The sequence below is a fragment of the Colius striatus genome, chromosome 4 (genome assembly GCF_028858725.1).
Source record: "Colius striatus isolate bColStr4 chromosome 4, bColStr4.1.hap1, whole genome shotgun sequence".
Classification (NCBI taxonomy): domain Eukaryota; kingdom Metazoa; phylum Chordata; class Aves; order Coliiformes; family Coliidae; genus Colius; species Colius striatus.
In genome coordinates this window covers 56,056,079-56,128,167 of record NC_084762.1, presented here as the reverse complement: position 1 = coordinate 56,128,167, position 72,089 = coordinate 56,056,079, and the positions used below count along the sequence as shown (strand labels likewise).

Below are 72,089 nucleotides of genomic sequence, written 5' to 3'. Positions count from 1 at the left end.
ACAAACTGCTTTTGCAAGGGCCAGAAATCAGAAGATAGCTTGTTTTTAAATTCTTTGAGACATGCAGGACAATGAGGCAACCAATGACTGAAGTCTTGGTTTGTCCTTCAGAGACCCTCTGTCTTCATAATTTTTTTTCCAATTTGGTCAGAAAATGTTTTCCAAACAGTTTGTGTTTGTGTTTCTGGAGAATAAACCAATTTTGATTAAGTTTGCCTCTAAACTTCAAGCTGGAAGTCACGGTCAGTGAATTGATGCATCGGCTGTTCCTGCAGCCAACAGCTTGGGGTTCTGGGGCGGCAGAGAGGGGTGAGTGGGGATATTTTGTTTTCAACATGAGTATTTTGTTTTGAACTTGCTAGGTCGATGGAGACAATACTGTTTAGAGCTTGTTTTAGATTGAGCTGTTCCCTTGGACTGATGATACCTGGCCTGGAATAGAGTACACATTCCTGTCCTGAACTGATTTGAGGAAATGTTTTCAGCACTTCATAATACAGATAAGTGATATGTTCAGCTTCCTATCTGAATGTCTGCTGTGGTCCTGCTTTCATACAGCAGTGTGATGGTTCCCTTGCTTATCTGTTCCTTTAGTCATACTCTATAAATAAAATCTCCTTTTAACAATATTTTCCTAAGGCATTCTGTGCATTCATCTTTCTCTACAGTGCAGAGTCAAGGATTTATTTAAACTTCAGATTATTGTATTCAGAAAGAGAATGCTAGCTCCATGACAACACCAAGTATTTACAGTGTCAAAGGAAATGGTCTTAGTAACGCATTAACCAAAGAAGACTGCTGAGATGTTGCAACAGGAGAAAATGCTCAGGCATATAGCCTTGACTATCCCCACAGCTGCAAAGAGATGTGCCAGCAGCCTGTGCATCTTGAAGGTCAGAAGTTATTCCCATTCTTTGTGTGCCAGTTGCAAGCCATCACATAAAGACCCTATGATCTACAGAGGTGCCCTCAGTCTTTCAGCATGCAGATCCTTAGCATGAATGAAGCCATCTCTTCTTTGCAAACTTACCTCTGATAACTTCCTTCACACCCTCCTTAAACAGCGTCACATTCAAGTGTTTTTCCTTCACCCAATATATTTTGTTTTCTCTCCAGAGGTAGAAAATTAACAAGTCAATGCTGGGTTGGTGCTGGTTACTGCCATGCACTGATGGGTGATCACAAACGAAAAGCTCATTTCACTGGGACCAGATGCTGCCTATGGGTGCATTCTCATGGAGGAAGGGCTGAAGGGGAGTGTAGAAGGAAGGAAGCCCTGCTTCTTCAGTATGCTCAGGAATGAGGCATTGAGGTACTCCTGATGCTAAGCAGGCACCCTCTGTGCTGTGACACTGTTTCTGTGCTGGATGCATTCCTGTATGACCTACTCTAGGTGGTCCTGCTCTGGCCGGGTGTTTGGACTAGATGACCTTTTGAGATCTCTTCCAACCCTTAAGATTCTGTGATTCTGTGAACTGAGAGCAGCAAAGTATGCTAATATAAATCTCAAAGTATTTATGCGTCTTCCTGGATTGGAGCAAAAAGTGTTGCTTGTTTCTGCTTTCTTTTTTTCTTTCTGTTTCAGTTTGTTTTGAACTCTATGAGTGTAAATATCTGTTCGTTAAGACTGTCATATGTGATTTTTTTCATGCTGTTATAATTAAAAAGGAAAACGAAATTTAAAAGCCTCTACATAGTTAAGTTTAAATTAACAACAAGGGAAATATTTAGCTTATTAAAAACTAGAGAAGACTGAAATACTAGAAATGAAACCATGACATCCCATAAAGAATTAATACATGAGGAGACACTATGACTAGATATCCTTTTTTCCATTCTTGTGTATCTCTTTTTCCTATTGATCCTTCTTTTCCCTTTCTTTTTCATGTATTCACTGTATGAATTATGTCTTTGTAGTCAAAAGGATCTGGGAATAATTTTCTTCAACAGTAAGGTCATAAATTCCACTTAAGCTCCTGTGCAGTAGTGGGAAGCTTGCAGAAACGATGTCTAATTTATATTCATCACCTTTAGAATCAGAAAATCATATGGAATCACAGAATGGTAGGGATTGGAAGGGACCTTTAGAAATCATCTAGTCCAACTCTCCTGCAGATGCAGGTCCACCTAGATCTGGTCACACAAGAACACATCCAGATGGGTCTTGAAGACCTCCAAGGAAGGAGACTCCACAACTTCCCTGGGCAGCCTGTGCCAGGGCTCCGTCACCCTCATAGTGAAATAGTTTTTCTGATGTTTAAAGGGAACTCTTTGTGTTCCAGCTTCATCCCATTACCCCTTATCCTGTCGCTAGATATAATAGAAAAAAAGGGATGCCCCATTTTCCTGACACTCACCATTTAGATACTTGTAAATATTGGTTTATGCAAATAGTGCTTTTAGTTGGTTGAAATATTGCTTTTACTAGTGTGCTTTCCTGTTTTCTACATATAAAACATGGGCTGTCCACGTGCTAAGGGTAGCACTATATCTGAGTGTCCTACCTTTAAAAATAAAAATATTCAGAGTAGAGATTGTAAAGTACAAATTTCTGCCAAAGTACTTCTTAAATGGAATTTATTTTTACTCTTTCAATTCCATCTTATTCTCCTTCAGATTTTAGAAAGTTTTTCAATCTCTTATAAGAATGATACTGACCTAGATATGGTTCTGGTCTGTGATTAGTATCATTGTACCAATTCCTGCATACAACAATATTGACAAGACCAAATAATTTATTTAGCTTAAAGCAAGTGAAATGAACTTCTGGCAAGACAAATGATATTGCTCTGTCTGCCAAGGGTTAGGCTGACAAACCTTCTTCTTGAAGAATATCCCCAGTTGAGGACACTAGGTACAGGTTCAGGCTTTCCTTGGCATTCTGGAAAATCATGGTTCAAGTTGACTGAAATCAATGACTTCTAGTTTCCTCAAGAAAGTTGTACATTCGCTCCTACTGCTTCTTACATGAAAATGGAAGTTAAACTAAAAATATTTTTTAAAACAATCCAGTTTTTCCCCAACACTCATTTTGTGGGGAAAAGTTTTATCTCGAGATTCTTGGGAAACCTTGGGTACTTTATTTAAAAGCAAACCAACCCAAGGCAAAAACAAATATTATTTTAATTTTAATTGGGTACTTTCTACAGCTGATGGAGAAAAGGCTTCCCTGTTGAGGAACTCAGAGTGGCTAAGTTACACTTTTGCACTGAATTGGCTTATTTCTTCCTGGTAGAAAAACAGGTGTGTCAATCAAAGGCAAAATCACTGTTTAGTGTTCTTCCAGGCTAACTGTTTTCATTCAAAATGTTGAGAAGAAAATAATGAACTCATCAGACTTGATTTGTTGGTGCAACAAATATAACCTACTTGACCTAATTTCTCTATTTTGGGAGGTAGAGCAGTCTGACTTTCTTCCAGGAACGTATTGGAGGAAGGGAAGGGTGAGAGTTTTTCCCTTCCTCTAAATAACAACTATGTAAATTATTAGCAACATGAAAGATCAGTCTGAATGTCTGGTGCTCATATTACTTCTAAGTGCTCCTGCATGGCAATTAATTTATTAATTGATTTGCTGATGCTTTGTGTTTTGGGACTTTGAGTAGCGGGAAAAAGAAATCGATTTGTAGCACAAAGCCAAGTTGATCTATTTTATTACCTTAATCAAACGTGAGTTATCTGCTGTTGCAGATAGGAATCCAGCCAGAGTTGGGTGCTTTTTGGGTCCAAATGAAAGAACTCCTGCAGGCTGTGAAGGACTGCGGAGTCTGTGGCTACACAGCACCTGTAGCTACACAGGACTGGTAAGGAGCTAATCAAGAAGCTGAAGTGCCAAATTTCTGGTGTTTGTCTAAAGGTATTCTCCTTGAGCAAAAGGAGGGCTGAGAGATCTATCTTGGAGTCACAGTTTTACTTAGATGTTATTTTGCATATTGCCTTAGTGACTCTCAATTTTATGTGTATATATATAAATCTGTACAAAATACTTCTAATTGCTTACTATTGAGTGAACATCAAGCTGGAAAAGAGAGACTTTCTCTAAAAGTTATATTAGAAATTTTCAAAGGTTCTCAGAGTGTCTAAGAAAAAGTAGTATGAGCAAACACTTTTGTTTCTGATTCTCTGCTGCAGCTGGGTGATTTTCACTGGCACCATGTGTCAAGCAGGCTTTGACTGTGATTCCCTGCTTGCTGTCTTGGACAGTGGTCGGGGCCTGGGGGATTTTGTCATTGGCACTGTTCAAAGCAAGTTTTGCTTGTATGTGCTAAAGATAACTGATGTGTTGGGAGATCTCAGTGTAATCTGAAATCCCAAGCAAATTATTTTTAAAGATTGCAACACACAGAGTGTGAACAAACTACTGAGTAGAGGCTTTAAAGCTGCATTTAGAAATGAAAAGTTTGAAGTTTTCCAGACAATTTTTATTGAGTGGCATTTCGAGGGAGTTATAATTGTAGTTCTGATCTCTGTGACTGTGATTAGCAATCATCTTTATTTCCTGTTCTGTATGTAACATGCTAGTATAGTCCTCACATGTCTGTGTTACTACAGGAATAGCAAGTACTTAGAAAGTATTTGGATTCCATGAGTAATTGAAGTAATTAGTGGCAAACTATGTATTTGTTAAGTTTACAAGCAAGATGGCACAGTATAAATAATTACTCTGGGGAGAGAACAATATTTATCTTTTTCCTTTCCCTACATACAGAACCACATTTTTCTCAGGACAATACAACTCTGGTGGCAAGAGGCCAACTAGATACTAAACTGATTTGTGAAGACAGCCGTATTCTCCAGGTTGTAGATAGTAGTGGTAGTAGTGACAGTAGTAGTAGCATCCTACTGTAGTGAATTCTTAAGCAGAAAGAATTCATTTTGACTAGCTGGTGAGGTTTTCAGATTCTTTAGCTTGATCTTGTCAGAAATGTATCAAGAGTTTTTCCAAAAATTACTTTAGTATAAATAGGTCCTTCTTGTTATACATTTAAAAACTTCTGTGTGAAATCTTAAATTTTAGCATAAAACTGGATCAGGGTAATCCTCTTCTCCCCGTTCCCCCCTTTTTTTTCCTCCCTCAACTCTGTCTGCAGTCCTCTGAAAAGGTTATTGAAATGTGTTTTTAAAATCTGTGATCATCCCCCTACAACGATGCAATGACAAATGTTGATTAGAGGCAACACCCCTCTGCAACCAGGTGGAGGAAGTTGTTCTGCAGTTAGCAAGTGGGTAATAATTTATAGTAAGAAAATATCCTGTCCCACTTGGTGGGCAAGGGTGAGGTCGACTTGCGGTAGCCAAGATCAACGACAGTTACTCGAGAGGGTAAAACAAATCTCAGATTTACTCAAAATTCAGTGGAATGCCAAAAGATAGGAACTTGAGAAAACTTGTAACAATACTGTTTTGTATGTGTACTCATCGGAATTCACAAAAAATAGTGGTTTGGCAAAACTTGATATTACCCTTATGTATCAAAAATGGAGTCAGAGACAGAGAGGAGGAAAAAGAGAGGGAGAGAGAAAAACAGAGGAGAGATAAGAAAGAGACCTCACCTCCCTTGGATCCAGTGATGGCCTCTGCTTGTAGGTGAGGTCCTCTGGTGGTGGGATTTTCTGGTGTATTTGTGCAAATATGGGTGCTGGGGGGTAATTCACAAAGCGAGCAGCACACAAACAGTACCTCCTGTGCTGTAGTTATACAGAAAACACTAGTATAGTCTGTATTCTAATACATACCTATTGTTATTCTATTCCATAATGGTTTAGCAGTCCTCCACCTGTCATGTAACTGAGTACGCATGCTCAGTTCACTTCCTCTGCCCTCCTCTTTTGGGTCTGAGGTATGAATTGGGAAGGTGGGCTGTGAGTTAGTAGTTGCGTTTCCCCCTGTTGAATTTACCTTCCCCCCAGTTACTGTAGATGTTTGCTGACTTGATACCAATTAGGGAAGCATCCAGCCCTTGGCCCCCTCTGAGACAGGAGATTCCCTCTTTATCAGTGTCCAGTCTCTCTTTGAGGATAGTGTCATTAGCAAGGCACATATAGTTTATACAAAGTGGTCAGGTTCACACAATGAAGCCATTGATTTATGGTCACCTCAGTCTAAACAGTGCTACTAGACCCTCAACATTAATCTCATCTTCTAGATGCCAGAGCCTTTTTCTCAAGATACTCCCTTCCTTGTAAAGTACATCAGTCTCACAGTTCCCTCCACGAGGAGGCTGAGAGAGTCCACAGGTTCAGTCTACTGCCTTTGTTGATTTTAACTGGTGACTTTCAAGATGGATGTGTGGACTAATCATTCCTTTTGTTTCACAACTTGTCAGACAGTTCTACAGACAGTCTAATTTCCTTAATGATCACTCTGACCTTGCACTATCTACAAAGTAATTTTCTCCAATTTTGAAAGGAGAGCAAAATCCCTCACATGATGCTCTCAGGGTTCAGGTGCACAGTCAAGCTAGCCTGTTTAAACACGTTTTTTTGTCATTTGAAACTCATATGTTTAATGAAAGCTAGATGCCCAGTCTCTCTTGATAGCTAATGGAAAGATTGCTCTGTTTGTCATTTTAGGAGGATGTAATTATTCAATCATTAAGGTTTAAGGGAATAATGTGATGTTTTAAATGAAAAGTTACAGTTATCTTTCTGAAAAAAAGTTATTAGTATTAAAAGAAATCAAGTAGATACATAACATATGTAACTGGATCGCTGCATTCAAGATCTCACAATTTCAGATACCAATAGCAATAATATCTTGCTGGTAATTACACTTTTTTTGTATTTAAACCTTCTGGTAGCATATGCTACTGATACACCCTTTTAAATACAATATGGCCTTTTGAGAAAGCCTCTGCTTTAGGGATGTCCTTTGTGTTCAAGCTGTGAGATTAAAAATCAATCCTTGCAATGACCAGATGAAACAACAACAACAGCAACAACAACAATAATGACAACAATAATGACAATAGTAGCAGCTGTTGTTACCATCATCATCATCATCACCACCACACAATAATTGCCTGAAGGCTTCTGTTTCAACCAACACTTTTCATCAGTTTGATTCGTGAACACTTCACAGAAAGGCCTGTGTCACAGTCCCAACTATATACTTGGGAAGCTGAAGCAAAGTGTGGGGCAAGTGAATTGTGCAAGGCCGTAATTAAAACGCAATTAAAATGGGAATTCACACAAACACCGTATGTGATAAATGTGATTGATTGCCTTGAGTCTTGTTCTGATGCACAAAGCTATTCAGGGAAGTGTTGAATAGCTGTGAACAGAGCTGCCAGACAGTGTCTGGATGGTGTGGTAACACATAGCATTGCCTCCTCTGTCCAGGATCTCTGTCAGCCTTGCAGATGTGGAATTACAGATATGTGGTTTAAAATACACAACAACAAAAGACATCTAAAGTAAGGCAGTAGAGCAGACACAATCCTATCGGTGAATCCCGGGTGCCTGGTGCCTGGGAGTGGGCGTGCCACATGGATGTCTCAGCATGCAGGAACAGCAGCGTGCTGCTGGTTCAGAGTGGCTGCCTGGTTGGCCACTGTAGCGCTTTTGGCTCTTTTGTCTGCTTATTCATCTCTGCTCATCCTTACTGCCTCCCTAGGCTCTCCCAGCTGGGGACGGCCCTATTAGTCCAGGAGTTACCACAAAAATAACTGAAGAGGTCTATGGGATTGGAACAGTGTATTTTTCTTGCTTCAGAAAACCTACTCCCCATTTTCTAACAACATCCAGAGTTCATCAACAGGTAGTCTGTTTCTCCAGTTTTCCTTTTCTTCCTTTTTATTGTTTTTACAGATTATATTATGTTTAGATAATTCTCTTATAGGACACAAAGAAAAGTAGACTGACGATTTTTTCAAACTAAAATGTAAACTTTTCTTTGTAATGTACACTTTGTTGCAGTCTTCTGTGAACACACCTGCCTACACAGACATTGTTACTTCTGCGTCTTTGCATACTTCCAGTTAAGGTGGTACAGCTCCTTGGAAATGGATGATATTCAGCATTAGAAAGGACAGTCTCCCATCAGCCCTTTCTCTTAGACTAAAAACCAAGAGCCACTTAAACCACACCAATGAGTCCATGCTTTTTGACTGATCAAATGTGTGACATCGAGGAGGATTTTGTGAAATTGTTAAAGTAAGTCTAGATATAGCTCGTCTGTTTGGAGCATCAGATAAGTAGCTGTGAGGAACACTTCCTTTATATTCTGCTTTGTATATATTTATTAGAAATAAATATTCCATATGCAGAAAAAAGAAATAAAATGGACTGAATAAATTATTTGCTTAATTATACTTAATATGTCATTAATATGCTTTCTGATCCAAAGCTTTAGCTAGATTTTCTGTCCATCTCTATTTCAGCCAGTGAAAATCTGCATCCACCAAAAATTACATCCAGAGTATTTGCATTTGAAGCAAAGTCTGGATAAAACTGATGTGTGCAACTGAAAAGGGTCACTGAAGGTCACTTCTCTGCTGATAGTATTCAGATGCTAATATTTTCAAGATGGAAAACTTCTTTTATTGTGTAATGGTAATGAACACATGCTCTAATCTTTATGTTGTATATTTACGATTGCCTCTATTATTGACCCAAGTTTACAAGCAAAGGTTATACAAAGGGAAAACGTCCTAATGCTCAGTGCAGTGGGCTGCTTGTTGCACTCACAGCAGTGACCAGGTGACAGAAAAGGAACATGCTATTTTTTAAACAAAGCAGTGTCAGAATTGTCTGCAGGATGTTAATATTGAACAGGCAGGTCATCAAATCCTTCCTAATAGATGCAGAACCCTTCCCAGTGAGAGGAGGCTTCAGCAAGATCTAAGTGCAAACAGTCTAGCTGGTGTTTAATCATTCAACAGGTCAAAGAAGATTAAAGCAGATGCTGAATATAAAAGGAAAATAATCTTCTTTCCTCTGTGCAACATCTGCTCCTTTATTTTTCTTTTTTGCCAGAGGTGGGTATTCTGATGCTTCCCACAGCTAATAAAATTAGCTAAATCTATTGAAAAAGCTCACTGCTATTTTTTCAAATATATGTATTTTATAAAATTAAAATGGTATGTGAGTGACATGCTGAGAATGAATTTCGAAGTACATGTTTATCTGGAGGCTTAAATTTAAAAATTCCTGTATAAAACCTTGTTTGCAAAGACAAACGAGAGGGATCAGCAGAAAAGCAGGTGAATGAGAAGAAGAACAGACAATAAATAACAGTTGAGAAGAAAATGCTTGATAAACTGAGCTCACTGAATTAACTGTTTGTAGTGAGGAGTCCATAAAGCAATGGTGTTGCCCTTTCTTCTGTATATACCCATTAGGATATAAATACTTTTTTTTCCCCTCACATTTTACATCTCTTCCAACATCAAAGTTGATTGAAATTGCCAAATGATTTTCTTAGAAGGACTGACCCAACACAAGGCTCAGTGCTGTGTTTCTAAGAAGCTCATTCCTTCTCTGGCCAGAAATCTTCATCAGCTCTAAGGTACAAAATCTGGAAGGGGGTTGTACATTTGTTATAGCGAAGTTTTATCACTTGTATGATATTTCTAAACTGGAGATATCCAGGAAAAGCTTTAGATGGGAAGTCACTATATTTTCCCTTATTCCTGCACTGGAAGTGAAGGAAAGCTAAGGAATGTTTTAAACTTGAACAACAGGAAATTCAATCTCAGGTCAATGGATTACAGTCAAAGTCTTTGAAATATAAAAACCTTAATGATATAATAATGGAAATATACTTAGTCTATTATTTCAAAATTATCTCCCAATCTTTGTGTGTCTATTTGTAGGTATTCTTATAGAAATATACAAAAGTGTAATTGAGGAATAACAATGCCCCCTCCCCCCTCCTGCCCTCCCTTTTGTACAGACTGAAGACATTTGGGACTCGAGGAAAGCTAATAATATTTTTTCTGGCAAAGAAACATGAGACTCAACAAAAGCAAGGACACAAGCTAATAACAAAAATACTTTTCTTTATTGGTCACTAACCTCCTGGGTTTATTGCACTAAGAGCACAATATGGCAAAGGAAACAGCAGTATTTTCCAGTTCAAGTCTGTCAGTGTTGTAGCGTGTCAGGATAGAAAGCTGACCCTTTCCTTTAGTTTTGTTTTTTTTTTTTTTTTCCCTCTCTCAAAATATGGTAAATGTATTAAAATAACATTAAACAGAGCTATAGCTATATTTGTCCCCTAAAGTATCAGTTCTATTCATAGGGAGCACATCCCGTCCTCTAGGAAGGTTCCTCTGAAAACCATGAACCACTTCTGGACTAAAGTATTGATTCACTGTATTCTCTCCCCTCAGAGAAAGAAAAGTCTGTTCTTGGAACATGACTATCCCTGTTCATGGAGTCCTGTTACACAGTTCCTTCCTTTGTTGCTTTTAGTTTCTTTCCCAGCAGTTTCCAGTTCTCACCACTGCAGGGTAGTGGTCTGAAACAGAGCCCACCTCTCTGGTGCTGCTCTGTGGAGCTGGTGGTGGCAGGAAAGGTGGTGGTTGTGTACCAAGAGGATGGTGAGCCTATGCAGGTAGTGTTTGGATGCTTGCATGTGCAAATGATTCAGGTTGGAATGGATCTCTTCAGAAGCAAGAGCCTGAATAATATGTGTGAAGGAAGGGAAAATGAAGGGAAATTTGGGAGGCATTTTATGCTTTCCCACAGTTTAAAATAAGGTACTCTTCATAGCCACTAAGAGTAGACAAGCTCACTGACACCTGCTAGTTGCACACCAGGACTTTGTGTTTCGTCTCCAGGCAGCTAGTGCCCAGCTTGTCTAAAAGCTGAGTCCTATGGTGTGGGAAATGGGGAGTGATTTTAGCGTTGCTTCTTCTATGTCGCCACAGTGCACGTGAGAGAAAACCACTGCAGCGCAGATGACTTGGAGCTGAGCATGTGATGGGAGGACACCTGCTCCTGAGCTAAGTGGAGGCTGAGCAGGAAGCTTGTCCCACAGGGAGAAGCCTGCAGTAAGCTCTGTGGGTCACCCGATATTTTGAAACTGATGCTTTGCACTATCCAGATGAGATGTTTCTGTAAACAAACACTTGGAAATGTGTTATTTATTGAGCAGCTTCTATATAAGCTAGTGTTTTAATAGTAACATAGATTTTTCCAGAAGCCAGTTTATATTCTCGGGTGGGATAAATCACTGCCACTTCAAGGGAACTACCCACACTGGCTTCACTTACCTTTAGATGAGCAGCTTCAATTTAGGAGAGCTCTAGAATTGGCCTTGGAAGTTAGCAATTCTTGATTATATTAATGTAAATTCACTTGATTGTTGTGCATGCTCTTTTAAGTGAGAAGAACGATCTTAATTACCTTATCTCCTCCCTTTCAGGACTCTTCTGGCTGTGAGCAAGAGGAAATAGCTCTGCAGAAGATAGACCTAGGGCTAAAACTGAATGTCTTATTCAGTAATAATAGAGGTGAAAGCAATGGATTAACTAGTGAATTAATTCTGCTCTGTGTGGGTAGGTGTGCAGCTTTAGAAAGAAACCCTGAGTAACAGACAAAAAACATTTCTGCAGTTGTTCTGCCTTTTGAGAATTTACAGAACAATGTATTTAACATCTGGAAGGTAGTTCAACATTATCACTTCCACTTTATTAACCGAAGTGCTTCAGAGGAAACTTAGGTGATAATGGAAACTTAACTTTGAGGTTTATGTCTGCCACTCTGTTTAAGTTTCAGGATATCAGGACCTCTCAAAGCCTATTTAAGTCAGCTCATAATTTTTAGCTCTTCAGACAAAAGCCTTTTTTTGAGCCTTTCTCCTGCATGTCTGATCAGGGAGCTTATCACCTATTAGGAACAGCCACCTCTGAGCTTCCCTAGAAATGCTGGCTTTACACAGAATATAGGTGAATAATTTTAAACACTTCATTGGCCATGTGATGAAAGGGCTTTGCTGTTACTCAAATTTGTCTCTCCTTGTGACCTGACAAACCTGGACTGAACAGCTAGACACTTGTCCACACACAACTGTATAAGTATATACATAGGTAGGTATGTCTTTGTTATGTAACTTCTTAAAGCTGTATGTGTGGGTGAGGAATAAATAATCAACGTGCCACAAATAAACACACGTTATAAAATATTTGTAATGATTTGTAAGTGCCTAACAGAGTGAGAACATCAAATTTACATTGACAGAGCTAATAACTGACAGTACTGGAGATATTTGTCCAGCAGGGAATTCATCTTTCCTCATCTTCCTGGAACCTATTTCAGGAAGTCACAAGTCAAAAAGGTACTCTGATACCCTATGATTAGGCTGTTCAGGGTGGTGTTGGTTGAGAGGTAGAGCTCCTGAAGGTACTATGGGCTGATCCTGTGCAAAGCTCTGCTTGGCCCAGAGCAGAGTTCACTATGAGTTCTGAAGTCTGACTCGGCAATGTGGTTGCTTGCAGTGTGTCTGACCTGCAACAAGTCCCTGTGCAGGATGTGGGACCCTGCTGCAAGCAGCCATGCAGGACATAGGGAAAACAATCCAGTTGCAAACCAGGAGATGCAGGATTTCCTTTATCTAGTTTCTGAGGACAAGGCAGAAGGATGCGGCAGAAGTTCATACAAAAGAAATTGACAGACACAAGGACTAAACAGCAGCATGTTATGTGACTTGCAGTTATATGACTGCAAGCTGAGATGACACAGGTAAGTGATATTTTTAGTTTATAAGCCAGTTCAATATGCTCTAAACACATTTGATTGCTTTAAAATCCCTTTTCCATCTGAAGTGATGCATTAGATGTGTTATGGGAGAATTTTACAGTCAAGACTTATGGGGGATGTCAGAATGATAGTCCTAGACCTTGGAGACTGCTAACTTAAAAAGGTGCAGAACAAAGTCATCCAAGCTTCCCTTCCCCCCACCCTGCGCCCCCCCCCCCCCCATTTTGTATCAAAAAACATAACTCAGAGTTGGAACATAACAGATCTTTTGGAAATATTCTACTAAAAAAAAATGAGTGTGTTCACACACACGTCCACGGTATGCAAAAGCCATTCAGACTGAAAGAATAACTCAGCGCTACCTAGACAGTTTATAGTTCAAGATAAAACACTCTAAAACCACATTAAAATGGAAAAAAATGCAAATGAGGGTGGAATGGAAGGTGGAAAATTCCATACAAGGCACAAGCCTTGAAAAATACAATGTCAAAAAACCTTGAGGTGACAGTGGGCAGCAGATTAGCTATAAATAGTTATATTCTTAACCCTTTGTAGTCCTGTAACAACTGCTTGTGGCAAAATGTACAAATACAGAGGAAAATCAGACAGGTTTTTGCTCATCTGCAGAGACAAGAAAATAGTATTAAGAGATATAGATATTTTTACCACTTACCAGATCTAGAAACACAGTATGCTTGATGGTCCAAAAGGATATTTTTAGAAAACAGGAAGGAAGAAAAGGCTAATTATTTTCGAGCACAAGCTATCTTCATTATTACATGTTCAGCTAACCTTATTCTTAAACTTTGTGGTAGCTTTATTTCTATTAAAACTGGCCTTTTTTTTTTCTTTCTGAGGGTAAAAATGCAAGTGTCATCTGTGGTTTGACTGCTTATGCTCTGCATTGTCTGTAGTAGAGTTTGATGATTAATTTAGGCTACAGCATGTTTTTAGCTTTCATTGTGTCTCAGACACTTGTGATGGCAGCACAGATATGTGATCGGACATACCAAACGCCTGCTCAGAGAGATTGTTATCTAAACTTTATAGAGAATTTCTCCCAGATCTCAGCAATCTGGGGTGCCTGGGTTAAGGGCAGTTAATAGATATTATGGCTTCAGGGAAGCAACAGTTCCAGGGAAAAGGAGTGAGGCCAGAGACACTGTGTTCATTAATTTGACCCTTGAAATGTCTTGAGCTGGACATCAGATTGTATTGGAGGCAAACTCTCTGAGCATCAAGAAAAGCTATGGAGCAGCTCAAAGATCCAAATCCATTGGTTTTACTATTACATGTGGGTGTAATTAAAACTGGTAGGCTGTTTCTCACAGAAAGAAAAGTATGCTGGATCTCAAAAGAGCTGCATATGGTGGAAATTATATTGTTTAGACTTCTAAAATCAGAGCAGGGAAATGTTCCAGAGGACTGTCCTGCATCAAGAACTGTACTGGGGAGATGGACTGCTAGATTAATTTTGCAAAGAAAGGAGCAGTTGTTCAGATCAAATTCGGATTTTTCACTGAAAAGGAAAAATTAAAGTAGTACTGAAATAAATCAATACAAATCAATCTGCAGAGGTTTAATATCATTATCATAGCAAAAGAGCAGGTCATCTGAAAGTTTTGGACATACAAGGTGTGTAGCAATAGTGATGAGATACATTACTCTCTTCCAAGGAAGTCATCAAGTTTCTAATATCGTGGTAACAGTTCACTATGGCAGCTTAGAGAAGAAAAGCTTTAGGATTGGAAATTTGGAATGAGACCTTGACATGAAATTGTGACATATACAGTCATAGCTACTTATTTATAAAGCCCCAAATTGTACTTGTGTGTTTCAGTGGAAATTGAAGCTGTGTGGATACAGATGCTAATTTCTCTGCTTTAGTCCAGTATCCATGAATTGATTTGGGCAGGATTCTTGTCCCCAGGTAAGGCTCATAGGGACCTTTAAAGGAGGTGGGGTGGGGGAGACGGGGCATGTGTGTGTGTGTGCACTCTCTTCTGAAACCTGGGGACTGCTAAGATCGTGGAACTAAATGTTTTTTGGAAGGAAGGACCTGGACATTGGCAGTATTGTACTCTCCAGATGTGGTAGGTGCTGTTTGGGAGGACTGGAATATTTGGTGATGCCTGTTATACAGAAACTTGACAAACAGAAATGACCATTGGTATACAGAAACTTAGATTCCCCAAGTTGTGTTTATGAAGTTTACACAAATTTATAGAATGTATAAAAACATGTGTATGTACTGTCACAGTAGCATGCTTATCATCACTCTATAGTACTTTTAAAACTTACTATGAGCAGAAGGATAGTTACTGCTCTGCTGTGAAATCAAGAGGCATTCATGTGTTTTAACAGTAATTGACAGAAACAGTCATTGACCTCTTTAACTAGTGATCTGATATTTCCTGTGATGAATTCCTCTTGGCCAAGTATAACTGTTATTCTTGTAGCACTGTTGTTGATTCGTCTCTCATACTTCATAGACAGCTGCAGATGCAACTATAGCTATTTTATTTTTCCTTTAATGGCCGTGGAAAACTGGAAATCTAAAGTCTAAAAAACTAGCAGTAAAAATAGCCCAATTATTCCACAGGGTTCAGACTAATATTTCTTTCTATCTATTTCTTTCGCAGTGGTCTTCTATGGTCATTGATTCCCTACAGTGGTCTTCCATGAATTATTGATCACTCTTCTATCTCTTTTGCTTGAACGTGTGTTTTATGGTTTTAGAGTAATGAACACTAATATGGCCTGGCAAAATGTAAATAGTCTTATGTGAAAAAACAGAAGTTTATTTAATTTTATTCTCTTTCTGTGACATGTGCAAGGGGCAGTCAATCAGTCAAAAAACTTCAGTTAGGAAAAATCTTTCCATGAGGTTGGGAGAGCCAAAGGCCCAGCATGGTCAACAGAAGTGTCCTAATTTATTGTTTGTCAGACAGATGTTTTTTCCTGACACTGCCACCCCCTAGAAACTGATTGGATGGTTGGGCTCAGAAGGTGGTGATTAACAGGTCTTGCTGTAAATGGAGGCTAGTGAGTAGAGCACCACAGGGTTCTATCCTGGGATCTGTCCTGTTTGACATTTTTATCAATCACTTGGAGGTTAACACTAATTAGATGAGGAGATGACACCAAAACGAATGGACCAGTCAATAAGTTCAAATGGACTAGTCAATAAGTTCAAAGGCGGGGCTGCCATCCAGAGGGACCTGGACAGGCTGGGCAACAGACCAACAGTAAACTTATGAAATTCAGTAGTTCAGCCCCTGGGAAGGAAAAATGTCTGGATACAACAAAGGATGGGCACAGACTGGTGAATCAGCAGCTCTGATGGACAGATCCTGAGGACTGTGACAGACAGTGAGTGGCACATGAGTTTAGTGTGCCCTGTTGAAGAGAAAGTCAGTGGCATCCTGAGTGGTACAAACATCGGTGCAGCCTGTAGGGTGAAGGAAATGACAGTCCTCTTTCACTCAACACTCTTTAGGCCACATTGAGATTCTGCATTCAGTTTTGGGTCATCTAACAAAAAAATAAGACATCAATCAGCATAAGTTCAGCATAAGGTTGCTGAGATGGTCAGGAACTGGAGCACCTGCCCTATGAGGAAAGGCTGAGGGACAGGGTCTTGTTTGGCCTGAAGAGGAGACAGCTTTGGGGGAACCTAACAGCAGATGTCCAGTATCTATGGGGAGGTCATCATGGAAAGGGAGCCAGGCTTCCCACAACACTGTAGAGTGGGAGGAGAAGATATAGCAGGCATAAACTGGAACAAGTGAGATTCAGATTGCATGCAAGGAAAAACTTTCTCCATGAGGACAGTCAGACAGCGGCACAGGCATAGCTATACATTTCCTATCCTTGAGGCTTTTCAAGACCTGACTGGACAAAGCCCCGAGCAATTCGGGCTGACCTCATGGCTCAGGCTGGATCGAGTAGGTGGCTGGATCCCTGCAGATCCTTCTAACTTGAATTTTCCTGGGGTCCTCTGGAAAGATGATGTCTGTCATACAGCAATTTGCAATCTAAATTGAGACCAAAGTTGACTACAAAGGAAACACAGAGATGAAAAAAATCTGTAAAACGTTCTTGATCAAATGGGAAACAGTAGTTTTGACATGCAGTGATTTTCCTGTTCTGAAAATTTAGACTAAATGTGAAGTGTGACAATGTCGAAAATTATGGTAACTGTGACTGTGACCCTTAAAGGCTGTGCATGGCCTTTTCCTGATGAAACTCTGCCAAACCAGGCCTGTCTGAAGGAGTGCCTTCAATATATTCCAGTATAGGGATGACCTTCTGTCTGGGGTCAGTGAGAAAAATGAGTCACAGCTGCTTTCTTGGGACCTTGCTGCTTTCAGAGACCGAAAGAAAAACTCAGCATAGAACAAATATATAATTTTCAGTTCACTCTTTTTCTGATATTTCTTTTCTTTTTTTCCTTTTTTAAAATGTAGATCAAACTGGTCTGCTTAGCGTAATGATTAGAAATCTGCATAATCTCTGCGTCTGGATTTTGTATTCCTGTGTCTGGCTTTTCTAGTACTATGCACTCTGATTTAAGCATTCTGTTTAAAGTTATGTTTCCTAGATTAACACTGACTACAAAGTGAATCTGACTGCTGCAAGCCCTTTATAGAATGCTTTAAAAATAAAAAAAATATATTTGGTGTTCATGTACACAAAATTTTGAACCATCTCTTCAGTAAGCCAGGTTTTGTCCATTTTGGAGGATCAAAAAACACACTTTTTCTCTCAGTCAATATTTCCCTTTAAAATGGCAATGTGCAAAATGTCACATTCTTGTTATCTCTTTGCTTGTCGTTTGCCTCTCTCCAAACATATTTCACACTTCCTCAAGCAGAAAGTGCAAAAGAAGTGCCCAAATCTGTTAACAGAAAACATACAAATCTCTTCTGCCCGTGTGAAATATATTCATTGTCATAAAGATCAACTGACATGTTTAATTCATACTGCAAGTTTTTAATCTGCTCATTTGACCTTTTTGATATACTGTCAATAACACTGGTGCTTGAATAATGAATTTTATCTGTTCTAAGCACTAGACTGATTTACTGCCTTCACAGTAGATTTTGAAAAGTGCCATGTCATTTGAGTGGTACTGAAAGTGAATAATGCAGTGTTATAGAGAAAAATGGTAAATGTTGCTTTTATCAAATATTGGAGATACTGGGTCAAATACTTTGCAAGAAGTTTCAGGAAATATTACTCTCTCTCCCATAAAGTATAAAGAGAATTCAACACCTTTTTCCAAGTACTCTGTACCTCTTTATGAATCCTCAGTTTCTATGGTTTCTCATGAATGCGCTGGAGTCTCAGATGCCTCCAACTGTTGTTGTGTTCATACTACCAGCCTAGCATGAACCAGTATTCAAATAGAGTTGAAAAGATGCAAGAAGACCTGTGAGAGTGCATTTATGTGGCCAGGTTTTGGTATGGGGGAGGGTGCAGGGGTGGCCTCTGTGAGAAGAGATCAGGACCTGTTGGAACTGTTGGACAAAGACAGTTCCAGATGGCTCCATTATGGATCCACCCCTGCCCAAATCTGCAGGTGATACTTGCAGATAAAACTGATGGTGCCTCTCCAAAAGATATTTAAAGAAAGAGTAAAAAACGCTGTGCAGCAGCTGTGAGAGAGGAGTGAGAAAATATAAGAGGAACATCTCTGCAGACAGCAAGGCTAGTGAAGAAGGAACAAAAGGAAGTGTTCCAGGCATTGGAGCAGCCTGCAGTGCAGTCCGTGGTGAGTGAGACTGTTCCCCTGCAGCCCATGGAGGACTACACCAGAGCAGATACCCACCTTGCAGTCTGGAGGACTGCAACAAGTAAATATGTTCCATGGAGAGCCTGTGCGGATGGAGGCTTCTGCCAGGAGCTGTGGCCTGTGAGGAGGAGCCCATATAGAAATGGGTTTTCTGGCAGGAACTGCAGCACTTGGTAAGTGAGAGCATCTGGGTAGGCATATGGCCATCAGCCAAGGTCAGCCTATTTTCAACCTGTTTCTGAACTGAGCGAGGCCAGAAGTGAGTGGAAGGTGAACAGATGATTCCTAACATAGGAATCATGGAGGTACGTAGTTGTAATAGGTGGTAATTTAAAGTCTGCAATGAGAGACACAGGCTTTATACATTTTTATCTGCCTCAAGCTTAGAGTGGAGGGAGATGTTGCCACATAGCCCATACAACTTCTTATTTTCACCTAGCATTGAATAAAGATTTTATTTTCTTTTGCAACTTTTCAGTTGTAAGCAAAAGCTTGCTTGTAGGAAGATGCTATTTCATTCAACATTAACCTGTCATTGTGAGGTTAAAGAAATATTGCTACCTTCCTATTAACAAATATGATACCCAGCAGGATTTGTTCAAGATGACAAAGAAATTCGTGACTCAGATTAAGTTGGAAACTGAACTCCCACAGGATCCCACAGCTACAACAATGGCATTGGGGTGCTCTTGGCAAAACAAAGCTGTACTGATCTTTTCACTACATCTCTCTGGTGAATGTGTTCCCTGCATGAAGCAGAAATCCTGAAGGTAACAAAACAGTGCATCTGCTTTAAAATCTCCATGGTAATGCATATGCACAGAAGGGAGAGCTGTGCAGATGAAACCAAGTCAAAACCAAGCATCCTTCCCTCTGCCTTTTCTACCTTTTCCATGCCCACCCTGGGGGCTTCCTACATTGAAAATCTTGCACTTAAATAAGGAAATTTAAACCATGGTAGATCAGGATAAATAATATTTCCTCAGTCATCTGAAAAGTGCAATTGGATATAACACAGCACAAAATAGCTTAAAAAATTTAAATCAACTGTTAGACATCTGCTTATTTATATACCTACATTTTCACATCAGTGTATGCACATGTGTCTATATATATAGGCAATATGTTGTATTTTCAGAAGTTATGTGAGACTCTAAGATCAAAAATACTTTGTCAAAAGTTTGTCCGTTTTTCCATTTAACAGTAACATCTCAGAGAACATTTTTTATACCAGATTAAAGATTAAAAATCCTATTAAAAAATCCCACTTTTTAAAAGCTTAGATCAGAATTAAGGATTTTTGAGATGAAACAATTCTTTGTGCTGATTACAAATAGGTATGGACATTACAAGTTACACAATATCCTTCATATTCTACTGCATTTTTTTTCTGTTTGGATTATTTGTGACAAATGTTTACTTTGGCAGTTGTTCAAATTTAAATTGTTTTGTATAAGACACACACTGGAAATTTTTTTACATTTTAAGGATGAGTTATTCCTCCCTCTGGACTTAATTTTTGAGTCCCAATGCAATTTCAAGAGTAAACCAAATGGCAGAAAATGGGCTGGCTACTTTTGAAAGTATTTGTATAATGATAATAGCACTGACATAAATACATATTGCCCTATTGGACCAATGTCTTACCTGTTTTATGCCAAGAAGTAAGAATTGATAGGAATTCTGGTTTTCACTCTAAACCAAAAGATGAGAGCTGGCATTATTGGTGGTAAAGTTTAAAAGCATTAAAAAAAAACCCCTTAAAACTCCGGTGCTCAATCTCTGGATTTTTTCTTTTGGATACCTGGCAAACTGTGCAACACTAGTGGTTTGTATAACTTGGTCTCTATGCCATATGGAGGTGTCACACTTCTGTTTTCTGAAGTAGCACAGGGCTGAGACAGTGCATAGTCCTGGACTCTGCTGGTGGGAGTCTATCTGACAACAGTGTGAGAAAACATGCTCTAGACATGGAGACTTCAGCATACTAACAGCAGGGGAATGAATTCTCCTGCTGGCAATACAGACACAGTAAAATGTTCAAGATTTTACAGCACTTGGGTGTTTAAGCTGATCTATATTTTTTTTCCAATGTAGGCGTAAAACGTTTTCATTTCAAGTCCTAATGTACAACCATCTGGATGCTAGAGCAGTGTGCGATTTGTTGGTGCTACAGGCATTGTGTTTACAAGGTTAAAAAGCATAGTTGGGCTATATCAAAGGGAAAACATTTGTATAGTCTCACCAAAGAACATTTCCCTGAAGCTCTTGTAGCTGCTTGAAAAACTGCAGCCTGTTTCCCTCACACCCTCTCATTGTTAATAGGCTGAGACAGTGGCAGAAGCCACAGGCTATGGCTGACAATTTTGGATACAATCAGACTGAATTTAGTGAGGCCAGGATTTCAATGTCAGACCTTTTTACAAGGAAGAGAATGTCTGTTAATTAAAACACTTTATTAAAGCATATTAAATACTGCCTTGCCCTTGCCCTAGATAATGACAGTTGTATGGAAACAAATTAACTGTTTATAATTACCTGTTTTATCATCTTCAGAAATTGACTGTGTTAGAAAACTCAAGGACTCCTAGAGTAAATCTTGATCAGATGAAATAACTCTTTGATCATCTTTGAAAGCATGGCCGTTCTTATTGAGGTAAAGCCACATTGAAGAACTATTAGCTGGTATGGTATGTACCCTCTGCTGAAGGAGATGATGAACTGATGAATCTCATGGTAAAAGATGTCTCCAAAAGCAGGTGATAAAAACACTGCAATTACTGAAATATAACCAAGGATAAGATTTGGTCTACAGCATATTAATTCCTGGTCATAACAGCAAAAAAAAAAAAAAAAGAAGAACATAACATCCTCTTAGTGTTCTAGTTTGTGTTGAGTCTCAGAGGTGCAGATGATTAGGAAACTGCTTTCTTATTTCTAAATAGATATATACTGTATTGAGATGGTTACTGTATTGAGACACAGTAACTGTGAAATCAATGGTGAAACTGTTGCAGCACCCTATGAACTGGAGTACTCCACATACGATGAAAGGAAGCAGCTGTGGAGATATTTTTTATCTCCTAGGGACAAAATTATTTTTAATTTAAAACTCTGTTACATCCAAATGTAGATATATATTGACACAATGGAGAAATAAAATGTTACAGCAATTTAAAAGTTAATTTTTTATCTAAAGACAAATTTTTTAGGGAAAAGAAACAGAAACAAGAAAGAAAGGGTCCATGCAGTTAAATAGTTATAGTAAGAGTGGAATTTAACATAGTAATCACAGTCGACTTTAGAAGATGAGGAGACCTTTCTTCATTCTCTCCAGACAAAATATAATCCATTCAGAGAAGAGAAAAAAAAATAGCTGTCTGTGAAACTCCAATAGATTTTTCATATCCCTGTAGGACTATAATCTCCTTAGAGCAGCAAAGATGTTCTGAACTTTTTGTATGTAATGCCAGAGACTAACATGTACTGAATCGATGTGGATTTCCCAGGATGGAAGATTTCTGTTCTCAAGAATTTTCCCTTTGCATTTAAGAATAACTTTAATATCATGCTAGAGAATAAGACCTGGAGAGTTTGTAGGCATGAAGCACTTATCTAATGAAATGGCACAAACCATTTGAACTATGTGATTGTTAAAACTGACTGTTAACATATTAAAAGAAGCAAGGAACCATGCCTGCTTACAGTTACTATAGACTCATTCATTCATCGGGACTTAACAACAATTCTAAAACTTATGAAGTATTTTATTGACCTCCCAGCTACAGAAGTGTTGTTAAGTCAAATAGTCTTTGGAAAACACTTTATTGGACATTTGGGATTTAGCAACAATACTTTCTTTTAGAAGAGTTAGTGTCAGTTATTCTATTTACAGTGCTATGTATGATTCAGTTTTCTTCAAACTGATAATGCTTAGATCAAATTCTACTCCAAAGCTCACCTTGAAGTGAACTACATGATTCGAAGCACTCATAGTTTGCGGTTTTAGATTTCAGATGAGTAATCTTCAACCTTCTGATCTAGTGGCCGTCCTCAGCATGAGATCAGTCCAGCCTCATTGGTGCCCACACCAAGCACAGTGAGTTTCTCTCACTGACTGAAGAGGGAACTTTGAGCAGCCAGCAAATTTTCAGCATGCTGAAGGGGAACCCCAGCCCTGCAGGTGTGATGTCTGGTCTTTTTGGTGTGCAAGTAATTTACTGCAGACATAGCCTACCACTCTCTGTGTGTAGGAAGCTCGCTCATTATAAAGGATCTTAATTTGAGATTAAGTGCTAGGCATGTTGCTCACAAGCACTGATGCTATGATGGATATAAAATAGAAACCTGGAGATGTTTAAAATACTCCTGTGAAAGCAACCAGTCAGGCTTTTTCAATGCAGCAGTTGTCTTGACTGTGGGTACTAAAACCAGGTATTGACTATTGATCACTACCTGTCCTGAGTGTCCCATGGCACTCCTGTCTTATAGGAGACAGGTCTCAACATCTATATCTCATTTAAAACTAAAATTTGGGAATTGTTTAAATTCTCTCTGTTGGGAAACCAGTGACTCAGTGACTTTGTGACTCTGTGCTGTACGTAAGTAGCATATGCTAAGGGGAGATAACAAATTTCCTTGCTGTTTGGATCAATGTTAACTTATATTTTAAAAACAACATGAAGTTTGTTACTTACAGGATAAGCAAGGATGTAAGTATAAAATAGAACTGAAAGCTATAAACATCATTCTGTTTTGTGAAGATATGACTAAGATATGACCTTTCCTTAGAACAGGTAACATTTCTGAGTTTTTTGCTTCCCTTTTTCAATTTTAATTTCAAGTCCAGGTAAGGATACTGATAATAGTATAATTTTTCATGTTGTCAAAACTGCATTTTAAATGGCCAATGGTTGTAATACTAATAAAATAGATGCAAATGGTCAGTATATGTGAAGTGGATGCCAAGGACATGTCATACTTTTTTAATGAGGATTAGCTGCTTTCATGGCAGTAGAATGGCCACCAGCTTTGGCATTCCTCTGTCAGCCTTTACTGAGGACAGAGCAGCTTTCCCCTCTGCAGAGTTTCAGTTCAGCAGCACAGCCCTCCATAGCTGGTGATAAAAAGTTTATGAAAAAATGGATTGACATTTTTCTCAGTCATGGCTTTTCTTCTCCAAGGCTGTATCTTACCAACTGATTCAAAAAGGGGGCAATAAGGAAATGAAAGTACAGGAGCCATTTGCACCTTTTGTTTGGCTTAGCACATGAAAGAATTGCAGAACATTTCACACTCAAGTCCAGGTGAAGATCAGGAGTTATGTCCTGACTCTCTACCCCAAAACTGGATGTCCTTGTGAGCTATTATCTGTCACAAATGGTGAAAGTATCCAGGGGCCCAATCAGGGGCAGAGAAGCCACCCATGACTTTGTGTATCTCATTTTAAACTGCAGACAAAAGTCCTATCCCATCTCCTTGGTTTTCACCCCTATTTTTTATCCAATCCACCAACTTTGTAAGTGCTAATCCAGCCACTAGATAATTAACAATATAACACACCTACCAAAGTACAACAACTTTTCAAATTCAACTTCTTTTGTTGGTAGCTGAAATGATAGTCTTGATTTGGACCAACAGAGATACGAGTTGATATATGCTTAAGGAGATACACATCCTAGTGGCTCATTTAAAATAAATGAAAAATATGACTTCCAAAATGTCTTTGTGGTAATGAGGGTCTTGTTCTTCTGTCTTTAAAACGGAGAAAAGGATTCTCATTCTGCTGTCTCATCTATTTCAAATCATTCAGCTGTGTCTTAGAGGTCATTGCTTATTTACCTACCACAGAGACCAAAAACATTCTCATTATTACACTTCCTGCTCCCTTGAATCAATCTTCTTCCAGCAAAAAATAATACATTGGTTCCCCAAACCCTTGTCTTTTCCATACTTAATTATTTTCTGTCTAATTTCAACCTTTTCATTATGAGCCAGCATCTCTGTTCCTTCACTAAATGGGCATTGACTGTCCTTCAAGGCCCTTCCCTCCTTTCAAAGTAGCTGCAATATCTGAGGAAAGAATCTCTTTCTTTAGTAATCGAAAAAAGAGGCTCTGGTGCAGAAACTCCTTTCCTCCTGAAAAATACTTTCATTTTTATGAGTGATGCTTGTAGTTTTCTTCCTTTCTTCTCAAAACTTATTTTCCTAAGCAGGTTGGTTTTCATATTGATCTTTATTGACTACAGGTAGCATGTTTTAATTTTATAAACTTTGGATGATATATTTGACTTACGCTGAACAAGCAGGTATTGGGAATTCGAAGGGATAAAATTTATAGAACCATAACATTATAAAACGATTTGAGTTGGAAGGAACCTCTAAAGGTCATCTAGTCCAACCCAGATGCCATGGGCCGACGTCTTTCACAAGATGCACTGTCCAGTCTGACCTTGAACACTTCCAATGATGGGGCATCTACAACTTCTCTGGGCAACCTGCTCCAATGTCTCACTGTCCTCACCACAAAAAAATTGTTCAATCTAAACCTTCTCTCTTTCAGTTTAAAACTGTTGCCCCTTATTTTGTTACTACAGGCTCTACCGAAAAGCTATTCTCAGTCTTTCTTGTAAGGTCCCTTTAAGTATGGGAAGATTGCAGGAAAGCTTTCTCTTCTCCAGACTGAACAACCAATTCTCCCAGTCTTTCCTCACAGAAGACATGTTCTGTCTCTCTGACAATTTCATGGCCCTCCTCTGGACCTGCTCCACAGGTCCATGTCTGTCTTGTTAAAAACTCCTGATGTGGGTTTGTTGTTACATAATAACATAGAGTTATTTTTTTGTTGACCTTTTTTTCTTGTAACTAAGCTCATCTTCAAACCTTTTATTCATTCCATGTTTTTTTTTATTTCTTCCAGTGACTCCTTTCCAATTTTCCTTGTTCAAATATTCTTCATCTTTTGTGACAGTTAATGTCATCCTCCTCTTCTAGCAGGTGGAAGCGGTGGATCAGAATCCATATTGCAATTTCTGTCATGACTGTGCACCTGTTTGGAAAACAGAGGAGACAGTCATTGCTGGAAGATAATTCTTTCCTTCTGCTGTATCTATGATCCATATCTTTAGTGAATTTCACTATAGGGACTAATTTTTCTGCATCACATTTATCTTGAAATAGGAGAAATTTCTATGCATCTTTAACTTCTCTGAGGCCAGTTCCTACTTACAAAATCCCAACTCTATTGGAACTGGAGGGTAGGACAACACTGTTTCAGAATGTTATCTTTTAATCTCTAACCATAGGAAACTTGTTAACTTTAAAGGTAGGTTTTAACCGACAGTGCCACAGTCTTACTGTGCTACATACAGAATGCCTACAATTCACAAGGTCTCAAATCACATTTATTGTTTTTAGGTAAAAAGAAAGAAACCAAATGTCACATGTATCTTTCTGTCTGTGTCTCCTAATGGCTTTTAAAGTCATTGGTCTATTTTAACCCAGCTTGTCAAAAGAATAATCAAAAGGATTTAATACCTGTCAGACAAGTTTAGTGAAACTGAATGACTGGATGGAGAAGAGAGTGTACATTATGAGCCCCATATGAGAAAGAGGCTGAAGAAGGAGGTTTTAACCAGGGTAGAATTGTTGCAGTGTTGCTAGGATGACTTACTGTATTTTTAAAGCATTTATGAGTTCTTAAAGTTCTCCATGACGATGACTGACCTGTCCTGGCTTAGATTAGTTGTCTAGGGCACAGTGCCTTATTTTGTTATTTGTATCAGGAAAACAGAAACAGCCAAATGTGATGCACAGATAATTCCTTCCAAAGGAAGTACACTTAAAAACAAACTTTATGATACAGTGTTTAATAAATTTGTGGTTTCCAAATGTCAGTTTGAGCATAATTTATCCACTTAAACAGTGCAGTTTTTGCCAATCCATTACAGCCTCTAAGTCTGTGATTGAGTGGTTCTGTGAGAACAGCATGTTGATAGACTTCAGTAACAAACTGTTCTACATTTTTCTGTAGATTGAAAGCATGTAGTCTCTGTAGAACATGTACAAAATAGATAGATTTGTGTGTTGGTTTATAGCTTTGTAGTCTAAATTAACCATAAAGATTATTTCAACTACATTGCAAAATAAATGTTTCATATCTATACATATTTTAGTATTAAAAAACACATCCTTGGTCCTCTTTTCAAATATTAAGTAATTTATTTAATCATGGTCATGATCAAAATAGACTTGATTTTTAAAAAAATGTTTAATACTAAATGAAAGTTATTTTCTTTAGTCACTTATATATGGTGACAAAAAATTATGCAGATTTAATTAGAAGTACTCAACTGCCAGCATACTTGTCTTTCAAATTAAGGTTTTTTTATTAATAGCAAAGAAGCAATTCACCAAATTCTTCTTGTAAAGACACGTGCAAGGCTTTCCATGTAAGAGCTAGGTGAAAAACTGTCTAAAGACTTAAAAAAAGGCAGAATATGCAGTTAAGATGAATTCCATGTAGAAAAAATCCATCTTTCATGTACTAAAAATTTCCTTTTCAGTGCTTTCTAAAACCCATAAGTACTGAAAACTATAGCTACAGTCATGATGGTGAAGCTGTCAAGACGTGTTTTTCTGTTGACTGTAAAATGGTCAGGATTTTCTCTCTATTTTTACTCTAGCTTTTATTACCTCAGTTTTATTAGTCCTATTGGCTACTGGAAGTATGTAGTTTGCCAAGTAGTGTCTGTTTTGTATTTTTTTTTTCCATATGCATTCTTGTACCAAAGACTACAGAGTTTTGAGGGGAGAAAACTGGAAGGGAAAAATAGCAGAAGGAGAAAGAGGCCTTCAACCCATGATAGATTTTCCACTGTTTTGAGCAAACCTTTTTTTTTTTGTGAATGCCAAAAAAGAAGTTGATTTTGCAGTAGTGGAACTGAATGCATTCATGAGCAACAAAAGTTTATCAGACTAAATTGTCCTGCCTGAAACACTGTAATCTCATGACTGTTGAGGGTTCTTTGTATAAGACTACAGGAAAGCAGGTAAGAAATACGGGTAACAAATGGAGCAATAAGATGACATCACCAGATAACAGGGATAGATAGTACCAGTGCACCCTTGAGCACCTGCAGGCATGAGGACAGTGAAATCTTTGGGAAGTACAGGATTTCAGAGTGCCAGTCGTGCGACAGCCGGGATAGGGGTGATGCGCTGAAACATACCAAACCCACTCCAGTTTGCTGAAGGGGAAGCATTGCCAAGAGTAAATACTGCTCTGATGTATGCAAGCTTCTAACTCATTGTCAAAGTTACATAATATCTTTTACATATTTTGCTTTTACATCCTGCTGACCTTCAGACTTTGCCTGTTTTCCGCTCTCATGCTACTACTTCTCACACTCGCAACCGGGCATTCTGTAACGTTACCTTATTCACCAGCAATGTCTCATACTCTGAAGGCTGGTTTGCATTTTATTGCCAACTACCAATTCTTTATTCCCACATCAGAGGATGCTTATTTTCAAGTCTATTTCAATTTATTTGTGTGATTTACTTCAAAGCATCTTTTAAAATACATTTATTGCATATGATTGTAAAAGAGGTTAGTTTTCTCATCTGCCTTGCAATGATGTGGAAAATAAGTAATTTTATGGCATTGCCTATGCACTCCTGATGTAAGAGGACAGCACAGAGGAAAGTATGAACTTTGCTTGGGAGCTGTCATGTTAGACGTTGCTAGTAGAAACAATGCATGAGCAGCAGGATAGACTGCAAAATGGCGGTAGTAGTAATTCACTGTAGTCTGGCTTGGAGAGTCTTGAGTTTGCTCCAGGACAGATGAACCAAAGCTTTTGAAAGTTTCTGCCCTGTGGCTGGGTTTTGAAAAATCTTGGTGAAGGGGTGCTATCATTCAAGTATTTACGTTTTCAACTGGATTTATTCTGTTACTTAATTATTTATATGCTGTCTGGATATGCTATGAAAGAAATGCTGAAGTAGAACCGGCAGAAAAAAGTATTCAAGAGATCAAAACTATAATGTTTACCATCTGTTCACAAGCTACAGAATAATCATTGGCTATTTTCCTAGACCAGACTATTTTCCTAGATCAGATCCTAGATCTCTCTACACAGATTATAATTAAAAATAAATTTTCCCATGTAATTTTTACAGTTATTATGTCTTACTCTAAGTAAAGGCAGCAGACAAACAGCCAGCTGCTTTTGTCTGCCTCTACTTCTTTCTTTATCTAGTCTCCACAGCCTTATAGCCCTCCTTTCCTTCCTTTCCCTTTGTGCTTCTCTTTCTTTTCCTCTTTGCTGCCTCTGTACTGGGGCAGAATTTGTTGAGCTGAAATTGCTTTGTTCAGTTGGAGTTGATTTGCTCAGGGTGAGCAGGCTCTATGGAGATGTCATCTTTTAATGGTCTGACAAATCGCCGCGAGTAACTTACTGAGATTTTTCAAAAGCTTTCAATATAACATCGTTTGGGGAAATTTCCATATGAGCAGCACTCTCATAATTCAACATGATTCTGTTCTGAAAAATACGAAGTCTTTCCACCAAGATGTGTTAGTCCCAGAGGGCCTCAGCAAAAAGACAAAGTAAAACCAAATAACTTAACCTGGTCCTCTTGAAGGGGCTGAATGCTATTCTTTTTTGATTCTATGATTCTCAAAGTAGTTAAGCTAAGTGATGAAAATTAACATTGGGACAAAAAAACCAACTAGATCTGGTAACAGACACTTGTCTGAAAGCTGAAAAATAGTGTCTCGGTGAGGACAACGATTGAGCATCTCTACCTCCTGCAGCAGAAACTTCTTAAAAGGTGTTTTAAACCTTCTGGGAGTAGCCCTCCACTGGGGGCTATGGAAAGCAGCAAGAAGAAACTCTTTGCTTGTTGTAGAGGGAGGTCACCCATATTTCTCCAGGGATTGCTGCTGATGTCTTTTTGTTGGCTGCCCAGGGAACTTGTGGAGACTCCTTCTCTGGAGCTTTTCCAAACCTGCCTGAACACGTTCCTGTGTGACCTGATTGAGGTGAACCTGCTTTAGCAGGGGGGTTGGACTAGATGATCTCTAGACGTCTCTTCCAAACCCATCTGTGATTCTGTAATTAATAATTATTTCAGTAATAAAGTTATAACACCAATAGGATATAGATTTTATACTAGTAAAATTCCTGTTGGTCTAGAACTGAATGTGAAGTAAAAAGCAATATTCAGACTATGAAAGCAACCACTTTCCTGAATATGCATGTGGTGTGAAATACTAGGGAAAGATATTTCCACAGAGTATGGTATTCGTCATGCTTTTATTTCTTATCCTTCTTATTGACCTGGAATCATCAAAAAATAATCTACTATTTTAAAAGTCTTATCCTTTAGGGTCTTACTAACAGGGCTCATTGGGCTGAGTCCTGCCAGCCTCCTGTGGATAGCTTTTGATAAGAGGGAGACTATTTGACTCACAGAGGGTTCACAGGTCTGTGATATTAACACAGGTAACAAAGGTGTAGGAAGAGGAATGACAGGAAACCATGCACAAGGCCCGGACCTGTGATCTGGTAAAGAAGAGAATAAGTGGAGGTAAAAGAAGGGACTTTTGAATCTGCTTCAGGCCATCTTATTGCTTTCTGCTATATGTCTGGACGCACAGTACAACCTTAATGTGTCTTTTCCATCTTACAGGTGGTGACCCTTTTTACTGTATTTGCCTCATAGCAGTAGTGTGGTGCTCAGGCAGTTTGCAAAACACTGTGTTAGAATAACTCAGAATGCACAAAATGCAGAAAATGCCTATCAGCAATGGCATTTCCCTTCTTCCTCCACACAGGGCTGGTTCAGACAATTTTCCTGGCAGAATTTATTTAATTGTGTCCAGTTGCGCACAGAGCAAGGTCCATAGGGAAATAAAAGAAGAGCTAGAGGATTGCAAAATCCTCTGCCTACCTGAACAAATAATTATGATGAAAATTGTTTTAGTGCAGCATACTCGTGAAATCCATGTAGTGCATTTCTGTAAAGCAACATGGGGCAATCACAGAGTGAATGCACGTGTGCATATGGCACATAGATTAAAAAATGTTGAACCTGGATCCTTTTCCAGAAATACTCTCTCTCCAGGAGGAATTATTAATATGGAAGTGGTATCCTTTCAAGTGACAAATTCTGCAAAAGAACAATATTCACAAATATTGTCTGCAAAACATTAAATAAAACTGGTCTTCATTTTGTTAAAATAAAATGCTGCAAAATGGTGTCTGTAGGGATCTCACATCATATAGATAAGATTATAATTTTACCTAATTATGACTATCTTATTACCTTAGGTGTGCAGAGATGGTTGAGACGCAACAGTTTATTGTTAAATGTTTATTGTATCTCTTTTTGATGTTTTCCTTTATATATAGTTGTTTGCTATAATGTACTAGCCCATAAGGGTAAACTAGCAGCTATGGAGTAGGAATCAGAGAGAGAATGGGTGATCAAGAAAAACAATAGCTTGAATGGAGGCCTAACAAGTCATGGCAAACCACAGGTGCATAATACTAGTGTCAGCTGAAACACGCTATAGGTCTCTAGATCAGTCACAGTGCCGAGGGACTGTAGGCTCTTCAAGCCAAATGCCAGCTGGTAATTGCATAGTAATGGCTTACGAAAGGAGAGTTACTAAGAAGCTTCCATGGCAACTTTTGTGAAACTGGACCTTTACTTAAAACCTGGTGTGCCTGCATGAAGCGCTGCCAGGGATAGTGGAACTGATCTTGCCCGTGCGGCTGGGCTGTACAGCAGGGATGACCATGAACTCTGAAGATTCCTGTTTATTTTGTTTCCATAGTCACGCAAAAGAAGAGAAAATCTAATTCTAAGAACAGCTTATCTGCCTTTCTTCCCCCCAAGACACTTACAGAAACCCAGGAATGTGATTTTTTGTGGCAGCCCTGGAGTAATTTTATTTTTTTTCTTGGAAGCAACAAAAGTACAAGGGCAGAGGCCTCTCTTTGGTTCTGTCTGCTTTCAAATAGTTCATTCTTGTATTGTCCAGATAATAGAAAAAAATTAGAGCATCATGTCTTCTGTAGAAGAATAGTTTTTGTCTCTTTTTTCATCCTGTCTGTTTCCTAAAAGCTAGCTGGGTAATTTGGTATTTCTAATAACAGAGAGGAAGTTAATGGCAAGAAGTATCCTGTATTATTCTGAAAAGCATACAGAAGAACACGTCTTCATGATACTTTGCACTCAGTAGACCTGTCTATAAAAGCTAGCTCCTCATTTCCTTGGAACCAGGATTCATCTCTGCAAAGGTGACCTCTGAAACTCTCTCCTGAGATGACATGTATATTGTGATTTCTGAAACAATACTGTGTGGGTCACTGCTACAGAAGAAGAATACAGATTTTGCAATGCTGCAATAAATATTTCGATCCTGTTTCACTTGCCTGACCATTCCAGAACAGTAGGACACCATTTATCTTGAAGAAATTATACTTTATAACTTTTGCCTCTTCCATATGAATTTTAACAATGTAAATTATAAACCGATATTACTGTAGGACCCATGATAGTATCTGAATTTATTGCTGACTGCTATTACAGTAAATTTAATCTGAATAGCTGTTAAGAGTTTCTTAACTCTTCATCAATCTAAGAGGTGGACTAAACATTCTACAAGCACAGTGTGGCTTTAAACTATATAACATCCCATAAACACTTGGTAAAATTCAAGGTAAATATACAAAATCTACAGTCAAAACTTCAGATTTCAATGCCTGAACTAAGGCACTCGGATTCCCGTCTAAAAACACAGTGAGATGATTTTATCATTTATGTATTGTTTAAGTTTTGTCATTAGATTTTACATGTTAAAATGCTATTGGCAATTTACGTGTGAATGTTCTGGATTAAACCAAACATTACTGGTGGAACCCAGTAAGGACAGGCTCACTTGGACAGCACATGGGAGATCAAGACGGTTATTATGTGTGGTTTGGAGCAAGGAGGTGAGCCTTGGCTTTCTACATGTGTAGCAAGGGTTTTGGCTACTAGACTAGAGAGCAATCTGTCTTTCTCTGAGTATTTGTTTATCTATGTTTATCTATGTCCAAGAGGAAAAGATAAAGCCTAAAATTCAGTTGTTTCTATAACCGAAACCAATGACCAATTTGCCAGCCCCAGCTGCTGGAGCTCCATCTCGCTCACCCTGAATGTGCATGTATGCATCCATCTTCTGTCTTTGACAGTAGAAATGTACCATTGAAATAGAGAGATTCTACAAATATTGTATTCAAGAATGGATTTTTTTCCTATCTTAAGCTTTTCAGACTTGAGGAAAACCTTCCATACAAAACAGTATCTTTTGCAGCTGATCACAGGACAATCTCAGGGAATTTGCTGTGCAGAATTACTTGGAGCCATTGGATGACACACCTATAAAAAGCATTTACATTCCTGTTACCAGTAAATAATGTTTGAGTGACATTGGTTTCGGTTATCACACTGATTTTCTTAGAAATTGCATATCTGGATAAGAAGCTGGTTGCCAGGCTCAGTCCCTCTAAGATGGGTATTTTTTAGTAGAATTTCTATCTGTAGCGTGCCTTGAGCCAAAGGGCTGCATGTTGGTCAGGAACATTATGGGCTGTATTCATGTCTCATCTTTTCTAAAGCTAATTGATTATTTGCTTGTGTTATATGAAATAAGCACTTCTACCCATATTTAACGCCTTGTCCTTGAAAAGCCTGTGTGGATAAAATCCACATTGTTCCATCTTTAACAGCCAGCTGTTTAAAATGCCTGACTGGCAACACTCCCTGCTAGCAGAATGCAGCAGGTTTTGCCACTTTCCAGGGCAGAACAAGTAAAAGGTCACAGGCAGTAAAGATGTGCTGATGTCGTCACTTAAAGCATGCCATTGAAACAATGAAAATAAAACTGTCCGCCACCAAAATACTTTCTATTCTTGAGGTTTGAAAGGATCTTTACATTTACTAAAAAAATCCACCACTACATAGAGCAATTAGCAACCTAAAGCAATTAGTAATCTTCTTTTACCACAGTTGAAAAGTACTTTGGAAAATTAGCTGGTATGGGATTCTAATTTATTCAAATAAAAAGGAACTGCCATGGTACCATTTACTTTATGAATATACTGATAATCTGTAATAATAGGCAGTTATACTAACAGTAAAAAAAGGTGAAATCAGAAAAAAAGGTGAAGACAACCCAGTCACAAGGTAATATAGTTCAGTGTAATGTCTAAGCCTTTGATGGTTTTCTTTGTTCCCCTGCCAAAATCTTAAATTTACATTGGATATCTCTTTTTGGTGCCACTTGCTCACACTAATGATACCTACTCAACCCTTTCTCCTGAGGCTTTGTTAAATTTGGGTTACTCTTGCAGTTTTCTACGTTATAACTTCCAGTGATTTCCTTCCCCTTCACCCTGCTATTTAGAAACAAAAATTTTAACCTAGTATTTTTACTCCATGAGCAGTTTTAGTGAATGTTGTGGCACTATACACAATAAGTAACGGCAGTAAAATTGGACTTCAGTATTTTATATGACCCACTTACTACCTTCTTAAGTGAAGCATGGGTTTTCCAGTTTGATACCAAACTCATCTGTAAGCAACTGAGAAATTAATCCCAGGGTAATTTTTCTTCATGTATCACTTATTTAAACAAACATCTCATGGCGCATTTCCATATGCTGCAACACATTGACAGGAGCTTTCAGATTCGTTTTCACACTTCGAAATCCACAATTTAGTAACAGCATCAACCAACACGGAGTAAAATACCTGTTTCTCTTCTTTCTGACACTTTATACATAAACGTGACTGTCTTTTTTTGTCTGCTAACAGATGTTGCTGTTCCATACGCTAAGGCAAAGGCGCCGAGGGGAGGCGGGGATCCCGGGCAGGGGCTGCTCGGACCGGTGCCCCGGCGCCGCGGCTGCCGGTCGGCGTCCTCGCCCGCCGCCAGGGCCTCGGGGCAGTGGCCCCCTCTGCCGTTCCCTCTGAGAACGGCGCTGGGGGCGGCACCTCCACCACTTCCTCCTCCTCTTCCTCGCCCTCCTCCTCCGCGACTGCCCGGTCCCCGTGTCGTTTTATTTTTTTTTTTGTTTTTTCTTTTTCTAGTCTCCTCCCTGACCCTTGTATTTGAGTAATTGCTTGCCAGTTCTTAACCCCTTGTTCCACTGCGCTCAAATAACCTCAAGTAATTCGGGGCTGGTTTTGTGAGTGTCAGAAGCAAAGAAGGTTAAGATTTACATATCGTTGGCATATAAGCGTCACAATTCTTACTTTCAGAAAATGAACCATTTCTATTTTCTTATCAGAAAGGTAAAGAGAAGGCTCTGCAGGAGCTAGAGCTCTTTGAGGAGAAGTCAGTACTTATCCCATACAATTCACAGGGATCATCCTGAAAAGAAACAACCAGGCTAATCTTAAAGTGGCTTTTATTTCTTCCCATAAAACTTGTCAATGGCATCAACATCATCTTGTGTTTCAGAGATGAAGCTGGATGAAAGTTTAGGTTGCGTTAGCTGATCTTCTCCCCTCCTGGAGCAGTGTACTAGCAGAACTGTGCTCCTACATGCTGGGAAGATAACTTGCTTTGAAGGATGATTGACTGATAGTGCCTCATGGAAGAAGTAATTGTAAATAATAATTAGACAGACTTTGCTTTGTGTTGTTTTGTGTTTTAGTTGAAAAAAAAAATCTTTATTAGATGCTCTGGTCTGTAAACCGGATATCTGTGTCTGTTCTGCAGATATCTGGGGAATACTACAACTTTATCTTTTAAAGAGTGGCACTAAATGCTGTTCTTCAGCTCATGATGAGACACTTCCTGCATCCTTGAGTTTCCTCCAGGAGACACAACTGCAACCTGCTCCAGAAAAATGGAAAGTTAAAAAACTTCCAGCTAGGGACCTTGATGAAATTAAATGCAGGCAAAATAACAAAGTGTTCGATAACTCTGCTGTTGCCCTGAGGCACTGGAATGTGTGCCACAGCTGCCTGGGCAATAGCAGAGAAAACGGCCTCCTTTTATAACCTGCTGTACTCCTTTATCCCAGCCAATGACCTCCTTGATGCTAGTAAATTCTCGTCTGTATGAGACCTTTCCTTTTTAAAGTCCTGGGATTAGACACCTTTTGACATCTACACAGTGCCTTCCTGCAGTTGGCATTTTGAGGCTGTTTGGTCTCACTCTACCCTCCTAAGGACTTTGCTGTGGAAGATGGATGTGACTTAGGACAAATCATGGAAACTGTCCCAGTGTGTAGGGTTTCATTAGGTTCTGAGGGTGACAATGGAAGTACTAGTAATTTATTTTAAAATGTAACACAAACTCCTGCTATTTTACAAGTGAAAACCAGAACACAAGTGTTATGCTGAATATTTACCAAAATATTATTAATTATTGACCAAAATATGTGTGAAGAAACTGTTTAAGAAGCGTGTCGTATGCTTTCCTGCCTCTTTCACTCCCTGCCCTAATCTCCCCCTTTCCTTCTCCCTTGCTTGTCTTTGAAGAGGATAAAATACATAGTTTCCTGAGAGCTATGTTCAAACATAGAACTAACATTTCTGGATGGAGAGAGACTGGGGAACTTTGTTTCCCTGGCAACTGGATCCATCAGAAAGTGTTTCCAGCATTGTGTCCTTTTGCTCGGGTTCACTATTATTGTAGCCTTTGATCAATCTGGTAGTAAAAATGAATACGAACTCTGCTTATTTTAACTCACCTGGCCTCCCTCCCAAATTCCAGAATAAAAAGTGATCTCTGCAAATGATCCTGCATCAAAGTATCCAGTGTTACAACTCATGGCTGAACTTCAAAGTCTGCCTGGTCCTGCTGGTTAGCTTAAACTTAGAAAGTATCGTGGTCTCCTGGGAAAGAATGCTGGCAACTAAGCAATTTGCAGTCAAAACCTGCAGGTGCAGGAGTGATGGAGCTGGGTGTCTGCTACAGCACGGTGAGCAGTTGTCGCACAGAGTCGTGCTGGTGATTCAGTGTGCTTCATTCTTACCTCTGAGTCAGGGCTGTATTAATATTCCAGCACATTGTTAAAGTTTTGAAGCAGTATGCTGATCAGGCAGCTCTTTACTTTAACTTTTGTTATTAAAAAAGACAATGCTGAAGCCCTTCCCACCTGCTGTTGTTAAATATCACATATCTCCCTCCTACCATGTTCCTTATTCATTCAAAGAATTTCACTGGGATTGTGAAAGAAAACATTTTACAAAGCTTTCAATTTATGGTTGTCCTTCCATTTTAGTGAGGCAATATTGTGTAGCTGACCTGGGACTGAGGCAACCTGCCTGTGGGGATAAAAAGGCTGTGTAAATGCCCGTATATTGTACTGCCTAGGTATCAGACAGTTGAATGTGGTGATGTTTCACCTTTGAGGGCTGGAATTCACAACTTAAACAATATTCGTTAAATGTAGAATTTTATATAAAGCTTTGCATTTTAAGTGAAAGAAGCCCAGGTGATTTCTGCTGTGTTTCCCAAAGTCCAGTGAGGTGAACACTGGCTCTACAGCATTCCAGTGAAAAAAAGATCTGGGGGCATGTGAGCTACACATTTGTAACAACAGTGCTGGAGGCAAGTTGTAGCTGAGTGGTGAGATTGTGCTTTTATGCTCTTTCTTCTCTAAATATTTCCTAGCTTTCCTTTGAAAGAACAGGCCCTCTTGTCTAACGCAAGCTCTCAGAGGGAAGAGGGACTTCTGGCATCGGTGTGTGGACAGTCTGGGTTAAGTCTTCTGCATGTCCTTTCTTTCTCCTCCCTTGTTACTTGAGGAGACTCCTGTCCTTTTCTGCAGGCCTATTGGGAAGGGCGTATGCACTGAGCAGTTATGTGCTGAAGAAGAGGAAGATGGTGATGGAGCATGTTTCTCCCTCTGCCCTTGTTTTTCCTTTTGATATCATTACAGGTGTTTCCAGTACCTGTGGTGAGACCAGTTACTGTTGATAGTCCAGATATTAAAGTTTTCATAAAGACAACAAACTCAAGAAAGGAAAAGATTATTTGGAACAGTTTACATGAATTTGATTTGACTTTCAGAAGAAAAGGCATTTCTCTAGCTCAGGTACTTGCTTTCTACTGAATTACAAAGGCCTACAACAACCAAGTGCCAGAGTTGAGGCTTCAACTTGGAACACACAAGCAACTTAAATGTTGCCTCTGGTTCACCCTATTATTTGCAGTGTTGTGGTCAAACTCCATCACATGCCAGTCCCATGTACTTGCAATGCACACTCCATTAAACGTCTGTGGCTGTAGCTGTGAGAACACCTTTTTTTTGTTTTTTTGTGCTAAGATCACTGGAGAGTTTCAGCATAGAATTTATCTAGAGAAAGAGTAGCTTACTGTCCAACTACTGGTGCCTGAAAAAACTTGGAGTCTGCTATTAATCTTACTGGGGTTTTTTTTAAGATTTAAGGTACTTATCCAAACAAGGTGATTGCTCATAAGAGATAAATTAACAATGAATGCTAAAATATTGCTAATTTACAGCTCTCTTGTATATTTTAATTTCAGAACGTGGAGAAATCCAAGGAAGTTATTGACAGGAAGTTGAAAACCGTCAAGTAAAACTATGTATGAGAAGATGTAGCAGTAATAATTACCTTCAGTGTATCTGCAACTCATGGATTACAGAGGATAAAAATGGCATTGAGGTACATGTTGTGCTAGGATCTCACTTTGTCTTCCAAAAAAATATCTTTGTCCCAGATCTGTGTTCCATCCTTAAAATGTATTTGGCTTGGGTGTGTTTTTGTCATATGCTTGCTGTTTTGCATTTTGATTTTCATTAAGGATGAAACTTTTAGACAGCTCTATACAGATGATAGTGAGCAGATGCTGATGTTCTGGAGAAAGCAATGACTGTGGTGGAAGCCATCACCATTGTTTCACAAGTCTCTGCCCCAAGAAGGGGGAATTTGTGTCTTTTCAAGCTCCTGTATAACTTTTTAATCTACATCTGACATGATTTCTCATCTTGATCAGATGTTTAGAAAAAAAAGAGTTGTTTTATAAATAGAAACTGCAATCTGACCACAGACACTCATGAGGAGTGTGAAGAAAAGTTTAAGTGTTAGAAAAGGATGAAAGAAACACACAGTCCCCTTCCCAGCTGTCTGTGCTTCATCAAGTGCCCAGAGAGGAGGCACAGCAGTCTGCCACTGCCCGCAGAGACCTTCTTTCCTGCAGTGTGCTTTGAGATGCAGACAGCCTGGCTGTTCCTCACCTCTTCCAAGGGAGTGGGCACAGCTCAAAGTCTTGCCACACCTTCCCTGATTTGCCATTTAGAAGGACTCCTGGTGATGATTTCAAGGTCTGTGCACAAATTAAGGGATATCTTGAACACAGATTGGTGCATTTCCAACCCTACTTGATGTTAGGGGTAGGGTTTGAGAGATGTGATTTCTGAACACACCATTTCTCCATCACTGTCTGCATCTGGAGCCCAGGGAGAGTGGACTTCTCACAGTGCTACAAGGAATTCTTGGCTTTTCACGTGCTATGTGACAGCTTGAATAATCTAGGGACAGTAATCGGGGTACCTTTCTCTGCTTGGTGACTTTCCTCCAAGTTGCAAGTGTAAAGGAACAGGAGCACAGCCACCCAGCAAAAAGTGTTTTGGATGCACAACTGTGGAGCTGAAAGAATAAAAGAGCTGATGGACCAGGCAAGGCATCTACACTGAAAATTCCTGTTACTAGTCTGGAAAAGCCTGTGGGATTCAATAAGGTAGAGAGGATCATTGCTTGAAGCCTGGGAGTGTAGAGGGAATGAGGAAAGGGAACACAGAAAAGTGTATTAAAAATAAGCATTTATTCATTGCAGAACTTATTTCTTGCTTTTCATTTAATTTATCAGCCTCTCAGTGTTTAGACAGAAGTCATGTGAGCTTCAGAGCTGCAGGGACAGAGGCAGAGGAGAACGTGTGCATCAGCGCAGAGTGCTGCTGAAGCCCTGGCAGAGCCAGAGGGAGGCAGAGGGAGCCTGAGGGGAAAAAGATAAAGTGGTGGGAGCTGGAACAGCAGCAACTGCTGCTACCACGTTGCAGCTCACGCCTGGGAATCAGCTCTGCTGCCAGCGCACCTCTCTGAAGGCGTGGGTGCCTCAGGTTCAAAAGTCCTAGAAGGTTGGTGGTACTTCCAGGAGCCAAGCAAAGCTGCTTTTGTTTTGTTTTATTTTGTTTTTCCCCCCTGCAAAGAACGTCTGTTTGAGGACTCCGCTCCTTTTCCCAGATTGAAACAGGTACTTGTTGTCTTTAATATGTCTTTTCTTTGAAAGCAGGTATGGAATTGGGAAGAAAATAACACAGGCTAGGATATCAAAGCAGATGTGCAGGGAGGTAGTGGGTTTCTCCCCCTGCCCCTTTCCCCCTTATTGCAGAGCTTAGGCAGTAAGGATACCCTGTCAATAGGATGCAGTTTGACTTAAAATATGGATAATGGGAGACACAGGGTTAATATGTGTGGGTGGATCTGAGCTGTTTCCTAGCTGTTTTGTTTCTCTGTGCAGTCCCTGAAAGTGGAGGAAAACTTTCCTTGTGCATCTGGAGAATCAACGCTTACCCATTACATAGTGAGGTGTAAAACTTGTAATGATTTCATATGAATGTTGTTTGCTTAAATCTCTGCTTGGCAAATTACAGTTCCCATCACAGCAGAGCTGTCCTTAACATATACAAATTCCAGAAGTCTGAACATCCAGCCAGTGGCCATGTTAGCACTTCTGTTTCTTTCCCTCTCTTCCCTCTTTCCAGTGTACTCATCTCTGGCCATCTGCGCTTTCCCCACCTTCTCCCTCCTGCTTGTGCCCCCATGGATGCCCCTGTACAGATTTTCCGTGAAGAGCCGGACTCTACTTGCTCCCCGGAGCCTTGTCGTGCCCCAAGCACCAGCAGCAGCTGGCTCTTGGGCTGGGCAGACTACGACAGCAATGACACTGGGGCCTTTGGGGACACCCAGCACAACCACACCAGCATCTCCCCTGCCATCCCCATCATCATCACTGCTGTCTACTCCATTGTCTTCGTTGTCGGCTTGGTGGGAAACTCACTGGTCATGTTTGTCATCATAAGGTAAGAGGCTTTGGGGTATTTGTTGGAAGAGGTACAGATTTGTCAGCAGTGGAGGGAGGTGTTTGTTGATGGAAGCGCTCTGGGTGTGCATACATAGGGAGTGGGAATAAAGCAACAAAGCGACCCAAACTTTTTCTGTCCCAGTGATTTGCCTGGAAATGCAGTTGGAGACAGAAGGGAGAAGCTGGTTAAAAGTGCTAAATCCTGCAGCTTGCGAGAAAGGGCTTTGTGCCCCAGAGCTGCGTTCATCGGGTGCCCTCTAGGGATAAGAGGCAGCTTGCATCCGAGAGAAAGCTCAAGTGGAAGAAACAAACTTCTGCAGGCAGCCTTTTTTCCCCCCTGTGAAGAGACCCCGGGGGAAGGCTTATGTGTACACTCATGCAGACACTGATACATCGTTGCCTTGTTGCCCAAGTGTCTTGTTTAACAACGTGAGAAAAAACACGAAAGGAGAAAAATACGAGGAAATGCTTAATGTAAAGCAAGGGATGTGATTTCTCATGTCTAGTGGTATTTAGCTCCTGTTGTTGGTGTTGGCTTGAAGAGAGCAGAACGGATGCTGAGAGGGGTCTACCTTTCCTAATGTTTGTCAGGAAACAAGAGAAATCTGTGTGTGTGTTAATTTTTTGTACTATACTATTGGTGAAATGCACCAATACTCACATTTGCACTTACGTATTGGTGTTTATTTTAGCTTGCAGTGTGATTTTTCCCTTTTTGTCCTTTCCTTTTGCAAATTATGAAAATGCCTGCACAGTGCAGATTTGGAGGGCCATAATGAGAGCCCAAGGGGACTGAAATCATGAAACTTTTTGGACTCTTGCTTCACAGTCCATTCAATTATAAAAAAAAAATCCGAAAAAAATATTATGGAGTATTCATTGCTCAAATTAAATCAGCTTGTACACAGAAAGTAAAAAAGGAGGTATTGGAGAGTGTCTTGTTAGTAAAGCATGTGTGACAAGGGTTAAGCAATTTCAGAATGGTGAAATAACTGTCAGACTTGACATAGAGGGAAATTAACTAGAAGCAGTGAAGTTATTGATGAGGTACTTTATAGAAGATGAGTTATAACCAAGTGAACACTCCTGAAAAATGGAAGTAAATCCCTTCTAATAGCCAATGCAAGAAAAAAAGATGCCAGTATTCAATGGGGAGAAACAGGTTTGTGAACAAACTCCAGTTTGTGATGCTATAATTTTTATATCCCTCAGTGCCCTTTTACCCTTCATTCAGAGCAGAGATTTAATTTCATTTTATGTTAATCTTGCAAGAAAAGAGACTTAATACTTGACAGACACACAGCTGCAAAGGCAGAGAATTTCAGCTATCAGTCACTGACAATGATAGTTGAGTAACTGGGCTGGCTCTAAAAGTTAGCGTACATGGATTGTACTGGTGCATATATGTTTCTTTTTTTCTCTCCCTCTGTTGCCCTTCTAAGATTACTTTTGTGAGAGTCTAGCTAGCTATGGATCACTCTCCTACCGGTTCCTACAGTAGCCTTTTATTTCAGTTTCCTCTTGGTCTATCTCTTGATTATGTGGTATAAAAAATAAATAAGTATGACAAAACACTTTTCTTCTTATTCTATTATTTTTTTGCCTCCAGTATCCCTCTCTCCTGGGTTTTCTCTGTGGCAAATGCTTTAAACACTGGTAGAATCAGTAGCTGAAGTGTATATAAGCAACATTCCTGCCCCCCCCATCCCCATGAGTTTCAAACAGTTCTTATGATTTTGAAATATTCTGAATGTTTGTGTGAGAGGCATACTTTTAAAATTTTTGTCCTAACCACTCATTTCTCTCTCTTTCCCCTCACATCCATTCTCTGCATGCCTGCCTCTCAAAATGGGTTTTTCATGACCTGCTCAAAAATGCAGACTTCAATTTTTCTGTGTGAAGTTTGTGAAAGAAGGTGGAGAGGGAGAGGCGGATCTTGTCCTCCAGCCATCTCATGTCGCCTCTCATCTAGCTGTCACAGCTCTAAAGGAGGATGGGGACAGATTGTGTTTCTACTGTCCAACTGAGCACAGGGTTTGTGTGTGTCCCCTCATTACTGTCTCTCATATCTTTGAATCTCAGATCTGCTTTCCTTCTCTTATCCTCCTCTAGATCAGCAGGCAATGCAGGCCTGGCTTCTCCTCCCCTTACTCTTTTAAACAACACCTGATATTGTTAGAAAAGTTCAGTTGGAAGTGACCTACAAAGATTATCTAGTCCAACCACCTGACTTCTTCAGAGTCAACATCTTTTGGATGACACAAAAAAGACCTCTTTTGTTCAGACACTTTCAGTGAAACTGTTGAAGTTCCAAGGCTGAGGTAGCTTCAGGAGACTTCAAGCAGTCTTGAGATGCCTCAGAAAAAGGCTCAGATTCAGACATAAGCTGTGGCATAGGCAGACTTTAGCCTGTGTTTTGCTTTGAGACACTCACAGGGGTGGTTTTGCTACTTCTGCACAAAAGATGCTGAAAAAGCTCATAGAGACCAAGGAATCAGCATCTCAGCAGCCTGCGTGCAGAGTGCTGGGTGTCTGAAACTTCCTTTGAGTGTCGTGGACTGTGTTTCACTGAGAGACAAAACTCTCTCTGAGTTCCCTCAGAAGGAAAAACAACAGGAGAATGGCACTTTGATGACATGTACAAGCTCCTGAAAGAAAAGTAGCTGTTTGATAAAGCTCCTGTAAATAGAGATTTACATTGAAGGCAGAATTGGAGGGTTCTTTAGTATGGTGGTGTCATGGCCTGTTAAGTGATGTCTCAGGAGAGCTGGATTCTCTTGATTTTATTATCTGGCTTCAACACTTTGTGTTGTCCTGACAAGATCACTTCATGGCCCTCTGACTTGGTTTTTCACATGTACACAGAGATACTGGTATTTTTTAACTTTAAACACACAGCTACTGTTACATTTAAAAGCCAAAGACCAATCACAAAAAATCCTAACAGCCAGACATGGACTATTGCAAGCACATTGAGAGTGGTTATTTTTAATGTGCAGAAAGAGCTTTGTGTTGTGTGTGCAGTACCACCTGCACTCTTTGCACACTGATTGCAGTTTTCTCTTACGGTATGGGTGCTTTGCAGAAACTCTCCCTGTATTTCGATCAACTGTGAGGCACATTTACCCATCCCAGGGCATCTGCTATTAGGCCAGTGTCTGGCCTGGTGGACTGACATGCCCAGCCATGGCCCTTGCAATGTCATACTCTCCTGTGGCTACTGCTTTTCCTAGGGAGGGAATAGGAGAGAAGGAGGGCATCACTGCTGCTTGCACTGGTGGGAAATGCTGATATTATGCGAGAAGCACATTCCTCCCAATGTGGAAGAGGAGAGGAAGCATGAAATAGCTTTGTAGAAATCAAGTGAAGTTATCTGATCTCACCTGAGAAAAATTATACAGCTCTGTGTATCTTGGTGTGGTCAGAATCCATCTCAAAGCCAGACCTTTGAGTTCTGAGAGATCTTTTACCTCTGAGGTCTTAGAAGATATTTCTGGAGGTGAAATGAAAGAGTTGGCTGAAGTTGATGAATAAAATTATTTGTCCTTGGTAATTTACTTCTTTCCTTTTCCTCTCTGTTCCCCTCCTTGACTTTATTTCTCTAAAGTTTAGTGCTGGCTTTAAAGAAAATGGTGCTTTCTTCTGACATCTGGAAAGCAAGAAAAGTCTCCTGACTAAACTTTATCTGTGGATTTGCCCTTATCAAAACAATAAACATACTCTGATAAAAACTCTGGGAAATACTGTCTCTTACCCACTCCACATTCTCTTTTTCTGTTCACGTGCCTTACCCTCATTCATCTTGAAGTCATTTACCGAGTAGAGCTGCTATCATCAGGGTCCTAAATAGCCAATCTTATATGTCTTTTAAAATTATCTTTCAATCTTCCATCAAACTGAATAATATTCTACATTCAAACCCAGTTTAAACGGGAAGGTGTGTCATTGCTATATAGATTGATTCCTAAGGGAAAAGAGAAAGCTTGTATTCTTCTGCCTAGTCTAATGATAAAGAAAAACTAGAAGTAGCGATACAATTTTGTTCCTATATTTGTCAAAGCAAATAACATCTTATGTAACAGGTAGAATCTATTAAGAAATACCATATAGAATCAACTCTTTTCCAACTTGTTTTTAATTCTTCTCCATCATCCATTCCAAATAACTATGAAAATATTTTAAAAAATTGCAAAAATGAAATGGATTCAGTATATTGGTTTAAATCAATAATAGATTTTGATAATATCAAAATACTACCTGTTGATTTACTTTAAATCAGTACTCTAATTTTATTAAATTATATTTGGAAATAATATTGTACTGAAACAAAAAAATGAAGCTCCAGAAGAGTCAGCCTAACTGAATTACCTGTTTTCTATTACTTGAAATGTGTATGATTTCATTGTTTTATAAAATCAAGGGTTTTGTTGCTAAAAGTAAAGACTGATGTGTACTATACTTTGTGAAGTTTGAAGCTTTTTCCTTTTTTTTTTTTACCCAGTTATATATTTTACACCTTACTATTACCAGTACAGAGATATCAAACATTTTGTTAGTAACTCATCACAGGACTTCAAAAAGCATCTGGCCTTACCTCACTTCGGTGGTTTCTGCAGGGTTTGGTCTACCTTGGCATAATTTTCATCACAGCTGAAGAACATTACTGGCAAAAAGACCAAAGTAACAGAAAACATACAAGAGGACAGGCTTATGAAACCATATTTGTAGACAGGCACAGCAAATTTAGACAAAATTTAAATGTTTCTAATATCTTTAATACCCTGCTAGACAGTGGCTAAGAGAGACCTGGGGCTTATAAGCTGGCAAGAAACTCAGTATGAGCTCCCAATATGAAGCTGTGATGAGAAGGGCAGATACTGAAAAAGCAAAGAAAGCAGAGGAAAGGCTTGGAAGGACTATTTACTAGAGATAGTATTAGGGAGAGTCTATAGCTTATAGTGAGTAATTGGTTTGGCTTCTGAAAAGTAATCTGATATCCATCCAAACGCTTCCACTGGGCTAGCAGCCAGGTAGTAATTTATTTCAGAGAAAGGTGTAACTGGAATCAGTGTCTGGAAGCAAGACAGATTACAGAGAGCCCTTTTGAACTGACAGAAAGTGAAAACTTACAAAAACTTTCCAGTTTGTCTGCTGTCAAGACAGAAAACTTGAGATAGCTTGCCTATCTTCAGCCAGGGGTGTGTCGGGAAGCTCATGCTTCTGGACAAAGCATGAGAAATGGTGTTGGGCAGGGCAGGATGGCTAAGTCCTTCTAGTGAAGGGCACAGAGAGAAGTAAGCATGGAGACCATTAATTTCATTTTTTTTCTGAAAGGATTTTGAATTTGTTGAAAGGATGTCTTGGCAGGAAATTATGAATTTGGTGATGAGTATGGCCTGGGATGCATTAAGAGCAAGGGAGGAGAATTTTCCTGTTTGGCTACTCTCACTATCAAAACTGTTTAGCTTGTCAGCTAAGTTAAATTCTCTAAAATAGATGAGTTCTCATGGAGAGCTTTGATTGTAATTACTAAGTGCTTTCTAAAGGAAAAGCATCCAGAAAAACTTTGATACATTCTACTTCTAGGAAGTTTACCTCATGTCTCTGTTTTACTCTTCTTGTCTAAAAAATCATATGATTCTTGCAAAGTGAACCTGTGCTGTTCTTCTTAAGGTAGACTTTGTGCTTTGTTTGTTATTCTTTTTTCTAGAGTTTAAAAGGTATAAAGAAATGGCAGTATTAATGTCATCTTGTCTACAGACAAGCATGAGTACACAAACTGAGTTAGATGTGGGCAAGGCACAGATGGAATGAGGAGATGGAAAGAGGTGTGTCTGACCATGCAAAATGTAAAAAGAATATAAATAAAGAAAATATAAATGTGCATATCATTTCCATGGTCTTATTTGTAACTCTGAATGCTAGCCTATGTATCATCATTGAAATGAAGCCAGAGAGTTTGATTTTCATTATATTCACTTTCTAATCCCTAGGGAAGTGAAAATTAATTCTAGGTGTTTTGTAATTTTCAGTTTTGAGACATTATTTACAATGAAACCACAGCCTTCTCTGCATGAGTATGAGAGCCTAACACTATTTTCTTCAGTGCGTAATATTCCACTAATACATGTCAAGAAAGTGTGAAGAACCTTTCTGTTTTTTCAATTTCTCATACCATTCCACCTATGCAACACACAGTGCTCTACCTGCCCGCTCATCTCTATTCCAAAAGTCAGTACTACTCAACAGTGCTTTATCAGCAAATATCTAGGGTTCCTACACTGCACCTGGAAGACAGAGGATTTGATATTTGCTGACTGACCTCATAGCTAAATTCACTTCCCATTGCATTGTAGGTAGCTTAGCCACTGCGGCTACCATAGGGAAACTGGGAAAAACTTCCGAGTGGTGACACATGAGAACTTGCATGGTTCTAGATTCTAAAACTAATCCAAACTAATCAGTTTGGACAAAGTATTTAAAGTTCATTTAGTGTTCACACTCAAAAAAATCTGTTTTTACCACGCTGCAGGTTGATAGACAGCATCAGGACTTATTGCTAGAAATGTCTTTCAGGATGACTGGTTTGTTAAAGTGCATAGAAGAAGAAGAAGAATATTTTCACCATGGAAGCTACCAACTCTAGCTGCTGTTCAGTGTCTTATTCCCTTATTTCTTATTTCACTTGATTAATTTCCTTTGGTAATGTGTATATCAAGCTGCTCTGTGTTGTGGGCTTCTCTGCGGCGGTTGAGGAAAACAGAGGAATGGGTAGACTCCAGTGAAAGCCTCTCAGCTGCCTCCTAAGAGGAACTGATGACATTTCCCTGAGCTGGCTCACTACTGATAGATACATTTATTGCCGTACTAACTAATCCTATACTTATTGGAGAGTGAGGTCCCTTGTCTTCCATTCAATTTTATTACAGGAATGTTGATCAGAGATTCAGATCTCCACACATCCAAGCATGCAGTTCTCCTATAAAACACTCTCAGCACTGGCAGCTATTATTCATCCCTGTGGCAAAGTGGAGACCAGGTGCCTTGTTTTAAAAACACGGGTGATCTCCAACCTTCAAGAGCCCTGCATGAGAGATTTCTGAATTCTTCCCTTATTTCTCTTCTCCAGAAATATCTAAAGGAAGCAAATGTTCAGGAACATTTGGCTGCTTCCAACCAACATCTGCATACATAGCTACCTGTGGAGATCAGAGTCTCTCCAAAGAATAAGAAAGCAAGACTCTGAAAAATCTACTGCTGGAGCCTCTATCTCTATCCTCCTGAGCAATGAGTCTTGTTCTCTCTGCCTGGCAAAGTCTGTCCTACTCACTTTCCTCTCCCACAAACATATAGGAAGCTCTTTGCTAAGGGAGCTCATGTCCTTCAGGAAAAATATAATGCTTCCAAGAGATAAGAACAATGGGAAATGTGGATGTTGTTAGAGACAGACTTGCCAGGACAGAGTACCTGTGACAAGTAAGAAGCATTAGGATGGGTAGTGTAACAACCTGGGAACTACCTGTAGTACGACTGGTCACTAGGAAGCATCTGCAACAGCATAAAATTTCTCAAGAGAGAATCAGCTGGTCAATATGGTCTAGATTCATCTTACCAAGGGGGGCAAAAAAACCAGATACCTGTTATAAGCTGATTGTCAAGACACTCATACTGCTTTTTGTAAAGTTCTTCTTTCTCATTGTTTCAGTTTAAGCCACATTAAATTACAGCACCTTGACATTTCTCTGAGCTCTTGTACCAAAACTGTGGAAGCAAACATTTCAGTATTGCTGTTTATAATATTAAGCATATTTCTTCAAAAAGAGGCTCTTAAGCTCACTTAAAAATATTACAAGTCCTTATCACAGAAGGAGGAAACATAATTAATTTTCGTTAGGTACTGTGAATTTTTCTTTATTTTGAACAGGGTATATGTAGACTTAATCTTCTCTATGTCAGAAGCTAGTTCTTTAGCTCAAAAAGGAAAGCTTCCACATCTAATCCAAATCTGCAAGATCTTGTTTATGGCTAGTTCAGAGGAGTGACGATAGTGGTAAATTGAAAGGAATTTAATGATACCTTCCGACAATCAGGTTGATTACGCTCCCTACGAGGAGAATACAAGACAAGATTGTGCTTTTTTTTCAAACTGCTTACAAAGAGGTACCTAAAGATACTTATTAATAAAGAGAATTCCACTTTAGGACACTATTTTGGAGGCAATGTGTCCAATTTTTTTATTGGTTCATGAAAATTTTGATGTTAGAGATAGGCAATTTTTAACTGTGTGCAGTAAAAATATTTGTCTTCTGAGGTGTTATCTAGTATGGAATTATGGCTGTCGTTCAACCTGTGATAATACCATACAACTCAATATGAACATGGAAACTGCATCATATTGTTTTTTACATTCTCTTCTTAGTTTCATATTATTCATAAGCATTTTATATTGCATTATAAAGAGCCAAAATATAGCTGAACCATCCTTTTGATATAGTATGTATTTGGAATAGATTCTCCTGGGCTGTTTATTTGTGTTTTTATTATTTCCCCTTGTTCTGATGCAGTATGATATTGAGCATGCCCTTAATATAGCCTTGGGATTTAGAGCTTTCCTGGCTTAGTTTTTCAGCTGCTTGATTTCCACACACTTCATGCAGAGGAACCTGATGGAACAGGGCCTGCATCCTGCTGATAGGTGTTTTTGCAATTTACTTTTAGATGTGCTTTAGTTTTCCTTTTCATTCACTGACTTGGGTACCTGCCCAAAATATGTGTTTGTTATACTTAGTTGTATTTCGTGCTTTGGTACTTTCACTCTGCTATTGGACAGTGTTGTTATAATATATTTGTTAGTCTTGCTGCTCCTCATCCCTCATTTCATTTCAACCTATAACATGAAAAAAACTGGCCAGAGTTTCCCTCTCAGCTTTTATTAGCTTTACTAGTGTTACTGTGTACTTTAGAGTCATATTCCTCTGTTTCAGATCACAACTTTAAGAGGCTCTGCTAGTAGATTTAGTAATGCACTTTCTTTTTTATTTTTTTGTCTGAAAGCATTCCAACCCCTTGATAGCATGCTTAATTTTTCTGTTACCTCAATTTCATTAATAGAGGAGGTGTGATTTCTTCCTTACTGTCTTAAAAATGTGCAAATGAAATTTTTCTCCACAAGGAAAAGTACAGTAATGATGAGCCAACTGAGAAATGGGGGAAAGTCCACTTTTTAGAATACTTTTGACATATAAGTAGACATAATTTGAAACTTGTTCCTTAAAAACTCTCACTATATATCTGCTAAAAAATACATCCAAACCAAAGTTTTATTTTAATCTATTTTTCTACAGAGTTTCCATATATTTTCCAGCTATTTAAAATATACCGAGGCTTGAGGCCTGCTTATAGCTTGACAAACAGTCTGGAAAAGCACTGAACAGCAGAAGTCTTTGGATGTTTTTTTCCCTCTTCAAATTAGATTCTAGCACCTGATTTAAGTGAGGGACTTTCCATTACTATTTAATATTAGTAAAGTTGTTATCTTGTTATGAAATCCCAGTATTTAACAAACTATTTTCAAGATGGGATTTCCCATGAGCACTTTATATGACAAGAGTTTATAAATAATGATCTTTGAGATCATTATATGTCAGAGACGGTAAAAAAATATTTGTCAGTTATTACCTCTGTGCTGTCTGTGATGTGATTATGTCCAGGTTTCCCCTATCTGCTCTTCTAGACTAATCAAAGCAGATAGTACTTTTTCCATAAATGAAATTTGAGTATTTGATTACTAATTTTAATTTTGCAAAGGAAAGCAAACTTCCCTTACTCAATCACTGTTTTGACCTTGTTCAAGTACAGATTTGGGTGAATGGAGGATATGAGATGGGAACCCCCCAAATACATGAAATATCACCTTTTATTTTGGTGGAATTATATGAGTTGTAGAAAAACAGTTCCATCCCTCATCTTGTGTTTAAGTCATGGATCTTCCAAGTCTCCCACAATGTCTGACAGCAACAGCAGTCACTGTGTTACTTTAACTGGTATTGTGATTAAGCCTGCAAGAAAGTATCTTCAGAAGCATACAGGCATTTAGTAATTTTTAGGTGTTTAATTAGAAACACTGAAAGGAGTTTGGATAATTGAGTCCAGATTCTCAAAGGCATTTCTGAATTTTATAAACTCTTAAATGAATGTATGATTTAATCTATATTGCCTAATAACTTTAAAGGCCAATATCTCATTTACGCTGAGGCCAGTGCTTTCAAGTAATCAAATAATCAAGCTCTTTACGTTACTAGCACGAGATCAATGAGTTTTAAGGTTGCTTCAGTATAATGTGTTTGGAATTAGCATTTCTGAGCCTAACCAAGGCACCTTTCATCCCTGAGTTAGGTACGCATTATCCCTCTGCCGTGCCTGGGAGAACTGATTGCCTAAATGTTCTATTTATTGGAGCAGTATTTATTGGTCTCCTGCCTCTTTACTCAAAGTCTGACACAGAAGGGGTAAGCTGCCTGTTCCGGCTCAGAGTGTGTGGTGCAAGGAGGCATCTGTGGCCTGTGAAATGGGGTGGATTTGAACCAGGCCGGCTAGTCATGGGACTGCTAGGCACAAGATGCAGGCCTGATAAGGTTATCAAAGCTGGGATTCTTATGTGCAAATGCACCAAGTTCTTCCACGGAGCTTTATGGGAGGAATGGTACACTGAGGGTTTTTTTTTTCCCTGTTGTATTTTTGCTCATATATACAGCTTTCATTTGACTACATCAGAAGTTGTCTAAATGCTGATGCTGAGACGACTGTTGGATCAATAGTAGTGAGGAGAGTAATTTTCTTATACTTACACAAGTTGATAGTCCAAAAAATTAAGGTTTCTCACTTTACATGTCTAACATAAGCAGTAGGTATACAGAGAACATGCTTTATGTTGCACCTTAAAAAAAAAAGAGTTTTAAATTTACCTAAAAATCTAGTTCTGTTTTACATAGAGTCTTTTGTCTTTTGCCAGTGGAAATCTGATGGGACAAGGGAAAGGAGTACTGGGAAAATACGGTATATATGGCCACAGTTTAACACAGAAAAAAAAAGAACTGAATTAAGGTTGCAAGGGATGGGAAATGTCAGATATAAAGACTTTCAGAGATTTGATATGTCAAGGCTGATAAAAGCCTCTCAGTTATTTCTCACTACTTTCCTCATTTTGAAGGAAAAAAGGGCATACTAATTCTTCTATATATGAAAGCGAACTTTCCCTATCCAAACCCTTGGAGAAGCTCTTAAACATCTGCGGAAGTAATGATTCAGAAGAACCATTAGTTACTTCATGTCTGCTTATCACAGACCATTTCATTTCATTTAAATATTCCTATATTGAGCCTAGTAACTTGTATTTGACTGAAGCACACCTTTTGCAAAGCAGCAGACATTGATTTTGAGACATCAAAAGATGGAGAAATTACTCCTTTCTTGCGTAATTTGCTCCCAGCAATAATCACCTTAGCTCTTAGGAAAAATCCATCATTGTTTCTAAGCTGAGTTTGTCCAGCTTTGACTTTTATGTATTTGTCCTTGTTATGCTTTTCTTTGTAGTCAGAAAGAGCTCTTCAGTACCTGCTATTTTCTCCCTGTGGAGGTCTTCAGACACTGTAATCAAGTCACCTCTCCATGTTCCTTTTGATAAACTAAATGTGCCGAGCTTTTAAGTTACTCACAGTAAGAATTTTCTCCAGTCCTTTCCCCTGTTTTTGTAGCACTTCTAATGCATCCTTTCCAATTTTTCTTTTTTTTTTCTTTTTCAATATGAACAAGATAACAATTCCAAATATCACTAGTGATATCCGTAGAAGCAAAATCACCTTTCCACTAGTCCTTTTTAGCCATTTAAAGGAAATTAGTCCATTTTATCACAATTTGCAATCTGTTTAATGAGTTTTTGTTCAATCTTACAACTGAGATACACTCTGAGCTGAGAGGGTTTCTTGGGTTTTTTTGGGTTTTTTTTCTGGGTTTTTTTTGTTGTTTTTTTTTTTTTACCAGGAAGAAAGTTCCTAGTCTGTTAATATGTCTTATATCTGTTTCTTCTGGCTGTACATTCTCATATTTGTGTTTGCACAGTGCCTTATGGGCTGTAATGTGAGCTAGAGAATTAATGGCTACCTCTACTGAAAGGCCTGATGAGGAGATTGATCTGGGATGAGGCAGAATCCCAACTCTGACTGTTGTCTGCCTCGTTGCTCTTCTTTCGATCTTGGAGAAGCTCAAACTGGGATGGAGGGAGTCTGAGCCATTGAGATCATGCCATTGGTATAGAGCTTTTGTTGCTGTTTTCTTTTGGTTGCCTTTGCTCAGAGACTTCTGACGCTTCACCAACTATGGCTTGATTCAAGATGTGAGCCTGGGCATAGTGTCTGGGTGAGAAGGGTTTACTTTCTTTCCCCTCGTAGTTTGCTTTTCTGTTCTTTGAACAGATATTTGGTTTTATTTTCTCTGTAAATCATAATTAGAGTGTTTTAGAAAAACAGATACCATTTAAAATATTTTTATTGATCATAAAATGACATTTCTGCCCATATTTTAATTAATAGCTAATTTAGATATTGGGCACATTTTGTCAACAATGCTCAATTTTAAAAATAATAAATTTTCTTTTTACACATCAAAATTTTAAAGAAAAACAGATACATAACGCTATATGTTCATAGCTGAAGTGATAAAATCTTATATACACCTTCCTTATGAGGAAAGGCTGCTGGAACTGGGACTGTTTAGTTTAGATGAGGAGACTGCAGGGGGATCTCATTAATATTTACAAGTATATAAATAGTGGATGTCAGGAGGTTGGGACACTTTTTTTCTATTGTATCTAGTGACAGGACAAGGGATAATGGGATGAAACAAGAGCACAAAAAGTTCCATTCAAACACAAGAAAAAATTATTTTACTGTGAGGGGGACAGAGCACTAGAACAACCCAGGGGGATGGTGAAGTCTCCTTCTATGAAGGTCTTCAAAATGCACCTGGACATGTTCCTGTGTGACCTGATCTAGGTGGAACTGCTTTGGCAGAGGGTTTGGAATAGATGATCTCTAAAGGTCCTTGCCAACCCCTACCATTCTATGATTCTATGATTCTATGTTTCCACTGTAAATTATTAATGACAGATACGAAAATCTAGCCAGATGTGTTTGTGTACATTATACATGTGCACATTATAATTTTGTATATATTATCTGCACATATATATTCAAAATATGGGGTGAGAAACAGTTTTGAGGAAGAAATTCTGCCATTGAGTAAGACAAACTAACAGCAAGAGGAACTAGTTGAAGGGAATCATTTCAGAAAGGAGAATTAGGTATATCCTTATGTTATCAGGCTGTCCTTCATCCTTGATATCCATAACAGAGCTGGAAGCAAACCTCCACACCTTTGGACACAGGCAGTGCCACAGAGGCAAACTACCATCAGGGCAGTGCAAAACAGAATACTGTCTCAAAAAAACAAACTTGATTCTTCTATGTAGGCTGATGTAGTTCTTACAAGTATCTTGTTTTGATGAAATTAAAAGATGCAGAAAAAATGTTGCTATGATTTTTTTTTCACTATGGTATCCTAATTAAACAGTCTTTTACATTAATAGTCACAGAAGAAAAGACTGGGAAAAGCTGATGATAAGAAAAGAGGAGAAATTTTAAATGAATGAGCTAAATAGAGAAATGACTACAAACTTTTATAAGCTGGCATTGTTGTAGTGAATTCAAGGAAGAGAAAGTATCATACAAGATACAATCTGGCCAGGGAGATGTAACTGATAACATGGATTGTTGCCAGAAAATGGGATAACTGTTCCTTCCACAAAACAAACTCAGAAAACTCACAATCACTGACAGCTATAAGAAAAGGAAAAACAAAACATTTTGATCACTTGCAAATTTAACAATGATATTTTCCTATACAAGGATTTGAAAAAACAGAATTGAAACCAGCATTTGGCTAATTAGATTAAATTTATTTGTACATCTGAGTCTGCTTGTGGTGAACAGTTTTGACAGCTAACACAGGTGGTGATAGCTGAGTCAAATGTGTTCACTATTATCGCAAAGGCCTTGTATTTGCGTGCACTGCTCTCACAAATTAGAAATTACAGAAAAAATCCCAACTCTGGCAAAGCCTGACTGATAAACTGTTATATATCTATGTGTGCACAGTCATATTTTGAAATAATAAAGCCTTATTTTTTTGTTCTTCAGATACACAAAGATGAAGACAGCAACCAACATCTACATTTTCAACCTGGCTATGGCAGATGCTCTAGTTACCACTACTATGCCTTTCCAAAGCACTGAGTACCTGATGAACTCTTGGCCCTTTGGTGATGTGCTGTGTAAAATAGTTATTTCAATTGACTATTATAACATGTTTACCAGCATATTCACACTGACCATGATGAGTGTTGATCGATATATTGCCGTGTGTCACCCTGTGAAGGCTCTGGACTTCCGCACACCTCTCAAGGCAAAGATAATCAATATCTGTATCTGGCTGTTGTCCTCATCTGTAGGTATATCTGCAATAGTGCTTGGAGGTACCAAAGTCAGGGAAGGTGAGTGTGAGCAGTCATACTTCAGGCTTTTTGTTTCTCAAATGACATGCAATATGGCTTCAAATATTGATTAAGCCTGATTTATTCCTTCTTCAGAATGTCTAAATTTCTGACATTTTGTGAAACATTACAGTATGAAAGAGAAATCATTTAATATCAGATGCCCAACTTAAAGAACAAAATGCTCTTTGAAACATTGTCTGTGTTGTGATGAGATCATGAAAACCTACTAGCAGACAGTAGGGGAAAACAGTCAGGAATTTGATCACAGTAGATAGATCAAAGATCAATTTAGCATGAAACTTGAAACGTGGTCTTAAAGCATCTTTTGCAGATTTTGTGAGAGTAGTTATGATGAAGTTCCAAGAGCTGAAACTAGATTTTTTGTCATTAGTGTTAATATTAAAACTATAATTGATGTTAAGACTCATGGAACTGAAAGAAATGGTGAAAAAAGGAAAAGTCAATAGAGAGAAAAAAAATCAAGCTAATTTTTTTATGGCAGTATCTCAAATTCTTGTTTAAAATGCAATATGGAGACTTGGATAAGCTGAGAATAGGAATGAGCAGAGGAGCTAGGAATACAGACTGTGTCAGGGAAGGAATTACAAGAGCATAAAGTCAATGAGATCTGTATGCAGATCACCTCAAGGCTCTGCTTGACATTTATAATCCATGAAGGACTGTGGATTTAGCCTCTGTAACTGGTAACTCTTTACCAAAATAAGTTAATCTCATTTTGAAAGAGAAACATTCTCACACAGATATGCTTCAAAACCACAGATGTGATTGCAGTACAGGAGCACCTGAGTGTCTTCAAAAGACTTGAGGCCTCTAGTGATGGCCTTGGGTAGGGACCAAGGATGGCTCAATAAAATGCCAGATGTGCATATTTATTTGGTGACAGTCTTGTCTGAGGTGTAAATCAACTTTTGAAAAGTTAATAATAATTTTCTGAATTAACAAACCTTTCTATTAGAAAGGTTTCACTCTTCTCAAGAGAAATGGTAAACTTTACATAAGGACACTCTTAGCTGGCAAAGACAATGAATGTTGTGCGTTAAATTGTTTGACATAGATCAAAGCAGGCAAAATGTTTCAGTAACAGCTGCTCAAGGGCTGATTGATTTGACTGAAGATATATAGATTTCGTTCTTGCTGTTGGTGTTCTGATGGGTAGATGACAGGAGAGTCTTCTGGCAACCCTGCTTTTAGCCCTTTGGGGGATTAAGTGCTCTGGTCTGCAGTGAGATAAGCCTTCTACCCAGTGAAGTTTTGATAGGCTCTATAAAACGATACCTAGCTGAGGAAACATTAACTTCCAGGCATCTTCATTTGGGAAGAATGATTGTCTGTGTATGTATGAGACCTTTTGTAGGAGCATACTTAAATGGCAGAATATTCCTGCCACTCATAGTAAGTATCACATTTAGATCATGGGGCTGCTCTGAGGCCAGCTATGATGAAATGGTTTTTCCATAACGTATGACAGTCAGCTTTTTTTGCTTTTTTCTTCTCCTGAAACAGAGACTAGTAATACAGAGCTCAGCTGGGCCAGCCGAGGTTGGAAATTATTGGCAAATGCTTGTCAGCTCCTACTGTTCAGCCTTGCTTGTCTGATTTCAGGTCTCTATTGAGCATTTACTGCCAATTATTTTGTCAGCTGTGTTCATGAATTGGGCTGATAAATGCTGAAAGGGAAAAGCAAGGATCCTCCCTTTGCCGGACAGCCGGAGCTCAGGACTGAAACTTTGTGTTATGTTGGTCAAAATTGTTTATATGCTACAGAGCCTTTGATGAATTCAGATTTGAACAACATTTAAAGTTCCCACCCCATTCTCGGCTAGTCTCTTTTGTTCTCATGGTACAGGACTGCTCCCAGTGGTGTCCTTCTGGAAACATTTTCCCTGCAGAATAAATTGTGAGTCTGTATAAATATTCCCTCTCTGGCCTTAATGGAGCCCTTCTTGCTGAAAAATTGTTCACATTAAAGATAAAATAAAATTAGAGGTACTATTGGTATTCCAGGTAAGAGTAATGAAGGCTCCATTTGAGTACAGAGGAATATGGATACTTAAAGGTGACATAATTAAGAATGTATCTAGCAGAAATAAACTTGTTATGTTATTATGAAAACTAATCTTAAATGATAGCATATCAAATGCATTTCAAATATATTTACACTGAAATACCATCTTGAATGCAATGGTTTTTTCTTAAATACATCAATATGTTTGCAGTATTTGACTTTCAGGGTGGAAAAAGTCAGTATCAAATACGAAGTTTGTGACATTTTACTTCATTCTTGATCTTTTCAGATGAGAATGAAATATAAATTGGATTTAATTATCTTCCAAAATTCCTGAAAATTATGATGATATTGTGCATTATTAAAAGGTTTTTTATTGTCAATTCTAAACTGAGAAAATATAAATGGGTTCTATAAAATTCATAATGTTATATATATCAATTGAAACATATTAATCTAAATAAATTTAGATTTAGATTTTCCATAGAAAGTAAACTGTAATGAAATGTAAGGCAACAGTTACATTTGGAATTCTAAAATACCATTGCCAAATACAAATTCTATTAAAATGGAGCAAGCATGACCTAATTATTCTGATAAACATATGAAATTATATCAGTAGATCTAAGAGACAGTTTCTTCTGTGAGGAGGTTTCAGTGAGTAGCTGGATTTGGTCTGGAGCCATCATCCCTGATAACATCTCCCTTTTATCCATAACTGCACATCTGGATACAGCTTTACTAGATATTATAACTGCATCCTGATTTTACTGTTGCTGTTAAGCCATGATCTACTACAAGTACCAGTAATAATCAACATGAAAACTTATTTGAAGATGACTGGTGGCATTTCTAGAATAAAATGAAGTAAAAGCACCACACTTATCAAAACCTAGATCATAAAGGCTTTAGAAAAGCTGACTGAGTGTTCCTGTGCTGTCAGTTTAGCATCTTCCATCAGGCTCGAACGATACATTTTTTCACTTTTCAGCTTTCAAAATCAGTCATTACTGTTTATATTATTTGAAAGAAAACCTCAAAATATTTCTCTTTGATTTCATTTTTTTATTTCAATATTTTAGCATTCAGTATTACTTGGTAACAGCTTTCGGATATCTAACCACAGAGATATCTGTGTGATACTATATTGATAACTCCCCCTGCTTTCCTCCAACTTGTTTTTCAAAACAAATTCCCTGCAATATCGTCTTGATTTGTGAAGCAATAGCAGGGAAATGTAGTTTGATGGAATTTTTCTGGTTAGCTCTGCTGGAGACAGATATGAAAAACTGATGTGCAAGAGTATATTGAATCATTCCACCTCTTAGATCTGATTCAGTAAAAAACCAATGCACAGTAATTTGTAGAGGAATGACAAATTCAGGAAGGAAAAGAAATAAATAAAAAAAAGCCAAAGAATAATGCAGTACTCAGGGTACTATCTAAGCTACAATTCAGAGTGAAAAATTCCTGTGCTCCCTTGACTTGTCTTCAAAGGAGTTTAACTGCTGATAGTAGCTGTAAATTTACCCCTTCTCTTGTCTTGCCATTTACCTTGTTTCTTAATTTTCCATATTATTTATATGCTGGAAGGTTCCAATTAGGTCAGCAAATGAAATCTCAGATATTTCACTCCTTATCAGTCTCCTGTCAGATAGACATGAAAGATATGTCAGATAGACATTTTCTTGGACATAAAATCCAGCAACAGCCTGTGACTCTGAATGCTGACATGGTCAACCAGAAAGGCAGTGGGCTGGTGTGTGGCCTGAATTTTCAGTTACATGATCTGCAAAAGTGCACCTTCCATTTGACTCTGTGCATATACATATTTAATTCGCTTCTATGTAACAGAAAAGAAACTGGTTTTTTTTGTTTCTGAATGCAAGAACTTACGTGCATTCCTTTTGCATTGAAGAAGGCAAGTGGGAAAAGATTATTACACAATTATAATATATTGGCAAAATCTTCCTATGATCAAACCTCATTCAGTTCACACCGTTCATGATACCAAAAATCTGTCCCCACTCACAGACAAAAACATACGTAAATCTGATAATAATTATGAGATTTCTACTCCATTGAACATGGTACTCATTCTGGCTTCAAATCTCAGTGAGATTTATATCTCTCTTAGTGATTCCTAGAGACCAGTTTCTAGAAACCAGTTTCAATGGTAATTGAAAGCTTTCCTTGGAGTGATTTAATGATAACTCCATTTATTGATATTGCATTATATGATAATCACTATGATAATTGCATTGTTTAAAATACTTAATAATAAAGTAATTTTCTTCTTCTTGCTTCTCTCATTCCTAGATACTGGTAGCACTGAATGCTCCTTGCAGTTTCCAGACAGAGATTATGTCTGGTGGGACATCTTCATGAAAATCTGTGTCTTTGTCTTTGCATTTGTTATTCCAGTTCTCATTATAATTGTTTGCTACACTCTGATGATCCTGCGCCTTAAAAGCGTCCGACTTCTCTCAGGATCTCGAGAGAAAGATCGAAACCTGCGCCGCATCACCAGGTTGGTTCTTGTGGTTGTGGCAGTTTTTATTATCTGTTGGACTCCTATTCACATTTTTGTGCTAGTTGAAGCATTAGGGGATGTGTCCCACAGCACTGCTGCTATATCCAGCTATTACTTCTGTATTGCTCTGGGTTACACCAACAGCAGCCTCAACCCAATTCTTTACGCTTTTTTGGATGAAAACTTCAAGAGATGTTTCAAAGACTTCTGCTTCCCCTTTAAGATGAGGATGGACAGACAGAGCACCAGCAGAGTCAGAAACACTGTGCAAGACCCAGCTTATATGAGGGAAAGAGACGGGACAAACAAACCTGTATGACTAGTCGTGGAAATGTCGTCTTACTGTCCTCAAGAGAGAGAAGAATCCAATGATTTAGGACTGACGCAGATTACCACTGCAGTTTGAACTAGACTCACCCAGACAGATGTTTCTGGAATCTTTCAGAAATGCTGATAGTATGAACTAAGACAAATGAATTATTGACAAAGAAGATACTGTTATCAAGAACCTCCTGAAAATAAGCTCAAATGTAAAGGACCTGGCTGATGGTCAAGTTTTGGCACCATGTTTGCTGTGCTTGGGCAGGTACTAATGCACATTTTTGAGGAGACAGGAGATAGTGTTGTACCAGCTGATTCTGTATAAGGAAAGTTCTGGCTTTTCCCCTTATGATGCACAAGGTTATATTAAGCAACATTTGATTGTAACACCTTATATGCTGGAAACTTTTGTCCCAACAGTTATTGCTTCTGAACTATGGAGTTTGACAACTTGATTTGTCATACTCTTTTACAGTGAAAAGTGTTGTTTAGGTTTCTGCACAACAATGTCAGAGCTATAACCATTATTGTCCTTAATTAATATATCTGTAACATTTGTCTGTGCTGTAGAAATCTAATTTAAGCATGATCTGTCAACACGCCAAAGTGATTTTATTGTGTCTGCGTATGGTAAACATTTTGGCATTAAAAAATATTGGGGTTTAAGGAGAAATATTAGTATATTTTAACACATCTTTAATCACCTGTGTGTAATGTTTTCTATGTGTGATTTTCCAAGATGACTGTGTATCTATCAATTGTGAATAATATATTGTCAATAACATATATATTCACATAACATATATTCACAATCTATATTGTGAATAACACATTTTTAGAGTGTATTTTGAACAAGAGGCTAGAAAACTTCAAACACTTGTTACAAAACTGATGAAAAACCATACCACTTTTATTATATGGGAGGAAATAATCACAGTCTGGTTTTGGTAAAGGAAACAAACAAGCATACTTTAAAACACTGATGTACTTGTTTTCCTAAGCAATTTGTAAGCTGACTTAAATAAAGACTTGACGAATTACAAAACAATGAGTTGGCATATGGATTAACTGGACTGATGCAAAGGAAATGAGAATTAAATATACTGGATGATTTAAAGAAACTTGATTGGAAAAGTTCACATTTTATTCATGATGATAAATTTTCTTTGATGCAGTCTTATGAATTTAGTAAATTTCTTTGTTTTTCTGTGAAAATTGAGATGACAAAGCACAGCTACACGAGTTATTGGCTTGCTGAAGGTAAATTTATGGTAAAACTGAGCCTAACTTTCAGTCTGTAGTCTTTTGTTTTCCTAGTTGTTATATTTTACTACTCCCACTTCTTCTGTTGCTGAAGTTTGGAGGAATGCTCTCACTATTTTCACTGGGAACATATCTGGTCACCAGACATATTCCTGGTAACTTTGTTTGTTATACAAAATCATGAATGAGTGCTTTCATTGCATGGCAAATTTTCTCAGTAACAGGATCTGGTTTGATTCTGCTGGCCTGCAAATCATTTATGCACACCAGTATAAATAATGAGATTTGCTCTTGTAGCTGGCAGTACAGTTCAAGTGGAAATATTGTAGAGATTCAGCCCTCTGCATAACTTCCACATCCTTTATTATAAATTCCGTCACATATGTCAAATATTTGTGATATCAAATTGGTAAGTGCTGCACTTCTACAATAATCTTGCAGTACCAAAACAATCCTGAACAGTCAGAGGTGTTCACAGGCCATCAGTGGTGCTGCTGTGTGGAGCAGAGCTGTGAGTTTCAGGTGGTAGAGTCTGGTACTTGAGAACTAGTTACCCTAATGCAATAATTTTTGTTAATGAAAATATTCAATATAATAATTTCTCAACAAATCTGACATTTTCTGATTGTTTCTACATGATGAGCAAATAGCTGACCTCAGGATGCTTGATTTACCTGGGGAAATGAATAATGCTCAGACAACTGACTGGTTCTGACTTCCTACTCTGTCCCTCTTCCTTTTTTTACATGCATACACAGTTCTAAATAAAGTTCTGACCTTTAAATGGTCACAGGAAGTGAATATTTAAGGTAAAAGTTAACAATCCAAGGCATTCATCAAGTTTGGAGCAAATGGACCGTGAAAGATCTAGGCCCTTATGAATTACTTTTTTTTTAAATTTCTTTTAAGAAATACTCTTAATTTGTAAAAAGAAGCTTTATAATATTTTTTTGTGTGTGTGATTATGTTTTTAGTAATGAGACCATCTTCCCAATTATAGTAGGAGGAAAACATAAGATCCTAACAATTTTTCTATGATACAGAAATATTAGGTTTGAAAAGTGATATAAGAATATGTTCTAAAGATCTATTTTTTCATGGAACATGAACAGCCAGATTAGTCTGGATGAAGCAGAAAGGAGACTTGGAGAGTTTCTTGTCAAATTAGGCAGATTACAACACTTCATGAAACAAAAAAGGAAAGTTGGACAAGATTTTTTTTTTGTATCTGAGAAAGTATATTAAAAAATAATGTAATATTTTTACTCACACAATATACTTCCAGTTGATTAAATTCCCATTGTTTGTTCAGCAGTTGCCAGACTGAAATGATTAACAGGCAAACCCAAGTAGTCTCAGCAGGACATACATGGTGACTTTAGAAAGCTGTATTTGAGCCTTGTAAAGCATGTTACTTTCTATGTTACTTCAGACAAACGGCTTGCCTTCACTCTTGTACAAGACATTTATCTCTGGGAGGCAGCAAGAGGTAAAGGAAGGAACAAAAGCTGCCTGTTCCAGCTGTTGTAGTGCTGGGTAGGAGATGGGGCAGCATGGACAGATTGTGCTGTCTCATGGGTCCTGGAAGAAGGCAACATGAGGCAGACACATGCAGGCAGCCTGGTAATCAATTGTACTTTCTGTAGCCAGCCTCACTTCTCCTGGTTTTGTAAGGTTCCAAAAATCTGGTAGTGCAAAAGTATGGTATGCAATCATCTGAACTGCTTGTGGGGTTAATTTCCAATTAACTAGTGCATATATTAGGCTCTCAGCTTCCATGTTCCCTGCTTCTTTTAATTTATAAATCTTTTGTATGGAATATAAGGTGTTCTGGCTCAGTGCTTTTGTCTCTGCTTTGGAGAGCAGAGCAAAAGAGCATTGCCATGGATGTACTGAAGTGCATTTTGGGTTTCTTTTTTTTTTAAAGTTAGGGAAAAAAGCCCTGTGAAATCTGTGTGCATCAAATGTCCTTGACTTTTCCTAATGCTAATTATCTTCTACACATTGAAAATGTCTATGTTCAAATAAGACTACTGTCTAGATTTGACACTACCCTCTAAAACCTAAAATGGCTACAAGATGTTTCTTTTGGCTTCAGCTACACTTAGAATCATAGAATCATTGTGGTTGGAAAAGTTCAGCCACTAACCTCACACTGCCAAGCCCATAGCTAAACTAAACCATATTTCTCAGCACCTCATTTATATGTCTTTTAATTATCTCCAGAAATTACTCCATCACATCCCTGGGTAGCCCATTTCAATGTTAAATAACCCTCTTGGTGAAAAAGTTCTTCCTAATGTCTAATCTAAACCTCCTCTGCCATAATTTGAGCCCATTTCCTCATGTCTTATCATTTATTACTGAGGACATAGACCCCTACCTCACTACATTCCCCATTTCAGGTAGTTATAGAGAGTGATCATGTCTCCCCTCAGCCTCCTCTTCTCCAGGCTAAATAGCCTCAGATCTCTCAGCTGCTCTTCATAAGACTTGTTCTCCAGACCCTTTGTCAGCTTCGTTGCTGGTCTCTGGACATACTCCAGCACCTCAGTGTCCTTGTTTTGAAGGGCCCAAAACTGAACACAGTATTCAAGGTGTGGCCTCACCAGCACAGAGTACAGGGGGACAATCATCTCCCCGGTCCTGCCGGTCACACTATTTCTGATACAAGCCAGGATGCCATTGGCCTTCTTGGTCACCTGGGCACTCTGCTGGCCTGTATCTCAGGCAGCTGTGGATCAACACCCCCAGCTCCTTTTCCACAAGATAGCTTTCCAACCACTCTGCCCCAAGCCCATAGCTTGTATGGGGCTGTTATAGCCCAAGCATAGGAGCCAGCACTTGGCCTTGTTGAACCTCAAACAATTGGCCTCGTTTCATTGCTACAGCCTGTTCAGGTCCCTCTGAAGAGCCTTCCTGTTCTCAAGCAGATCTAAGCATCCACCCAGCTTGGTGTCATCAACCACAGTACACTTCTGTGTTGTTTTCTATTGTCCAAGAAAACCTTTACACCAGACTTAAAATTTTTTTATTTCATGATTGTCATGGTTTCCTCCCAACCCAATGAAAAGCACTGAAAGAGACGCAATTTACATAACTATTTCCCGTGATAGAGACAGTCTACAAATAGGAAGAAAATACAATTAAGGTAATGCAAAACAGAAAATCTCACCTGTGTTACTGAGAATATGAGGCTGCATGCAGGGGAAATAACTTCTTCCCATGCATGTGGAAAACTGTTAGTACCTCACTGCTAGTACATTGATAATACATTAAACTGAAGAAGAAATAAATATTCAGCAGTATGCTTTCTAGCTACTAGATAAATAAAATATTAAAGCAAGATTATGTATCATTACTCAAATGCAAAAGGAATCTTTAGTGTGGCATAAAATCCATTACTCTCCATGTTTTTCTCTCCTGATACCAGATGGGACCAAAAGACTAAGTTTTACAAGCTATTTCCAGCTAATGGAAGAAAAAACTGTGATCCTTGTTGCATGCTGTCACAGAATAAAGACAATCATGTGGTGCTTTAGGTGTTTCAGGGAAAATATGTGATTATTAAATGTCCTGGGGAAAAATTATATCACACAAACATCACAATTAGTTACTCTCTTTATACTCAGTAAGTTTTTACTAGGAAATTTAAATTTTTTTTTCAAACTGATGTATTCATTTAAATTCCAGATTTTACCCAGCTAAAGCAATGATGCTTAAGGAACATTCTTCAGGCCAGAGTATCACTCTTAACTTTTCTACTGTGACATTCAAGATGAATGTATGTTCCAAAGGCCAAAGACTCTTTCCAAATATATGCATGCAACGGTGTCTACAGTTTCCAGTAAGTTTTGGGTGTTTTGTCTCATTTGTGCCTTTAAACATTCTCACACATCCAGGTAACATCTTATTTATTTATAGTATTTTTGTTTATTTAATATTTATTCATATATATCTTTTTATACATCTTATACATATTTATTTATATGTCTGTATTTATATATTTTATTTATATATAGGCTCAGGTAATGAACTCAAGGAAGTACAGGGTTGTTAATTTTAAAAAATAAACTTAGACTTAAAAAATGTACATTGTATTGAAGTGATGCAATTTTACCACAGATGAAGAAGCAGTCCCTAAGATGTTGCCCAAAGTCCAAAATTGCTTACACATTAAAAGCAGCTATCTCTCAGCAAACAGAACCTTCCCTAAAGATTCAGATCTTCTTAGTTCTGTGAATGTCAATGATCAATGTCAACAAATCATTACTACAATGACACACTTGTTAAAACGTTTGATAGTCAGACTTCACACTGAAATGATGAAATGCCATTTTTTTTTTCTGCTTGCAGTTGTTGTAATCAACTAGAAAACTTCTATATATATTAGCATTCAGGTTGATGTGTTGGTAGACATTGGCTTCCTCAAGCAGACTTCACCATATGACAGGAGAAGCAGCAACACATTTTTGAGGGATTGTGAACTGGTGAAGCAATAGGGGGAAAAGGAGGAAGTGAAGCAAAAACCTCAGAGAAGGAAGACAACTGCTAAAAACCCCGCAAAACTGTAAGAGAGAGTGAATCTTTCCTTTCAGTATTATTTTTAAAAATTCTACTCTTTTCTTTCCCTCTTCCCACAAAGGATACGTACGGGACTGTCAAAAAAGAGCAAATTATTCTGGACTTTTGTTTTCAAAGTGCTGGTTTGAAGGCTGATTAGTATTGTTCTCTGATAAGGTTTTTTACTCATAATAAATGCTAATAAAAAGGATAAACGGACACAGGAATGACCATCAATGAGAATACTCTTGTTTCCCCTATCCCACCTCCTCACAGAAATGTAGTACTTTGGAAAGGTTAGAATTTTGTTGCAGCTTCAAATACTTCTGATGAAGCCTAAAATACAGACCTCTAAGGTTAAGGCTGTGTGGTAATGGGATGGCACAATGTGGGCCAAAATCTGCTTGAAATGTATGAAATGGTGAGAGCAGCAGATGACAGAGAAATGGTAATCAGACTCTGAGAATCTCCAAGCTTAGTGAATGAGCAATATCTCAACATACTGAGAAATTTAAAGGAAAATTTAAAGGGAAAATTTTGTCCTGTGAAAGACAAAGGGAAAAATGTCATTGATTTGAGCCAGTGGTTCTCTTGGTGCTGTTCAATGAATGTAGTCCTTGCAAAGAAGGCAATCAGGGCTGATTGTGCTGGGATTTTTTTTTCCTTTCTATTGCTCATCAAACATAACTCTTGTAAATCTGATTTATTTATTTTTTTTTTCCACTGGGGCATTTGCTTCAGAAAAATGTGGATTCCATAACTTACTGAGTTTGTGATAATTTACCTAATCTGTAAAATAAAGAAACAAATTTTACCTGGATAATATCAGAGTGCTTAATTTTTAACTGTAGCTTACAGGCATGCAGTACAATCGAGTGAGTACAGTTATTAATTACCAGAGTGATAGATTGAAAGGCGAAGTTTCAGCTGGCTGAATCAAAGTATTTTGGCTTTTTTTGTTTCTTGAAAAATCCTGGAGGTTCTACTTCTTGTCTTGATTCAGAACCAAATAGAAAGTTTCACCATTTCAGGCATTAAAACAATGCTAACCTTTGCTAGCAGTAGAACACCAGTTCCAGACATTTAGGACACATAAGGTAAGTTTCTACACAGTTTTATTCCAAGACCTTGCTCAGCACAGCAGGAGATGTTTCTCTGGGAAGGATATTCAGGAATTTCAGACTGAACTACAGTGTCTGATATGAAGGGAAACTAGTTATAAGAAGTAGTTTTTTCTTAGGACTGAGAAATAATTTAAAAATGGTATCTAAACTGAGAGCTATTGCTCAGGAAATGAATAGCTGATGATGTACTTTGGTGTATGTGTCAAGGCATTTTTTATCTGCTGGATAATAAAGAGGTGTTATTTTAGGAAGTTAAAAAAGAAAAGATGGAGTTTTTCATTAAGTGGATTCTGGAGAACAAAGAAACACAGCAATGTTCGACCAACCAGCTAATTTTAACAGCTAATGTCTTACAGGTTTATATTCTGTGCTACATTTTTATCTACATTCAACTCCTAAAAACCTTGTTACCATAACACCAATGTTCTATTATGTATTAAATGATCTAATTGTGAAAAATAAAAGAGGTGAAAGCTCATGTTTTCCCCTTCCTTATCTGTAACAGTGCTTTGCCTGTGGGACATGGGGATAATTGACAAAATAATTCTGTTTTCATAAGGCACACCTTTTGTCCACCTCTACAGAATCCAAATATTTGTCACAAATTACACATGTGATATTATAATGTAACTGGGAAAATAAACAGTTTCCTCTCTCCTGCCACATTTGTACGCCATGTAAACAGCTGAATATACTGTTCAGCATTACTTGCTCAAAGAAACTCACAATTGAAGAAAACTATTTGAAAAATAATTTCTTTTCAGAGCAAAATAGAAGGAATTGTTATTTTCTGAAATGTGAAGTTAGCATTTTCTCCTATAATTTCAATAGAAATGAAGTCTATTGCTTAAAATCAGCTGAAATATGTACTAAAAGGTTTGAAAACATAAACAATTTAGAGGATCTCAGTGTATGGAGATCAGGTAGAAAAGATGAGTCTTGAAGCAGAAAGGATTTGTTGTGGTAGGAAAAAGATGCAAGATAAAACAGAGGTTTGGAAACCTCCATGAAATGCTGCAGAATTTCTTGGTAGAGGCCATTATGCCTTGGAAGATAATATGACTACTTATTACTGCTGATGCATGTTCCAGGCTGCTACCTGTCAAAGAAAATACTTAGCTATCTGTCTCTAAAAAGCCATGGTTACTCGTAAAATACTGTGCTGTACAATAAGGTTTTCAGAAAGCAACGTCAGGAGGCAATCATGAAGACAGTCTGATGATAGATTTGGGATTAAGGGTTGCTTTTTAGTAATTACTTACTGTGGACAAGAAACCTATTAAATATTTTTGCATTTCTAAAAAGATAAAACACAGTGTTGAAGTTCATAGAATCATAGAATCATGGAAGGGACTTTTAGAGTTCATCTAGTCCAACCCCCCTGTAGAAGCAGGTTATCCTAGATCAGTCGCATAGGAACATGTCCAGGCAGGTCTTGAAGAACTCTAAGGAAGGAGACTCCAAAACCCCTCTGGGCAGCCTGTGCCACTGCTCCATTACCTGAACAGTGAAATAGATTTTTCTTATATTTAAGTGGAACTTTTTGTGTTTCAGCTTCATCCCATTACCCCTTGTCCTGTTGCTAGCTACTATAGAAAAAAGGGATGTCCCAACCTCCTGCACCCACCATTTAGATATTTGTAAATTTTAATAAGATCTCCCCTCAATCTCCTCTTCTCCACACTAAACAGCCCTGGTTCCCACAGCCTTTCCTCATATGAAAGATGTTCCAGTCCCCTGATCATCTTGGTGGCCCTGTGCTGGACTCTCTCCAGAAGTTCGCTGTCGCTTGAGCTGAGGAGCCCAGAACTGGACACAGTACTCCAGATGAGGCCTCACCAGGGCAGAGTAGAGGGGGAGAAGAACCTCCCTTGACCTGCTGGCCACACTCGATGTATCCCAGAATGCCATTGGCCTTCTTGGCCATGAGGGCACATTGCTGGCTCATGGTTAGTTTATTGTCAACCAGGACTCCCAGGTCTCTCTCTGCAGAGCTGCTCTCCAGCAGGTCAATCCCTAGCCTGTACTGGTGGCTGAGGTTGTTCCTTCCCAGATGCAGGACTCTGCACTTGTCCTTGTTGAACCTCATGAGGTTCCTCTCTGCCCAACTCTAAAGCTGGTTGAGATTCCACTGAATGGCAGCACAGCCTTCTGGGGAATCAGCCAGTCTTCCCAGTTTGGTGTCATCAGCCAACTTGCTGAGGGTACCCTCTGTCCCCTCATCCAGGTTGTTGATGAAGATGTTGAACAAGACTGGCCCCAGAACTAATCCCTGTGGAACTCTACTGGCCACAGGCCTCCAACTTGATTCTATGCCACTGATCACCACCCTCTGGGCTCTGTCATTCAGCCAATTCTCGATCCACCTCACTGTCCATTCATCCAAGCCACACTACTTGAGCTTTCTGATGAGGATGTTATGGGAGATGGTGTCAAAAGCCTTGCTGAAGTCAAGGTAGATGACATCCACTGCTCTCCCCTCATCTAGCCAGTTGGTTATGCACTCATAGAAGGCTGATTGGTCAAACAATATTTCCCCTTGGTGAGTCTATGTTGACTCCCCTTGATAACCATCCTTCATATGTTTAATGATAACATTCAGGATGAGTTGTTCCATCACCTTTCCAGGGATGGAGGTGAGGCTGACAGGCCTGTAGTTTCCTGGGTCATCGTTCCTGCCCTTTTTGAAGACTGGAGTGACATTAGCCTTTTTCCAGTCCTCAGGCACCTCGCCTGTCCTCCATGATTGTTCAAAAATGATAGAGAGAGGCTTAGCAATGACATAAGCCAGCTCCCTCAGTACTCTAGGATGCATCCCATCAGGACCCATAGGCTTATGAGCCTTAAGCTTGGCCAACAAGTCTTTAACCTATTCCTCTTCCACCCAGAGCATGTCCTCTGCTGTTCTGGCCATCATGTAATCATTGCTGGACTGGGCTTCCTGAGGGCCAGCCTTGGTTATAAAGACTGAAGCAAAGAAGGCATTCAATGCTTTCTCTGCATCCTCAGTCACCAGGGCACCCTCTGTGTTTAGCAACAGGCCCACATTCCCCCTTGTCTTCTTTCTGCTGCTGATGTACTTGAAAAATGCCTTATTATTGTCCTTAACATCCCTGGCTAAATTTAATTCTAGAAGGTCTCTAACCTTCCTAGCTGCACCCCTGCATGCCCTGGCAATGTTCCTATACTCTTCCCAAGAAGCCAACCCCTGTATCCACCTCTCATAGATGGCTGCTTTCTGCCTCAGTTGTCCCAGCAGATTTTTACTTATCCGTGGAGGCCTCCTACCTTTTCCTCCTTTCTTGCGCATTGGGACACACTGATCTTGTTCTTGGAGGAAGTGGTGCTTGAAGATTGACCAGCTGTCATGGGCACTTCTGTCATCTAGAATCATATCCCATGAGATTCGTCCAAGCAGATCTTTGAAGAGGCCAAAGTTGGCTCGCCTGAAATCCAGGGTCATGGTCCTGCTTTGTGTTCTGCCCCTTCCACACAGGATCTTGAACTCTACCATCTCGTGGTCACTGTAGCCGAGGTCGTCTCCAACCTTCACATCCCCAACCAGGCCGTCCTTATTTGTCAGTACCAGCTCCAGCAGCACATCCCTCCTTGTTGGTTCCTCAATCACCTGTGACAGGAAGCTGTCATCAACAATCTGTAGGAACCTCCTGGACTGCGTGTGTTTGGCCGTGTGGCTATCCCAGCAAGTATCAGGGTGGTTGAAGTCCTCCATGAGGACCAGGGTATGTGATCATGAGGCAGCTCCCAGATGTTTGTAGAAGGCCTCATTCACAGCCTCCTCCTGATCAGATGGCCTGTAGCAGACTCCTACAACAATATCACCTGCCTTGCCCTGCCCATTAATTTTTACCCATAAGTACTCTACTCTCTCCTCATCCCCACCCAGGCACAGTTCAGTACACATTAATTGCTCCCTCACATAGAGAGCAACTCCACCTCCATGCCTTGTCAGTCTGTCTTTCCTGAACAATACATAGCCCTTGATGGCTGTGCTCCAGTCATGGCAGCTGTCCCACCATGTCTCTGTGACTGCAATGAGGTCGTAGCCCCGCATCCACACCCACATCTCCAGTTCCTCCTGCTTATTCCCCAGGCTGCGTGCATTGGTGTATAGGCAGCGCAGGGGCTTACTCAAACACACAGGTTTCCCTGGACAGATGCAGGAGGTTCCTCCCTGGTTTGGCTCTTCCTCAGGGTGGTCATCCTTCTGCATTTCAGCCCATTGTGCAGATGGATGACACTTATCATTGCGTTCCCTGTCCTGCCCTGTTTCCCAGCTAGAGGGGCAGTTTGTTCTATTTTGCTTCTCCCCCCACCCCCAAGTCCTTTAAAGACCTCTTTATTAAATTTGCTAGCCTACTCCCAAATATTCCAGTGCCCTTATGGGAGAGATGAATCCCATCCTGTCCTATCAAGCTGTGTTCACCAAGGAAGGATCCATTGTCACAGAATCCAAAGCCTTCCCACTGGCACCAGCCTCTCAGCCAGGAGTTCACTTGTTTGAATTTTCCATTGCAGATCTCCCCTTTATCCCTAGTGAATAGAATGGAGGAGAAAATAACTTGAGCCTCTCTACCTTTTACTTGCTCCCAGAAGGTTTTAAAGTCCTTCTGGATCCTGGAGATGTCATGCCTCATGACATTATTCATACCTACATGGAACACAAGTAAGGGGTAGTAGCCTGCATCGCTGATGAGCCGTGGCACTCTCTCAGCCACATCCCTGATCTTGGCTCCAGGCAGGCAGCACACCTCTCTTGATTCTCTACTTGCTCCACAGATGGGTGTCTCAGCGCCCCTTAGCAATGAGTCACCCACAACAAGCACCCGTCGCTTCTTTCTACAATGTCTATTAGTTGCAGGTGGAGCAGCTGATGGTTCAGCATCTGTTGAACATTTTTTGATCTGTGGAAATCCACTTGTACTATGAAATTGTAATGTATTTGGCAAAGCTACTACTAGTTAGCCAAGGAAAATGGAGGATGCATTTTGGGGACACATACCTCC

General features: G+C 38.9%; 1 protein-coding gene across 2 annotated transcripts; it reads left to right on the top strand.

Annotated features, from left to right (window-relative positions):
* Nucleotides 1-40,362: 40,362 nt before the first annotated feature.
* OPRK1 (opioid receptor kappa 1) lies at nucleotides 40,363-60,110 on the top strand. Of its 2 annotated transcripts, none has more exons than XM_010209066.2 (3): nucleotides 40,363-40,622; nucleotides 54,877-55,229; nucleotides 59,578-60,110. In XM_010209066.2, the coding sequence occupies exons 1-3, from the start codon at nucleotides 40,363-40,365 to the stop codon at nucleotides 60,108-60,110; spliced, it is 1,146 nt and encodes a 381-aa protein (XP_010207368.2). The 2 variants fall into 2 exon arrangements, with proteins under 2 accessions (XP_010207368.2, XP_061851080.1); XM_061995096.1 differs by having other exon boundaries at nucleotides 54,877-55,233; nucleotides 59,588-60,110.
* The last annotated feature ends 11,979 nt before the right edge of the window (nucleotides 60,111-72,089 follow it).

What these genes read in the sequence shown, in the direction of transcription:
- OPRK1 (XM_010209066.2), top strand. Translation starts at nt 40,363, where the DNA reads ATGGATGCCCCTGTACAGATTTTCCGTGAAGAGCCGGACTCTACTTGC. An exon ending in GTCATGTTTGTCATCATAAG is followed by an intron (nt 40,623 to 54,876) that starts GTAAGAGGCTTT and finishes TTTGTTCTTCAG; the next exon opens with ATACACAAAGATGAAGACAG. An exon ending in AGGTACCAAAGTCAGGGAAG is followed by an intron (nt 55,230 to 59,577) that starts GTGAGTGTGAGC and finishes TCTCATTCCTAG; the next exon opens with ATACTGGTAGCACTGAATGC.